General features: G+C 38.6%; 1 protein-coding gene across 1 annotated transcript; it reads left to right on the forward strand.

Moving 5' to 3' along the window:
* Positions 1 to 4,301: 4,301 nt before the first annotated feature.
* LOC129528441 (histone-lysine N-methyltransferase 2C-like) lies at positions 4,302 to 46,761 on the forward strand. The gene is given in 13 exon segments (XM_063699360.1): positions 4,302 to 4,316; positions 6,486 to 6,605; positions 9,369 to 9,485; positions 14,938 to 15,039; positions 15,232 to 15,336; positions 20,600 to 20,781; positions 21,037 to 21,201; positions 22,520 to 22,629; positions 23,136 to 23,201; positions 24,467 to 24,679; positions 37,865 to 38,000; positions 40,065 to 40,183; positions 46,256 to 46,761. Coding segments are annotated over 13 exon segments (1,956 nt in total).
* Positions 46,762 to 63,451: the final 16,690 nt, after the last annotated feature.

The raw sequence follows: 63,451 nt of genomic DNA on the forward strand, positions 1-63,451 counted from the left end.
AAGAAATATTTGCCTCAAAATGAACTTCATTAGAATATGTTTTCTCCCACAGAGCCAAGGAAAGTAAGTTAGACACAGGATCTGGAAGTCTACCTGTGTGATGTAATTACATTGAAAACATTCCACAAATAACGCACAAATGTATCATTGTGATCCAAAATATTCTCTAAATTTGCTCAAAGCAATGTGGCCACATCTATTATCTTTTACTATGACTAGTCATCATTCCATGCATTTGAACATTACCTCACCCATTTGCAGCCTCCTATCTCTGCAATTAATTATGGCTAACATTCTCAGCAGTCCAAACATCTTGCAAGTGACAGCTTGAAAAAGCCTACCAGAATGATGTTCACTCTGTCACCTGACTAGCTTGTCTTCCATCTAGACATTGCAGTATGTAGAAGAGTGTTTTTAGTATTATAAATTTGATCCAACACGTGTTCAATTAGATGAAATCTTAAATATTGCACTACATGTGAATTGGGAAAATGTTAATTTGCTTCTGTAGTTTTAAGTGTATTCTCAGAGGCAGATGAAGACATATTACATCACTGAGTTCAAGAAATAAAGTAAATAGAAGAAAAAAGGTGTTATTTTAATTTGGTTATATTTATATTTGAAGTTTTCTTTTCCAGATTTAGGAGAACCTACTAAATACACTGAAAAAAATGTGGTAGCCCTGGCTTAAATATCATACCTTATTTTTTGTTTATTAATTCCAGGGTAGAGTAGAAAAATATGCTCTCTTATATAATATAAAAATGATATGGGGAAAAGAAGTAAAAAATTAACTTAGAGACACCATTAATTAATTTCTTTTATAAATGAAACACTAGATAGTTTCTATTTGTTTTGACAAATAGAGAATATATTTAGAATCAATGCTTTATTTCTTGGAAAGTGGAGTAAAAAATTAAATGTAGTATTCAGATTGTATTATAACTATGCACTACAGATCACATACATTTGTCTTTTCTTTGTATTAGACATTATTTAATGGTAAGCATCCTTTCAAGGGCTATTTTATATAAGTAGTAAGGTATCTGGAATTTCTGAAATAATAAAAGTGACCTAAATCACTGTGTTTGGTAAATTCACAATATCCAAATAGCAGGAGGGGAGTGCTAGAGGTAGGGAGGGGAATGCTCATGTTCTCATTATTCCCAAACAGATTCTTAAAGTCTTCTCACTGGACACATGGATGCACCTCTGTAATACCCAATGTCTTAGCCACAACTGTCTGCACTTTTTAATGAGATACATTTCAACATTATTCCTTGTCACCTCAATATCAGATACTTTCTCATGTAATCTTTTACTTCTGAGGAGTTGAATTATTGATCCATAAACTGAATCCATAGCTATGTATCTGTGAATGTTTTTAAATTATGTGAAAATTTTGTATATGCATTTTTCAGGGGAAAGTATCAGATCACCCACCTGGTGATTGTAACAAAAACAATCACTCCTGTTGATATTTAAGTCTTAATTAATTCAGAAAAATTTGCACACACCTTAAGGTCAGATAGCATTTTGTACCCTACATAAAAAAACTCCTTTTTTTTTTTTTTGAGATGGAGTCTCACTCTGTTGCCCAGGTTGGAGTGCACTGGCATGATCTCTGCTCACTGCAAACTCCGCCTCCCATAACATTAATGATCACTGATCACAGATCACTGTAATGAATATAATAATAAGGAAATATTTTAAAAATTGTGATTACCAAAGTGTGAAACCAAGACACAAAGTGAGCACAGGCTGTTCGTTAAATGGCACCAATAGACTTGCTTCACCAGGGTTGTCACAAACATCTCATTTGTAAATAAAAGAAAAAATGTTCCTATCTGTGAAGCACAATAAAGAGAAGTGCAATAAAATATGTTTGTATTAATTTGGTTAACTTTATTCCAACTTAATGTAAATTAGTTTTAAAACAGTTTATAAAATTCTAAAATGAACCTGGCAAATTTAGAGCAATAATAAAATGATTTAAATTAGAAAAGTCTTTTTTAAAAAGGATAAATAACAGATGTCACATTGGAATTATTAAAGTTGTTTCAAGTTCAGCTCTGAGGTTCTTAGAAACTAAAGTAAAAAAGTATGACCAGTTTCTGAAGTCAAGATAAAATCATACAATCTTTAACTTAGAAAATTATCTTCTGTGTTGTGTCCTAAGCATAAACAAATGTAAGGACTTGCCCTGACACTCTGTAAGTAGTTCCACTCCAATACGCCCTGCAGAAATGTTTCCTGGCAAGAACAGCAAGTCAGAAGCCTTTTCAGCATGGCAACGAGGGAGAGAGACTATGCTATTAAAAAAAAAAAAAAAGATGAGCAGGAACAATAGCATCTTAGACAAGTGAGAAGTTTCAAAAGAGACATGTATAAGGAGAGCAGTTGCAATTATAAGGAGCAAAATATGGAATGATGAAAAAAGATACTTTAAAGAAAGTTTTCCTCAGTACTTTGCAATGCACTTGCCACCTTCTGAAGAAAGCTGGCTCCTCCTGGAACCTTAGGGTATTTGGACCCATGCTTTGGAATGGGGTGACCATCTGCATCAAGCTAACTTAAATTCAAATTTGTGTGCATAGGATAAGAATAATTGGGTTAAATAAAATTCACTTTTAATCTAAAATGTCATTCATTAGTTTGACCAACTTTCCTTACCACTGGCCACTTGGTCCTTGTCTTGTTTGACAGGGTTGTCAAACAAGGTTTGTTGTTTCCTTCTTTGAAGGAAAGAGTCAGTGTTTCTTCCATTCCAATGCATCCACTTGAGGAATTTTTAATAAAGTGGGCAATGAATGGGCAGCAGAAGAATTTACAGGCCTGCTAATCAAATGCTAAGTAATAAACCCTGGAAATTCTAAACTCGTTTGCATGAAGACCTTGCTTATTTTGTAACTATTATGTATTATCAAACGTATACTTAATTCTTTGAATGTGTTAGTATGTGTTCAAAGTACACCTTAATTTTATATATACATATATTTAAATTACATAAAATAAATAAGCCACTAAGAATTTTTAAACATTTTCTTATATTTCCTTTCAGTATTTTTATGTGCATGCATCTGTACTTGGTAATATTGCTGAATGCATGTTTTATTGACAAAGCCTCTCCCCTTGCCCAAACTCTAGTCAGGATCCTCTAAGCCTCCTCTCAGCCTCAGCCTTCAGTGTTCATCCTAGTCTGGCCCACATCTCTCAGGTTTAGGAAGAAACTTGCAAAGAATCCCCCACTCTCAGTACTGATCACCTTTTATATCTGATCAAATTTGTTATCTCCCACCACCCTCCAGATGATTTCTGATCAGTCTGGCCTGCCTTCAGTAAGAATCCTGTTCGATCTGTTTAACCCAAATCCCCTTTGCCCCTGATGTTTCCTCTTAGTATCCCCAGTTGAGCCAATTTTTAACCATTAAAAAAATCTTGGAAAAATTAAGTTCAGATAGGTTCCAGAGTGCTTATGTTCATTTCTTGGCTTTCTGAAGACCTGGCATATCCTCTTTAAATTGCCTCAATACAAGAAAATACAAAATGGAAAGAAGTAGACATTAGAAATTGGAAAAATGGAGAAATACAGGAATGAACATAAGTTTCTTTTTTAAGTAATTAGGTAAATTGTAAGGTGTTTATATTTAACTTTTTCTCATTAGCTTTAGCCCCTTGAACCTTTGAGAACATGTTATTACTATATTTATCGAATGTCATATTTTTTATTTTAACATAGAATGGTATTTTCACTCAAATCTCTTGAAACATATATTTATAGTCAATAGTTAAATTTTATTTAATATCAATTGTTTCTTTTTATTATTATTTTCTTAAAAAATAATATTGGCCCGGCGCAGTGGTTCACACCTGTAATCCCAGCACTTTGGGAGGCTAAGGTGGGCAGATCACTTGAGGTCGGGAGTTGGAGACCAGCCTGAGCAACTTGGAGACAACCTTTCTCTACTAAAAATACAAAAAGTAGCCGGGCGTGGTGGTGCATGCCTGTAATCCCAGCTACTCAGGAGGCTTGAGGCAGGAGAATTGCTTGAACCTGGGAGGTAGAGGTTGCAGTGAGCCGAGATCGCACCACCGCACTCTAGCCTGGGTGACAGTGTGAGACTCCATCTCGAAAAAAAAGAAAGAAAGAAAATGCCAGACATTTATTGAAGGGCTGGAATGGTATAGTGAAGTGTTCTGAGTCAGTTGGGCTCTGACTGATAAAGAGCTTGGCATGTTTGAAGGACAGCAAGGAAGCCAGAATAGCTGGAGCATAGCAGCAGGGAGACAAGTGCCACAAGATGAGTTGGGGAAAGGTTTGTCTTTTAAGTGCTCTGAGAAGCAATTGAAGATTTGAAATAGAATAGTGACTTGCTTCATCACATTTGTACTTTTGAAAAGTTCCTCTGGCTGCTGTGGGGAAAGGCTTGAGTAGATGCAGGGTGGGAGAAGCATAACCAGCAGTAGACTCTTGTGGCAGGTTAGGTGAGAGATCGTGGTGGCCACGACTGGGCTGCTAGTGGTGGAAGTGACAAGAAGTAGAAGGATCGGAGACAAAACTTGAAGATAGAAAGTCTTGAATTTGCTGATGATTTGCATTGACGAAGTGTTGGGGGAGAGGACTGAAGGAGCAGAGGAGAGTGACAAGGGACTGGATGTCATTTATAAGGATGGGGAAGACTGGGATGAAACCGGTTAAGGGAGAAATTTTAAACATGGCAAAATTAAGAGGGGTTTTATGTGAGAAAATGGAAATGCTAAGAAGGAAGTTGAAAATCCTGCTAATTTGGAGATCTTTGATTAAAACTAGAAATAAGAATGTGGGAAGCTTCAACTTCCAAGATGCCCTCATTGTAGATAACACCATTTAGGATCTAGGCTCAAGCCCTGGGAAACTCCAGGGCTTTGGAAGTCAAATAGAGGAAGAACACGTACAGGAGATGAAGAAAGATTAGCGAGGAAGTCAGTGAAATATTCACAGGTGGGCTGCTGCCAAATCCAGCAGAACAGTATGCCAGATGTTAGGAGCATGAGTAAAATGAGAAAAGAGAAATGGCTTTTGACAACACTTCCCTACTAATAGTAGGGAAGAAGACATAGGTACAGATTCAAGTTGATTTCAAATTATGAAAGTGAGGTAATTGACCTGCAGTGGTTGCTGCTCAGTGAAATCAGCATAGTGATTACCTGAGCTAGGTTAGAGATTTGATGGGTAAGAAAGAACACCTGAGGGTAATCCTGGAGGGGGAAAAAAATAAAGTGTTTGCTGGAGAGAATGAGTTGGATTGCTGGACTTCAATGTGTGTGGGTTGAGTTTGTGACTTAAAAATGAAACCAGTCTATTGCTTGTGTGGCTTTTCCAAAATACTGTTATTCCGCTACCTATCTCTTACCCCAAGAGTAGTCACATTCTTATTTCTGGTTATTTTAATTCCTGGTATTTGTATGTGATTAATGAGATAGTACTTGTTAATTTGATGATATTCTAGAAACCTGGTAAGTACTATGTACCTTGTCTTAAGTTTTGGTTACTTGATTGGTAAAATTATGCATGCACCATTGAATTACCTAATTCAAAATATATTCATTTATTGTTTGACATTTGTCTTGTTTTTCTTTAAAATGTTATCTTTGTGGAGTAAACATTTTTCTTTATGCTGTTTAGCATCTTCAGATTAGTTCAGGGTATTGCTGAATGTGGTTGTTTGGAAGTAAAATGCTTTAGTTTTAGTTATATAGATTTTAATAAGATAATACTTTCTATATAATTTATCAGGTACTTTAGGCATTTTAATTTGCAAATTTAGGACAATTTGCTTTAACGTTTCTTCACTTTTGTCCATTGGATGTAATTTCCATAAAGTATTCATTTCTCTAAGTAAAAACCGAAACCAAACCGACAACTAATGGTCACTGAAGAAAGAGTGATTAAATGCTAAGGTTATAATGGTATTTGCATTTGAATGTTACCAGCTCTCTACAGTGTAAAGTTTATGCATTTATCGATTGCTTATGTTTCTCACTGCATTCTTTGGCCTACTGGTTTTGGTTGTTTATAGCTATAGAATATAGAATTCCTTATGGTTATCCATTTCTCCTTTTAAGTAGAGTGATAGTTGTTAGAAGAAAAATAACCCCCGATACTTTCTTCTAGTGTTAATTCTTAAAGTGTGATTGACTTTTATTTACTTTTTGGTGCAGTAATTGCAGTTCATGAGTCAATATTGATATCATATAAACCTTAATTTTTAAAGTTTCATTGTAGTGATGTCTCTGTAGCAGCAAACTTTTAAGTTATTTAAGTTATACTTAAATGTTTAAATCACTGTTAGTGATTAGCTTATTTTGCCTTCCTTGAAGCAATTTGTCCTAAATTTCCATACGTTTGCATTTGTTTTTGCTGTTCTAAAATTCCTTAGTTGCTGGCTTTGACCTTTTATGTTGCTGAGTTTTGCACATCTATTTTCTCAACTGCCATATCCTAGGAGGCTTGGAGTACCCATAATACAGTGAGCCCACCTTCCTGGTCCCCAGACATTTCAGAAGGTCGGGAAATTTTTAAACCCAGGCAGCTTCCTGGCAGTGCCATTTGGAGCATCAAAGTGGTAAATAAAATTGCATTTACATTCATAAATCATTTCTGTCTGATTTGTTTTGCCCTACTGGGTGTTAAGAATTAAATCTTTCTTTTCTAGATTGAGCTTCCAGAAACACTATTTAAATCTAAAAATTGTAATGTAAAGAAATAATATGCTTGCATTTAAAAATCAAGTATACATTTTTAATACCTCTTTTTATTGTTAATTCCTTTTGTTGTGATTACTACTGGTTTTATGAGGGAGAAGTCCTTGACATGTAGACCAAAAGGTAATTAAGGACCTTTTCATTCATGATATCATAAAACTTTGTTGCTTAGAAAAAAGCAGAAGAAAAAACTCCATTAATTTATTATGTTCTCATGGAGAAGAAATACCAAAATTGTGGCAGATTTCATTGTCTGTTTAATACCTTAAAATGACAAGGCTTTTTCCCCCACGACATTGGTTGATGGCTCTGCCAGTCCTTGAAGTGAGTTAAGTAGTGTGATGCATTTTGAAGAGAAAAAAATTAATTTGAAAAAGTATTAACTCAAAAGTTAAAATACTTCATTGACTGGAGATGACAGTTTTTCTTCATATTCTATATTTAATATTCTGGAATATGGCTGTTTAATTCAGACTAATCAAGGATTTTAAGGAATTCTAGATTATACTTTATTTTCTTTCATGACTGGAAGAACAATTTTTTTTTAACCTCCCTACCTCACCCTGATATCATCCAAGATATTGAGGTATAAATATACCTCATTTGATAGTTTGATAATATAGACCACCAATTTTTACTTACTTTTTTTCTGGGTCAGCATTTCATGTTTGAGAAAATAAATTGAGAGACTACTGTAGTCTTGATTTTTAATCGCTGACTTAATTTTTCAAAAATCTTTTATACCAATTTAATAACAAAACAAACTCGGCCTGGCACAGTGGCTCACGCCTGTAATCCCAGCACTTTGAGAGGCTGAGGGGGCAGATCACTGGAGGTCAGGAGTTCGAGGCCAACCTGGCCAACGTGGTGAAACCCCGTCTCTACTAAAAATACAAAGAGATTTAGCTGTGCGTGGTGGCATGTGCCTGTAATCTCAGCTGCTAGGGAGGATGAGGCAGGAGAATAGCTTGAACCCAGGAGACGGAGGTTGCAGTGAGCCAAGATCACACCATTGCACTCCAGCCTGGGCAAAGAAGCGAGACTCCATCTCAAAAACAAACAAACAAAAAACCCAAAAAACTAACCTGACCCCATCCATCTGTTGTGTAAAGAAGCTGATGCACTTCTCAAAAGGGATCTCAAGGAGAGCAGGGTAAGAGAAGACAGGAGTGGCAGTTTGAAGCTGGGAGCTGGCTGTATTTATTACATCCAAAGGGAAAAAAGCCATTCCTCCCATTCCTTTTGTCCATGTGTTTCTATTTTATGCTTACAGTATCACCATCAATTTTTGACTTGGAAACCATTCTGCTAAATAGGGAATAAGTTCATTTCAAACTATGATAGGGACATCAGTTGAAGATATGACATATTATTTAACTTATGGTGAGGGAAACACCTAAGTATTTTCCTGAGCATCTGGATAATTTTAAATATACATAATTCATCTACTTAGGTAGGTGCCAGGTTTTTTCAAGGAGTAATTAATTAGTACAAACAAGGGTGAGGGGGCAGGGAACACCATACTCTGGTACTTAATGTCTGAAATTATCAGGGAATTTAACACATTTTCCAATAGGTTTATTTCTTGTGTAAGAAGTCAGATAAATTATTTCCATTTCAAGTATTCATTATTCAGATTATTTAAAGCAAAGCTTTCACAAAGCCTTTTGTCAGCTTTCCTGTAATCCTCAAATAATTTTTCCTGGCTGGACGCTTTGGCTTACTCCTGTAATCCTGGCACTTTGGGAGGCAGAAGCAGGAGGATCACTTAAGCCCAAGGGTTCTAGGCTGCAGTGAGCTGTGATCACACCACTGCACTCCAACCTGAGTGACGAAGAAAGTTCTTGTCTCAAAAATAAAAGTAATAACAATAATAATAAATTTTCCTCTAAATACAATGGTGAATGAGGTAGAAATGTTGAGTTCATAAGAGAGCTGTTGAATAGTGAAGGAAACTGACTTAATTTTAATGACAGGAAGAATACTGTTACACACTAGCAAAAATGAACTTTCATGCTGATGTAGCAGTACAGAATATGCTTCCAGCCCAGGGACGCTGGAGCCAGACTTGCTAGCTACGCGACCTTGGACAAGTTACTTAACCCTTTTATTCCTCAGCACACTCATCTCAAATGAGGATAATAAAACCTACTATATGGGATTGTTGAGAGTAAAAAATACTTAGATTAGTACATAGTAAGTACTCAACAGATGTTAGCTATTACTGTAATCACCGCGAGACCAGTTAATGAGAGAGTTCTTCCTTATCCTTACTCTATATTGAATACAACTTGTTGCACTTCGAAATATCTGGATAAGGCTATAGTTGTTGTCGTCACCGAGAATGTAGGAGTGGGAAAGAGAAAAATCATGCAAAGGCTTGCTGATAGCGTTCACAGTGACAGCCCGAAAGTATGATTCTAAGGTTGTAAGCATTTTATATTTAGATTTTTAAGTTGTGGAGTATACTTTTAAGGATAAAAATAATAAGCCAGGTCTCTTAATACTTATCTAAAGAAGTGTTTGTATAACATTTAATAAAATGTTTTATCTCAGTGGCATTTGGATTTAAAAATTATTTTGGGCTGTCACAGAATGTTGACTTTTCCTAATCTATTACATAGGGCCGTGGGTCTGGATTTCCAGGAAAGCGGAGACCTCGAGGTGCAGGACTGTCGGGGCGAGGTGGCCGAGGCAGGTCAAAGCTGAAAAGTGGAATCGGAGCTGTTGTATTGCCTGGGGTGAGGCTTGCTTCATGTATATTTTCTCTAATCTAAATGTCAGTTAATGATGAAAATCTCATAGCAAGTTATTTTGAACTTAAGAGTCATATAAATAGGTCAAAATGTTTATTTTACTGTCCTACTTTGCTTTTTTTTTTTGAGCCTCTGGTTACGTTTTCTTGTATATTTACTTTCTCATCCTTTCTCTTTTCTTACCTTCCTCTTTGACTCCTTATCTTTCTATGCCAACCCTCTCTAAAAAGTCAGTATGTAATATAGTTGCTCTTTAATTTAAAAATTTTAAGATTGATATTTGCTTACTATCATGTTATGAGGCTTTATTTATATGTGTATTACAAATATATTTGCTAACTACTAGCAAATATTTTATGTAATAACTTTGCTATTTATTAAAATCCTGTTTTTAAAATTCTGAAATGTCATTTTAAGTATAGGAGACAGGTGAAATTGTTCAAGTTTACTACTAAACCAGGAATAAGGAAGCTTAGATTCTCGTCCTTTTTTCAAAAAGAAAAATTTTCAAACCAGGCTTATTGAGGTATAGTTGATATAAGCTATATTTGACATGTACAATTCCATAAGCTTTGATATATACATATACACCCTTGAAAACGACACCACAATCATGATAGTGAATATATTCATCTCCCAACGTTTCTTCATGTCCCTCTGTAATTTTCTGCATTCCCCCTGCCATCGGTCCTTGTCCCCAAGATTAGTTTGCATTTTCTAGAGTTGTATATAGGTGGAATCATACAGAACTGTATGCTTTTTGGACTGATTTATTTCAGCACAATTATTTGGAGATTCATCTATGCTGTTGTACTTGTTACCAGTGTACTCCCCTTTCTTGCTGAGTATTAATAAAACTGTGGATGCACCACAGTTGTAGACCTGTGCACTTTTTTTCTTCTTCTTTTTTTTTTTTTTTTCGGAGACAGGTTCTCTTTCTAATTCCTGGCTGGAGTGCAGTGGTGCGATCATAGCTAACTCCAGCTTTGACCTCCCACCTCTGTCTCCCAAGTAGCTGGGACCATAGCTGTGTGCCAACACACCCAACTACTTTTTAAAAATTTTTAATAGAGACAGCATCTCACTATGTTGTCCAGGCTGGTCTCGAACTTCTGAGCTCAAGCAATTTTCCCACCTTGGCTTCCCAAAATGCTGGGATTACAGGCGTGAGTCACCATGCACCAGCCTGTAGTCTTACATTCTTGTAATGTCTTCATCTGGTTTTGGTATCAGCATAACTCCAGCTTCATAGAATGAATCAGAAAGTATATTCTCATCTTCAGTTTTCTGGAAAAGTTGTGTAGTAGTGGAAATGTATCTTCTTATATTATACATGAATTTATTAGTGAAAGCATCTTGGCCTGAAATTTTCTTTGTGGGGGGTTTTTGTTGTGTTTTCTTTTTTTTTTCTTTCTTTCTTTTGAGATGGAGTTTCGCTCTTGTTGCCTAGGCTGGAGTGCAATGGCACAATCTCAGCTCATGCAACCACTGCCTCCCAGGTTCAAGTGATTCCCCTGCCTCAGCCCCCTGGTTCACCATGTTGGCCAGGCTGGTCTCGAACTCCTGACCTCAGGTGATCCACCTGCCTTGACCTCCCAAAGTGTTGGGATTACAGGCGTGAGCCACCATGCCCAGGCTGGAGTGCAGTGGCGTGATCTCTGCTCACTACAGACTCCACCTCCCAGGTTCAAGCAATTCTCCTGCCTCAGCCTTCTGAGTAGCTGGGATTACTGGCATGCACCAACATGCCTAGCTAATTTTTGTGTTTTGGGTAGAGATGGGGTTTCACCATGTTGGCCAGGCTGGTCTCGAACTCCTGACCTCAGGTGATCCATCTCCCAAAGTGCTGGGATTACTGGATGAGCCACCGGTGCCCAGCCTGTGGGACAGTTTTTAACAACAAATTGTATTTCTTTAATAGGTACCTATTTAGGTTATCTGTCTCTCCTTGCATAAATTTGCACCTTTCAAGAAATTTGTTGATTTTGTCCATCTTGACAAATTAAAGGAATGGAGTTGATCATAATGTTTCTTATTATTTTAATACCTGTAGAATCTGTAGTGATTTCACCTCCCTCATTCTTGATACTAATAATTTGTATCTTGTCTTATTTTTTTCCTGATCAGTCTGGCTAGAGATTTATCAATCTTATTGATCTTCTTGAGTCAGCCTTTGTTTTCATGGACTTTTCTCTGTTTTCTTTCCTCTTTCTGTTTTGTTGATTTATATTCTCATCTTTATTTTTTCCTATCTTCTCACTTTGAGTTTAATTTGATCTTCTTTTTTTGTTTACTCTTACGTGTCCCTGCTTGGAAGGGACATTTGTGGAGTTTAGGTCAGAGCTTTCTATTCTCCTTGGCTTATATCTGTGGTCTAGGAAAATGAAATTTCTCTCACCTTCTGGATAAATCACACTATTATCTATGCAGGCAACAATAGCACATATTTTCTCAAAGATTACCTTTGCCCTCAAGTTAGGTTTTATTTTTCTAGCAGTCTAAAGGTCATGAAATAAATTATAAAATAAAAACAGTGGGTCTTCAAGCTAGATGATACTGTTTTCTTTCTTGCGTGGACAATTATTTTAAAATATTTTGGTTTTTCTGCACTTACTATTTAAATATGACTCCCCACCCCCACTTGAATCTAGGGACATTGCAGTTTTCTACTGCAGACTTTGTTTCTGGTTTATACTGGGAATATATTGTTTATCATTTTCAGTGAAAGCATCCACTGGTTAAATTTCCTTTTAAAAATAATAATGGATCTTTACAATTTCTTTGAGCTGCTCAGTGTGTATAATGTGTTGAATTTTCTGTTAGTAGTTGGGAGGTAGAAATAGATACTTTATCTCTATTTTAGCCATTTCCCTAATTATATATCTCAATAGTCTTGTCAATGCATCATTAGTCCTATGACTGAATTAATGATTACTTTTAGTAGTCACTTAATTTCTTACTGATGATGATGATTCTACTTCTGTGAATCATCTTGGATGATTCTCTAAAATCTTAGAAAGCTAATTTTGTTAATACTATGCATATAACACATCAATACATTTTCTCTATTAAAAAAATTAAAGCGCTATAGGTAGATCAGAATTTACCATTACTAACTCCTCAGTCCTCCTTATTTCCCTGTTACCAGTTTGGTATATTTATATATTAGGTTGATCCATATGAAATTGCCAATATTATTTCTGAACTGATGAAAAGCAGCAATTTCTTATGATTCAACCTGTTATATGTGCCCATAGACTACATGTAATGACTTTGCAGGTTTTTATATTATAGTGCTATACCTCAAATACTGTTCTGCAATTTATTTTTTCACTCAACAACGTCTTTTGTAATTTCTTTCATGGCAGTCTATACAAGTTTCTACCTCCCTACTTTTAAAATGTTGCATAATTTTCTAATGTTTGGATTTGTCATGGCTTTACTTACTCCCTAATGATGAATATTGGCATTATTAACACTTGTAGTCATTAGGGTTCATATGACTATAAATTGCTCTTATAAAGCATTAGTACTATCCATTAAAACTGCTTTTAGGCTGGACACGGTGGCTCATGCCTGTAATCCCAGCACTTTGGGAGGCTGAGGTGGGTGGATCATGAGGTCTTGAGATCAAGACCATCCTGGCTAACATGGTGAAACCCCATCTCTACTAAAAATACAAAAAATTAGCCGGGCATGGTGGTAGGCACCTGTAGTCCCAGCTACTAGGGAGGCTGAGGCAGGAGAATGCCGTGAACCTGGGAGACAGAGCTTGCAGTGAGCTGAGATTGTGCCACTGCACTCCAGCCTGGGTGACATAGCAAGACTCCATCTCAAAAACAAACAAACAAAAAAACAAAAAAAAAACTGCTTTTAAATGTATTTGTATTGAAAAATACTGAGATGTAGTCCTTCTATTTAGTTAACCAACCAACCTTCCTTCCTTCCTCTTTTTTTTTTTTTTTTTTTTTGGAGACACGGTCTCACTCTGTCACCCAGGCTGGAGTGCAGTGGCATAATCTTGGCTCACTGTAACTTCTGCCTCCTGGGTTCAAGTGATTCTCCTGCCTCAGCCTCCTGAGTAGCTGAGACTACAGGCATGTGCCACCACGCTCGGCTGTTTTTTGTATTTTTGGTAGAGACAGTATTTCACCATGTTGCCCAGGCTGGTCTCCAACTCCTGAGCTCAAGCAATCCACCCACTTCAGCCTCCCACAGTGCTAAGATTATAGGCATGAGCCACCACACCCAGCTGGTTAATCTTCTTTCAGTTGTTCCTCAAGAAAAGTAATTCAGTTGTTTTATGTTTTGACCTTGAACATAACCTGTTGTGTTTCAACTCTGTCTTTCCAGGCTTAGGTTATAAGCTTTTTAAAGAAACAGGATTGTATTTTATGATTTTGGCAGTGCCCTCCTTGTCTTCTTTCTACAACTTCTAGTTCAGAGCTTTATTTTGTTTCATAATCACTCTAGAAATTATTAACAAACCAGTGGGTACTTAGTTGATTTAGTCAAATAGAACTAAGTCCAGACTGAACAATATTGGTTGATAATCATTTGGCTGATACTGAAATTTGGATGTTATTAAAAATAATATTCTAAAGCGGTGCTAATAGAAATATAATGAGAACCACATATGCAATTTAAAACTTCCTAGTAGCCACATTGAAAAGTTACAGTGAGCTGGGTGCAGTGGATCATTTGAGGTCAGGAGTTAAGAGACCAGCCTGACCAATATGGTGAAACCCCGTCTCTACTAAAAATACAGAAATTAGCTGGGCATGGTGGTGGACAACTGTAATCCCAGCTACTTGGGAGGCTGAGGCAGGGAGAACAGCTTGAACCAGGAGGCAGAGGTTGCAATGAGCCGAGATCGCGCCATTACACTCCAGCCTGGGCAACAAGAGTGAAACTCATCTCGAAACAAAATAAAGGTTATAGTGAACAGGCGAAATTAATTTTAATGCCTTCCATTTTGACCGATATATCTAAAATATTACCATTTCAACATGTAATATGTAATTATGTGCTGTATTTTATGTTTGCAGGACATCTCAGTTCAGACTAACTACATTGCAGATCCCAAGTGTGTGTCATTAAAATAGTGATAGATTTGTGTGTGTACATACTTATAATATTATCATTTATAGTTTCTTGATTAGAATTCTGCATAATCAAGTCTTACTAAGACAGGTTTATTATATTTTCTCATTACTTCTTGGTCTAAAGGAATACTACCTCTAAAGAGAGAATGAGTTGAATAATAAAATGTCATGACTCCATTTTACTGTAGTATCTTAGCATTAATATTTGGAATTGTTATTCTAGGCCTTAGCAAAAATATATGTTTTGATTATGAATTTTCTGAAGCTTTCCAGTTAAGTGTAAAACAAGTGAAAAATATAACTTTGTATTTTGTGTATTTTGCTTTTTATAGGTGTCTACTGCAGATATTTCATCAAATAAGGATGATGAAGAAAACTCTATGCACACTACGGTTGTGTTGTTTTCCAGCAGTGACAAATTCACTTTGAATCAGGTTTGAACTTGACAATTTACTGTCTTCCTCATTGAATTCCTCCTTGTATATTTCTGCTTTATCTCATATACACAGAAGTGATCCAATATTTAGCTATAGAGCTGTATTAGTTAAGAAGGTATTTTTAAAGTAAAATTTGTAGGTTTTTAGCTTAGTCTCCATTTAAAATATGTTCTGTTTTCTTAACTTCAGGATATGTGTGTAGTTTGTGGCAGTTTTGGCCAAGGAGCAGAAGGAAGATTACTTGCCTGTTCTCAGTGTGGTCAGTGTTATCATCCATACTGTGTCAGTATTAAGGTAAACATCCTTAAATTGAGTTAACAAATATGTATTAATTTTTATTTGGTTTTAGTAGTAACATGAGCTCCCAGTTCTCACAATTAAGTATTATGATTATTAAACATATGTGACAGTATTTAAGTACTTTAAATACTGCTTTTAAGGGTTTGCTATCTGAAGAAATTTGCTTCTCTATAAATCTTATATTGTACTAATATCCTGCTTTTGTCTTGAAAAAGTAAAACATAAAAATATATGCATTTAATTTAAAAGACAATCTATACTATTCACAAAGGTTTTAGGTTTAGCTGATTCATTTTGTCTGTTGATTTATAAAGCTGAGAACTGGAGTATTTAGTAAAAAATTATTAGCCCATTCTGTTCTTTCCCACATTCTCTCTCCTCTGTGCTCACTCATACACAAAATGACATTTTCTCCTTATAGCCAAAAGAAACAAAACAAGTGTCATATTTAATGCAATTGGTAATAATTGAGAGTCAGCACTGCTCACTTTCAAGCATTTCAGGATAGAGGCTTTCTGGGGAATCTTTTAAGTGGTATCGTCTGCTTGGTTTCAAATATGGACAGGTCTCAATACTTCACTAGTTTTATCTAAGGTTCTTGGTTTTTTCTTTTTAAGAACTCAGTCTTAATAAAACTTACATATTTGAATAAAGTGTCATGGCCACTGGAAGCAAGCATGGAGGTATAGCTGTACAGCAGAGGTCTTAAACTGTATACTCCACAAGGAAATCTTTTCTAGTATTGCCATACCTTGTAATATAAATACTAACCTCAGTTTCAATAATAGGTTGTGAATCATGAGTGATTTTTATACCATTCTCCCTGCCCTTCAGACATCACTGTGTTATATCATTGACGGTAAAATGTCAGTATAGTAAGCCAATCAACATTATCTCCTTCAGAATTCTTTGTTGATAACTACAGTAGTATTTATTTTATAGGGTAATACAGGTTTTTGTGAATTTAGGAATCAAAATGAAAGATTGTAATTAATACTATCCAAAATAGAAGACTAGTACGGTTAATTTAGGTAGTTTTTTAAAATTAGTTGCTCATGGTATGTGACTGAAAAACACAGAGTATATAAAGCCAATTAAAAATGAAGTTATATATGCATAAAACATGTTTATTTTCTTCTTTGTGCTTTATATTCTGTATAAAAGTAGCTGCTATCATTAGATTTTGTTTTTTAGAATACTTAATGTTTTGGACCTAAGGAAATTGAATAAGATCCCTTTCAAGATAGTAATATATTTCTTTTAACCCATCCAACAATTACCGAATTCCCATTTTACAGATGAGTACGACTTACATAAGTTAAGTTTGGACAATTAGTGCACTATCAGACACCTAGTTATTCCTGTTTTTAAAAATTATGTGTGGTTCCTTTTACACAACACTGTTTTGGACAGTATAGAATACTGCAGTCTCATTGAGAAATACAGCAGTATCTAGAAATATACTAGGGATATGTGAATTGGCTCAGCTTGCATTTTTATTGCAGGAGGCAATTGTTTGTGGATAAGCTTGATACCTTTGAAGCTTCTTTTTAAGCTTGCTGGGGCAAGTCTAGAAAGCCTTCACTCTAAGGTGGATATTTTCAAACTTTATGGTTTTAGAACCTTAACACTCTTTAAAATTACTGGGGATGCCATAGTTTTTGTTCATGAGGATTTTAACTATGGACTATTCAGCATTTTAGAAATTAAAACTAGGAACATTTTGTAACACAAGACTACAGAAGCACAACCTGTACAATGTCAGTGTAATATTATGATACAACATGTAGCTTCTATAAACACCACTGTATAATTGTGAATAAAGTGAAAAAAGGCAAATTAAATCTTAGTATTATTTAAACTTGTTTTAAGTTTACAGACCCACTGGGGTTCCCTAGTCCACATTTTGGTAGCTGCAGTCCTAGCATTAGTTTAACCCTATACTTAAGACTTGGCCTTTCTGGGATCACTACTGAATTCTATCCCCTGTTCACCAGTGTCTTTGTACTCTGACTGGTTGTGCTTCACTTGTCTTTGAGCCTTTTGCAAGCTCTGGTAATTGTGCAGCTTACAAATTCCCAGTAGGTGTACTTTCCCCTGGTTGTGGGTCTTTGGGCTTCTAGAAGTACGGCTTGGTGTTCCACCAAAGACTTCAGGGGATCCTTTGTAGATTTCTGGAGCTCTTAGTCCTTATTGCTTCTTCATTTTGAGTACTGTGTCCTGCAAATTCCACTGCCTCACCTTCCCTAACCTCAGCGAGGCCATTGATTGTACTCTGCTGAGGTTCTCCCTCCCTGGGCAACGTTCTGGAAAATGTTTCTAGGCAGAATATCATAGGACTCCCTGAGTGTTTCCTTCCTCTCAGAGACCACTGTCTCCTTTACTATGTGTTGTCCAATATCTGAAAACAGTTGTTTCATACACTTTGTCCAATTTTCTACTATCTTATGGGAGAACAGGCTGGTCCCATCTACTCCATTATCGTTGAAGCATGTATCCGTATTAGATTATAAAACATATCTGTAACAACTTTGGGCATGGTACCATGGATGGAATCCTGGATGACATCTTATTTGAAAAAACTTTTAAAACTAAGGCTAAACTGGTTCAACAGAAGAAAAAAATGATAGTACAACCCCAGTACCTAAGTTAAAAGGAAATTTCAAAGAGGGAGAAATTGTTGAAGTGTTGAAGTACTAGAAGTCAAGAAACACAAACACTAATGTTTCCATTAGATTTGAGAATAAGAAGGTCTTGACAAGCCTGGCTTAAGCAGTTATGAGTGGATGTGGGTGTAGAGACCAGACTGTAGTGTTTTGAAGAGTGAATATAAGCGGAGAAACTTGAGAGTTTGGTTGTAAAAGGGACCACAGGTATCTGTGAAGAAAACTTAATAGGAATGAAGATAAATATTTTAAAAATTCTGCCACTAAACACCTCAGATCTGTCTGCCACTTTGTCTTCAGGTCATTGTTTAAGCCAGGGTCGGGCAGACTGGCCCATAGACTAAATCTGGCCCATTTCCTGTGTTTGCAAATAAACTTTTATTGAAATATGGCCATGTTCTTTTGTTTACATATATTTGTAGCGGTTTTTGCATTACACTGGCAGAGTTTTTATAAAGTTGCAACAGATCATATGGCCCTCAAAACTTTGTGTTTACTCTCTGGCCCTTTATTGGAAATGTTTGCTGGCTACTGCTCTAAGCCACCCTGATCTTACCCCAGGCCATTTCCTTCATTTGGGCAAATAACATACTAACTTGGTAATCTAAGACAAATTCTTAAAAATCAATAAGCTAATCAAAATAATAAATATACATGTTTAAAAATCAAATGACATTAAAAGCCTTGTAACGGGTCGGGTGTGGTGCCTCACACCTGTCATCCCAGCACTTTGGGAGGCCGAGGTGGGTGGATCACTTGAGGGCAGGAGTTCAAGCCAGCCTGGCCAACACAGTAAAACCCCATCTCTACTAAAAATACAAAAATTAGCCGAGTGTGGTGGCTCATTCCTCTAGTCCTAGCTACTCAGGAGGCTGAGCCAGGAGAATTATTTGAACATGGGAGCCGGAGGTTGCAGTGAGCTGAGATCACACCACTGCACTCCAGCCCAGGCAACAGAGCAAGACTCCATCTCAAAAAAAAAAAAAAAAAGGCCTTGTAATGAACAACCAACTCTTGTCTTACTCTACCTCCACATCTGAGGCAATCACTTTTAATCTTTTCAGGTCTTTTTTCTTGTGGTTAATGTTACAGCTCTAAATAATCAACTGGTTTACTGCTTTATCAATGCTAGATTTTGTTGACTTTCTGCTATGAATAAATAAATTCTGATTTAGCTCTTAAAATACACCCCCTTCCTTCTCCCAATATAGTTGTATTACTATGTTTAGTTCAATTAATAAGGTGTTGGTTATGACTCAGTAAATGTTCACTGCAGATCTAAACAGTATACTATGAGTTTCTTTTGTCTTTCATGGAGTTTTTAATAACAAGAAAGTAATAGTGACTCTCCATTCGTTCTTTGTTTTTGCCTACTATAGAACTATCATATAAGATTATTTTTTAAAGCACTGTTTTTTTCTGGGAGAAGTCCTACCCTCCTTCTAGACATTCCCTTCTCCTGCTCTGATATGTGCCAGTGGCTTCTGGGTGTGTTGTTCTCATCCTTAAACTTCCCTGGCCTGATGTTCTTTGTTGGATCTGTTGATTTATAGATCCCAAGTCTTCCTTTTCTTTGTAATACATCCTCATTCTGTTCCGCATATCTCTAAGTAACTTTATTAGAAGGAGAATGAAGGAGCTGAATTTTGAGTCTTCCTGTGTCTACAACGTATTCTCTCTTCACACATAGTTGCTTGTGTAGCTAGGTTGAGAATTGTACTTTGAAAAGTATTTTCCTGTAGAATTGGAAACTTATACTCTTCTAGCATCTGGAGTTGGGAAGTTTTGTGCCATTCTGATGGGTGTTCCTTTGAATTTAACTCTTTTATTTTCTTCTCTGGTAGCTTTTAGGCTTTCATGTACCTCATGATCTGAATTTTTATTCCGTACCCTCATTACTTGCTGTTTCATTATAATGTGGGCACTTGATTGGTTCTGTCTGACGATCCTAGTCTTTTGAGATGTTAAAGAAGTTCCGCAATCTTAATATTACATGGTGTGGTTTCCTTCAGGAGTTTGTTAGGGATTTGGAGATTCCCAAATATTCTGCTAACTTATACCCTTGAGAGAGGGGAGAATAAACAGAGGAATGAATGTGAACTTCAGAATTCCTAGCTTCATAGTCTAAATAGAAATCCTCTAAGATCATAAAATGTCCCTAAGAACTCACGCTTTACATTAATTTTTTTGGTATTTTTTCTATTGATTCTAAGCATGGAAATGTAGATGGAGATTTTGTTGATGTATTTTCAAATTATGTATCAATAACAGTGAAGCTTACTTGATTTCTTTAAAATCTGGTCACTATATCTATAAATATAGTGGACATTAAATGTACAGCATAAGGTAATTATGTGGACTTTAAAAAGGCATTAAAATATGTGCCATTTTCTATTATTCTGCTCAGTAGGCTCCTAAAAGCGTGTATGAACATGCCCAACCCAGTATTGGGCCTCCGTAGGTGCTCAATAAATGTTAGTTGATTGCCCCTTTCTGCTTCTAGGTACATAAGCACCATATTAATTTATATAGTATATTTGATTATGTTAGGTTAATGCATAAATCACATGGATTGGTTGTTTCTTTCACAGATCACTAAAGTGGTTCTTAGCAAAGGTTGGAGGTGTCTTGAGTGCACTGTGTGTGAGGCCTGTGGGAAGGCAACTGACCCAGGAAGACTCCTGCTGTGTGAAGATTGTGACATAAGTTATCATACCTAGTGCCTAGACCCTCCATTGCAGACAGTTCCCAAACGAGGCTGGAAGTGCAAATGGTTCTCTAGGGTTTGTTTGCCTTGTCAGTCTTTCAAGTTCAGAGCTTTCTCATACCACTTTAGTTTTTAAAAATTAGCCATACCTATTTAATTGAATAATACACATATTCTATGATAGATACCACTAATCAGAAAAATTTTCACATACACATTAAATCATTTGCCCCATTATGTTCGTATGTAGCTTCCTGAATTACAGTAACTGAATAACTAAGAAAATAAAATTGAGACTTTTCGGGGGGATTTGGATTTCAGGTGTGTTTGGTGCAGACACTGTGGAGCAACATCTGCAGCTCTAAGATGTGAATGGAAGAACAATTACACACAGTGCGCTCCTTGTGCAAGCTTATCTTCCTGTCCAGTCTGCTATTGAAACTATAGAGAAGAAGATCTTATTCTGCAATGTAGACAACGTGATAGGTATTGTGCTATTTTTTCATCTTTTTAAAGCTTTTCTCTTTGAAATGTAGCAAAAAAAACTGGAAAATAGCTTTTCCTTAATCACAAGTTTTAGGTATGGAACTTTTTGCCTTGTAGATTTTTAGTCACCTAGAAACTTACAGAATTGATTTCCTGTTTTGAATTCTCAACTCCAGACTAAAGTTTTGTTTTGTTTTGTTTTTAAATTTAGAGACAGAGTCTTGCTCTGTCGCCAGGCTGGAGTGCAGGGGCGCTATCTTGGCTCACTGCAAACTCCACCTCCGCCTCCTGGGTTCAAGCGATTCTCCTGCCTCAGCTTCCGGAGTAGCTGGGACTACAGGTGCATGCCACCACGCCCAGCTAATTTTTGTATTTTTAGTAGAGACGGTTTCACCATGTTGGCCAGGATGGTCTCCATCTTTTGGCCTTGTGATCCGCCCACCTCAGCCTCCCAAAGTTTTATGATTATAGGCATGAGCCACTGTGTCCACCCAAGACTAAAGATTTTTAATTTAGGCCTTTTTGAGGGTTTAGGCATCCCTTGAAATTAGATGGAGAATTATTGCCTTCATCTATGCCGTTTCTTATGAAGGGTTTCTGAATCTTTTAATAGATTATAAAAAATATCTAACACTTTCTGTTCTCCTTAAACCACTTTCTCTTAAAGCTCTAGATACTAGATATCTAGGTATTAGATAGCACCTTCTGCCCTCCCTACATAATTATGTGGAATTTCAAAATCAAGAATGTTTCTTTGCTTTCATTGGTATATTGTTGTACCCTTCAGAAGTTAAGCAGTGAACATATATTGATAGTATTATTTTATCAGTAGTACAGTATTCTTGGGACTCTGGCTACTAATTATCTGTTCCATTGCAAGACAACTTTTTACTTTATTTCCCAATTACCATTCAACATCGCTTTCCATGAGATATGTCTACTTCAAGTTAGATGCATTGCCTGGAGCCCATATATGCTAGCACTGCCATTTGCAGTTTTCTGAATACCTTTGTGTTTGCCCTAACTAGCTTCCTTGCTGTCTTTGAAATATTTAATATATGATTATAAAATAATTAGCTTCCTTATGTAATGTGCTTTGCTTCCTCTCTAATAGTTGTTCTCATTCCTTTTTATTTCCTCCTTAGCTCTATGAAAGTTTTTCTGTTAATAGGGATAGTTAGGAGAAAAGGGCAAGGTAGGAGGAGCATGTGAGGCTTAGGGCTTTTAAGTTTGAAGACTCAGTGTTACAGGTTTAAAAGGTAGCAGTTCTCAGTATATTCCATTTTTAAAAAAAAATGTACAAATATGGTCTTTTTAGATGGATGCATGCAGTTCGTCAGAACTTAAATACTGAGGAAGAAGTGGAAAATGTAGCAGACATTGGTTTTGATTGTAACATGTGCAGACCCTATATGCCTGCGTCTAATGGTAAGAGAATAATTTAAACTGTGAGTCTGCACTCTTGTACCACTCATTTGCACCTTACTGTCCATAACCAATGAATTAGCTTAGCTCTACTCTATTTTATCTTTGTGAAACTTACTTTGACAAGTATTTTATGAAAAATATTATTGTTGGTTATACATGACTTATCACAACTTGTTATAAAACAATTTACATGAAACAATAAAAAGCACATACTTTAGATGTAAACTATAATTTTGCTTCCAAGGAACATGATCTTGTAGTTATTGACAATATGTCAAAATCCAATGTGTTGATTCTTTCTTAGCCAGGTTTTCCTCCATGACTTGAGTATTTCCTTCATCACTTCTTGTTTTGTTGTTGCTTTAAAAAGTGCTTTTAACTTTAGTGTTCAAACATTTATTTTAATAAAATGAGTATAGAAACAGAAAATTTAATCATATATAAGTATGTAAATACACTTTACCTTTTCTGAAAAGAATTACCTGGATTTTTTTTTTTCATTTCAGTGCCTTCCTCAGACTGCTGTGGATCTTCACTTGTAGCACAAATTGTCACAAAAGTAAAAGAGCTAGGTAAAATTTGAACTGCTTTACTTAATTTAATTAATTTACTTTGCTTAATTTTTACATAATTGGCTTACCACTTGTAAAATCTGCTTCAATCATATGGGTGTTCTATCCAAATTCCATAATGTTGGTAATCATTTCCACAATGATATATAAAATGTCATCCAGCTTTACTGGGGCAGTATTCCTATAAATTTCAGCAAGTTGGCAACAAAAATAACAGCTCTTAGAATAACCATTAATGCCATACTTACTTTGGTTTCATTGATATATTACTGTGCTTAATTATCAGTTAGCAGAAAATACGGCCTAGTTAGCAAGCAGATTTCTTTTAGAATTAATTCAATCTGTTAATTTTTAAAATAATTAATAAGCCTAGTATGGTGATTAATATGACATTCTTATTAAACAGTCATTCTTTTGAATACTTGTATTTAATAGTACCTGATACAAAAACATTTGGATAGTACAGGAATTGTTCTAAGGAACAACAGTTTTGTACATTTAAAATTAAATCTGCAGGATTTGTACTTATTTATTACTTCTCCCTATTAGTAATTATGTTGATACTCTGATTTTTCCAGATGAGCTTCTGGAGTATTCTCTCTTTTCTTGTGTAAATAGATCCCTGCCTTTTGATCTTTTCCAGGAAAAAGCTCATAGTGGATTAGCTGAGCATTGCATTTCTTTGCAGTGCTTCTAACTCTTTTTGTTGGGACATGAAAATAGAAATGCCAGGAAGACTTTTTTGAGACGGAGTCTCGCCCTGTCACCCAGGCTGGAGTGCAGTGGCACGATCTCGGCTCACTGCAACCTCCGCCTCCCGGGTTCAAGCGATTCTCCTGCCTCAGCCTCCCGCATAGCTGGGATTACAGGTGCCCGCCACCACGCCCGGCTAATTTTTTGTATTTTTAGAAGAGACAGGGTTTCACTGTGTTAGCCAGGATGGTCTCGATCTCCTGACCTCGTGATCTGCCTGCCGCCTCGGCCTCCCAGAGTGCTGGGATTACAGGCATGAGCTCCCGCACCCGGCCCAGGAAGACCATTTTTTAAAAACATGTAACATTTCTGCCTATAATCCAAGGAAGTTTGACCTATTTTTCCTAGTTTTTATTGGGTTTCATGAAGTTAATTATTCATGCATTTCATAGATACGTAATTGCTTTCTGGAACTACAGTCACATTCCCTTGACATGGGTATCAGTAATCAGTAATCAGTCAAATTTAAAATGAAAGTTTAGATTTGTATTCTTGGGATTTTGTAATTTTAGACCCACCCAAGACTTATACCCAGGATGGTGTGTGTTTGACTGAATCAGGGATGACTCAGTTACAGAGCCTCACAGTTGCAGTTCCAAGAAGAAAACTGTCAAAACCAAAACTGAAATTGAAGATTATAAATCAGAAGAGCGTGGCCATCCTTCAGACCCCTCCAGACATCCAATCAGAACATTCAAGGGATGGTGATATGGATGATAGTCGAGGTAATACTAATTTATTTTCCATGAAATATGTGTGCAAGAATTACAGCATATAAAGTAACTTTTGAAATATGTGTATGATTTACCAAAGGGTAAATCACACTGACTTAGATAACCCCGATGTGACCCTTGCCATCTCCAAATGAGTGATCTTCTTAGACCTTGCCTTTTCAGGTTCTCTTCCTTTCACACGTTTTAGAACAGACCTACCTTACAGAAATCTCAAGGAGCACCATATCTTTGAAGATCACAGGTGGGGAAATACAGAGGGCTTGACTTTAGTTTGCTAGATAATGACACAAACCTTCTCAGATACTGTGAGCTTGGATAATACCATGTTTAAGTGAAGGTAGTTGATGCATACATTCTAGAAATGGAAAAGCTGTCATTTAATATTACTTCAGGTATAACTTCATATTCACCAGTGTGCATCATAAAGTATTGGTTTATAAACATTTTCTTAATCAAAGTAAATATAAGGTTTTTCTAGCTGAATTCTTTTTTTTTTTTTTTTTTTTTTTGGTTGGGAGACAGGGTCTTGCTCTGTTGCCCAGGTTAGAGTGCAGTGGCATGATCTTGGCTTACTACAACCTCTGCCTACTGGGTTCATGCGACCCTCCTACCTCAGCCTCCTGAGTAGCTGGGACCTTGGATGCGGGCCACCACGCCTGGCTAATTTTTGTATTTTTTTGTAGAGATGGGGTTTTGCCATTTTGCCAAGACTGATCTTGAACTCCTGGGCTCAAGCTATCTGCTCTGCTCAGCCTGCTGAATCCTTGAGATAGCAAAATGTTTTAATAGTAACCTAAAATCCAATATGAATTAAAGAGGATTACTGTAGGTTTCCTCATTTTTGGGGTGGTTATTTATTTTCAACTGATTCAGAATTGAAGCGATAATTATTTCTGTTCCATTACATTTTATTTCATAGTTTTTTTTTTTTTTTTAAGGGGCAGTGTCTTGTTACATTGCCCAGGCTGGTTTCCAACTCCTGGGCTCAAGTGATCCTCCTGCCTCAGCCTCTCAAGTAGCAGGTACTATAGACATGTGCCTCTGCAGCCGGCTTTGAGACAATAGAATTTATTGAATACCTACTGTATGTCAGATGTTGGAAATCATATCAGTGTACAAAACAGGTAGAATTCTCTGCATAGAGTTTATATTTTAATGTTAGGTAACTCAACTCTTAAAAAAAATCAGTTAATTATAATGTGTTTGGCAAGTCCCATGGTAAAAATTAAGTTTGATAAAGAGGAATTGCCTGGCCAGGCACAGTGGCTTATGCCTGTAATCTCAGCACTTTGGGAGGCCAAGGTAGGTAGATCACTTGAGGTCAGGAGTTCGAGACCAGACTGGCCAACATGGTGAAACCCGTTCTCTGCTAAAAATACAAAAATTAGCCAGGCTCAGTGGCATGCACCTGTAATCACAGCTACTTGGGAGGCCAAGGCAGGAGAATTGCTTGAACCTGGGAGGCGGAGGTTACAGTGAGCCGAGATTGCACCACTGCACTCCAGCGTGGGTAACAGAGCAAGACTCCGTCTCCAAAAAAAAAAAAAAAAAAGGAATTGGAAGTACAGACAGGTGTTTAGGGTCCATATGAACAGAAAGCAGTATTTGAGCACAGATTTTAAAGAGGTGAGTGAGTGAGCCACTTGATTACCTGAGAGAAGAGCATCCCAGACAGTGAGGAAGCCAGTGTAAAGGCTCTGGGTGAGAGTGTGCTGAGCATGTTTGAAGAGTGTTGTGGAGACCAACAGAGTGAGCAGAGGGGACAGTCAGAAGGTGAGAAGATTAGAGATGTGAGGACAAGAAGGACGGCTCAGTATATCTCACACAACCATAAGGTGATGTGTCAGTAGTTTGTGCTTAATAGCAATGGAATAGGAGGCCATTGAATGTTCCTGAAAAGGAGAACACCATGATCTTATTTATATTTTAAGAGGAACACTCTCCTATGATATAAGTAGATGATTAGGTGCAAGAGTTATGACAGGTAGATCAGTGAGAAACAATGGTCCAGGTGAGAGGTAATTGTGGCTTTGAAAAGGTATGTCTTTTGTGGCCAGGCTCGGTGGCTCATGCCTGTAATCCCAGCACTTTGGGAGGCCAAGGCGGGTGGATCACCTGAGGTCAGGAGATCAAGACCATCCTGGCCAACATGGTGAAACCTTGTCTTTACTAAAAATACAAAAATTAGCTGGGCGTGGTGTCAAGCACCTGTAATCCCAGCTATTTGGGAGGCAGAGGCAGACGATTGCTTGAACCCAGGAGGCAGAGGTTGCAGTGAGCCAAGATCGAGCCACTGCACTCCAGCCTGGTGACAGAGTGAGACTCCATCTCAAAAAATAAATAAATATATGAAAAGATATGTCTTTTGTATGTTCTTGATAATTTTTGTTTTTTAGTGTGTTTTGGGTCTATGTTGCTGGGAGAAACACTTTCTGATGCTTGTATGTAACTGATTTTCAGATACAGTTGAACAGGTGATTTGATTTGGGGGCTTGGAGTTTGCAAAGAAGTAGTCCATATACTTGGAGGAATTGATCAGATCAGCATTAACAAGAATTTCAATTTCTGAGGATGTTAAAAAATGTCTGAAAAAGGTTTCCATAGTCTCTTAAATTGGGGAAGTGCTCCATTTCACAAAATATGAAAGGTTTCTTGATAATAGTACACATTGTTTCCCAAATTATGTGATTATAATACCTTTTTAAAACAACACAGAAGACCTTGGAAGGTTTTCCTTGTGACTTACCACTTGTAAACACTGAGAAATGGTGATATGTTTCAATTTCATATTTTCTCATTGACTCGTATCGGTAAAAGAAAATCAGTTGAAAAATTGCCCTTGATTTTTTAAAATTTACGTGAAAAAAATAGCCCATCTGAGTTTACTGAATTTGTCCTTATTTATATTGAATATGAAAAAAGATTCTTTAGTGTGTTGGATGTTAAATGCTAAGACAATTTTAGAATTTAAGGAATTGAATATACAGTATTTTCATGACTAGTCCCTCATGTTCATTTACATGCCAGGATCTCACATCCTTTGCAGAAGGAAAGGTGCATTCCTAGGGATAAAATAAATGCATGTTACTTGGACAACATTTTTGCTTTCTGTTTGCTAAATAAAAATCATTTTTAAAAATTTAGTATTGCCACACTTTGCCATATTAAAAATGTTTTAGATTACTATATTATCCTGAAACTACATGTACACACACACCCCTAAAATAAGTTTTATGGTATTTCATATGCCTGTATGGGAGAAAAAATAGGAAAAGAATACAATCATCATAAGTTCTTATTATTACGTTATGCTGAGATTTCTAATAACGCTGCCCTTTTCTGGGTATTTTTTATTAACCTAAAATTTGTGATGTTTTAGACTGTTTCACTAACATGTTTTGATAACGTCTCAGTACCCTTGGGAAAGCATTATAAAGTAGTGGGCAACGATGAAACCTACTCTGGATGTTTTTAGGCAAATTTTTTAACTTCTCTGATGCTAGTGTTCTCATTTATAAAATAGGTTAACCAGGATGAGCCCATAGGATAGTTGTGCTGATGAGGTGCAAGGATGCATGCCAGGCACCCAGCACTGGCTCTTCCCAGACATGGAGTGCTCAGTAACTGTGAGCTATTAGAATACAAGTGCCCAACCAGTGCTTGAGCAATTGTGTTCTCTGTCCAACAGAATTCAACAGAATCCCACGTTTGTCTTTATATGTGAATTCAGTTCCTTTTGAGTTAGTAAGAAATTATGCCTGTGTTGGGGTAATTGAACTTTCAGGAGGAGGGAATTGTCTGCCACAATTACTCTCTGAGCTTAATGTTTCCATGTCTTTTTCTTCATTTTGGAAGTTGTGGAAAAATTATAATGAAAGAGTATATAAACGTTTTCCTCTGTATTATAGCGTATCTGACAGTTTCCTTTATTAAAAAGTATGATATATTAGGGAGAGACTTGATGAATTTAAAATTAAAGTTTGAAAAGTGTTACTGACTATAAGTGATCTTCAGCTGTGCAGTTTTCAACTTGAGGTTGTCAGAATGTAATATTACACATTATATTACACACATCTACAGAATCCAAATTGTGATGTTCCTGGAGTATTGGAACAATGCCTATGACTTTTTGTTTCTATTGATTTTTAACTCTTCTAATAACCACTTCTTTAAGAAAAGTCATACATCATCACTTTGGTGTATCAGAAACAAATTCCTTATGCAATAAAAGCATACTTCTTTCTCATTCACCTACTGGGATCTAGAAACCCTGTTAATGCAAGAAAAAAATCCCAAACCTCAATAAAATAACACTCTGTTTGTCTCAAGAGTGGAAACACAACACATTTCCTCTCAACTGGTGGTCCCAGATCGACCATCACAGTGTATGGATGTGTTTGGAGGTGTGGGAATAGGACTGCACTGAGGCTCTAGAAGGCCAGCAGGTGGGGCAGACTGAATGGAGGGAGGAGAGTGGCATTCAGTAACTACTGGAGCGTGGGAAGAGTGAGGTAGACTGTCCATCTGGTGAAGGTGGCTGCTTCCTTGAGGTTTGTTACTTTCTGTAATGTTAATTCCCTCAACTTTTAAAATTTGATTTTTAGACAAGTTATACATTCAAATGATTTAAAATTGGAAAATAATAAAAAGGTAAACAGTGAAGTCTCTCCCTTTCCCATGCCTTCATGCCCCCAGTTTACATCTCCAGAAACCTCAGAGGTTTCTCGTGTAACCTTCCAGATGTGTTTTATGCATGTACAAGGAAATGTGTGTGTATATATATATATATATTGTGTGTGTGTGTGTGTATATATATTTTATTCTTTTTGTCTTACTACTTTTTACTTTCCTTCATTTTTTTATGGCTGCAAATATTCCTTTGTATGGATATATAAGCAGTTTAATTTACCTGTTCTTTCCCCTGTTGATAGACCTTTGGGTGTCTTTCAATCTTTTTTTTTTTTTTTTTTTTGAGACAGAGTCTTGCTCTGTCACCCAGGCTGGAGTGCAGTGGCACGATCTTCGCTCACTGCAAGCTCCGCCTCCTGGGTTCACGCCATTCTCCTGCCTCAGCCTCCTGAGTAGCTGGGACTACAGGCGCCCGCCACCATGCCCGCCTAATTTTTTTGTACTTTTAGTAGAGACGGGGTTTCACCATGTTAGTCAGGATGGTCTCGATCTCCTGACCTCGTGATCTGCCTGCTTCGGCCTCCCAAAGTGCTGGGATTACAGGCGTGAGCCACCGTGCCCGGTTTTCTTTCAATCTTTTACTGTGAATAGTACAATGAATCAACTGGTATATTTATACTGTTGTATGTAAGTGGGCCTGCAAAGGTGAATTCCTTGCTAAATCCAAAGACATAATGCATTTGAAACTGTTTTTGGAAGGTAGGATACAGTTTTTTGGTTTTTTTTTCATTTTTTTATTATACATATCTGAGGTATACAACATGCTTTGTATACATAGTGAAATGATTACTATGGTCAAACAAATGTCTGTATCCTTCACAAAATGTCTGTTTCTGTGTGTGTACACCTAAAATCTCTTTCAGCAAATTTTCTGTACACAATATTATTAACTATGGTTCTCATGCTGTGTATTAATTTGATCTCTAGAATTATTCATCTTACCTAACTGCAGATTTGTACCCTCCGACCTACTTCTGCCCATCCCACCCATTCTCTACCTCCAGACCCTTGAAAACCACCATTCTACTCTCTATACGTTCAGCTTCTCACCCCGCTGCCTCCCATTCTGCTTATTAAGTGAGATCATACAGTATTTTTCTGTGTCTGGCTTACTTTATTTAGTATACTTTCCTCCCGGTTCATCCATGTTGTCACAAATGGCAGTATCTCCTTTCTTAAAGCTAACTATTCCATCGTATAAAGTCCTCATTGTCATCAGTAAGTTCTTAGAAACTGTGGTTAAGAGGGGAAAAAAAGTATGACAAAACTGATTTTTTTTTCATTTTGCATTATGCCAAAATTAGATTGAAGGAAACAGTGTTACTTGAGGACCTGCTGTATGTTCATTTAGCTTAACGTCTCAGTTCCCAAGAACCTATTGATGACATTAAGGGAGGACTTAATATATGTATATACAAACGTCACAATTTCTTTATCCATTCATCTGTCCTTGAATGGGTAAGTAAATTGTCCATCAGGACACTTAGTTTGTTTCCATATCTTGGCTATTGGAAGTAATGCCGCCATGAACGTGGGAGTGCAGATGTCTCTCTCAGATGCTGATTTTATTACCTTTGAATATATGCCCAACAGAGGCATTGTTGGATCTTATGGTAGTTGTATTTTTTTTAAGGAAACTCTATACTGTTTTCAATAATGGCTATACTAATTTACATTCCTATCAACCATGTACAAAGGTTTCGTTTTCTACACATCCTCACCAACACTTATGTCTTTGCCTTTTTGATAATAGTCATTATAAGAGACACGAGATGATATCTATTGTGGTTTTAATTTTCATTTTCCTCATGATTATGATGTTGAGCATCTTTTCATATACCATTTGACCATTAGTGTGACTTTGGAAAAATGGCTATTCAGGTCCTTGCCTATTTTAAAATCCAGTTATTTGGGTTTTTTCTTTTTTTTTTGCTACTGAGTTGTGTGAGTTCCTTATATGTTTTGGATTTTAACCCCTTATCAGATGTGTGGTTTGCCAGTATTCTCCCCTAATCCCTGTCCTACCTTTTTACCCCTGTTTTGTTTTGTTTTTTTACTGCTATGCAGAAGCTTATTTGCTTGATGTAGTCCCACTTGCTTATTTTTGCTTTTGCTACCTGAGCTTTTGATGGGATATCCAAAAAATCATTGTCAAGGAGGATATTAAGAAATTTTTCTCCTAAATTTCCTTCAAGGAGGTTTATGGTTTCAGGTGTTAGGTATTTAATCTATTTTGAGTTGCTTTTTATGTATGATGTGTAAGATAGGCATCAGGTCCAGTTTCATTCTTTTGCATATAGATATCTAGTTTTCTTACCACTACTTATTGAAGACACCATCTTTTCCCTATTGTATCTTGTTGGACTTGTCAAAAATTAGCTCATAATATATGCTTGGGTTTATTTTTGGGCTCTGTATTCAGTTCCATTAATCCATGTGTCTGTTTTTATGCCAGTACCATACTGTTTTGATAACTATCACTTTGTAATATAAGTTGAAATCAGGTAGTGTGATACCTCCTACTTTGTTTTTCTTTCTCAAGATTCTTTTGGCTATTCAGCGTCTTTTATGATTTAATACAAATTTTAGAATTGTGTTTTCTATTTTTGTGAAAAATGCCTTTGGAAATTTGATAGGGATTGCATTGAATCTGTAGATCACTTTGGATAGTATGGACATTTTAACAATATTCTTCCAATCCACAAACTTGGGGATATCGTTATATTTATTTGTGTCTTTAGTTTTTTTCTGTTTTTTGAGACAGAGTCACACTCTGTTGCCCAGGCAGAAGTGCAGTGGTGTGATCTCAGCTCACTGCAACCTCCGCCTCCTCCTGGGTTCAAGCAATTCTGCTGCCTCAGCCCCCCAAGTAGCTGGGATTACAGGTGCCTGCCACCACGCCCGCCTGGCCAATTTTTGTATTTTTAGTAGAGACAGGGTTTCGCCATGTTGGCCAGGCTGGTCTTGAACTCCTGACTTCAGGTGATCTACCCGCCTTGGCCTCCCAAAGTGCTGGGATTACAGGCGTGAGCCACCATGCCCGGCTGTGTGTCTTCAGTTTACTTTGTCTGTATTTTATAGTGTTTAGTATATAAAGCTTTCACTTCCTTCATTAAGTTTGTTCCTCAGTGTTTTATTTTTTTGATGTTATTTTAAGTGGAAATGTTTTCTTGATTTTTTTCAGATCATTATTTGCATAAAGAAATACATCTGATTTTTGTATATTGATTTTGTATCCTGCTACTTGACTGAATTCATTTATTCTAGTAACTGTGGAATTTTTAGGGGTTTCTACATACAAGATCATGTCATCTGCACACAGGGATAATTTTACCCCCTTTTTTCTGCTGATGGCTTTTATTTCCTTTTCTTATGTGATTGCTCTGGCTAGGACTATGTTGAATATAAGTGTTAAGAGTAGGCATCCTTGTCTTGTAGCAGATATTGAAGAAAAGCTTTCAGTCTTTCCCTGTGGTAGGTTTGTTTTTGAATAGGCAATACCTGTGCATGATACAAGAAATAAAAAGGTCTTAAAAAGAGTGAACAATGTTAAGTTAGCCTACCTTTTGGCCATCCCTTCCTTGGAAAGAACCAGTGTTTTCTTATAACTTTCCAGAGATTAGTCATCTAGATACAAGTATGTATATATGGGAGAATTTCTCATATTTGGGTGATAACGGTCTTTTTCTCTTTTCTTTTCTTTTCTTTCTGTCTTTCTTTCTGTCCTCGTCTCATCTCTTCTCTTTTCTTCGTTTCTTTTGATGGAGTCTTGCTTGGTCGCCCAGGCTGGAGTGTAGTGGCACAATCTCGGCTCACTGCAAGCTCTGCCTCCCAAGTTCATGCCATTCTCTTGCCTCAGCCTCTGGAGTAGCTGAGACTACAGGCACCCGCCACCACGCCTGGCTAATTTTTTGTATTTTTAGTAGAGATGGGTTTTCACCGTGTTAGCCAGGATGGTGTCTGTCTCCTGACCTCGTGATCCACCCACCTCAGCCTCCCAAAGTGCTGGGATTACAGGCATGAGCCTCCGTGCCTGGCCAATAACGGTCTTTTTCTTTATTTCAGCATGTGGGAATCAGAAGGCCCTTGTGAAGATGTTGGTTAGAAGAGACTTTAGCTACAGTGATACCACTTGTGTTAGGGCACTGTATGTGCTACTTTATGCCATTTGTCTCAACATGTATGCTTACTGGTGTCACTATGAACCTCATCAATAAAAGTGCTCTCTTGGTTTTTACTGTCCTTGTGTGCATTGTTTCAGGTGAAAGGTGGTCTTTGTACTAGATCCAGTGCTATCCTTGGCCACAAACCATTACATATGATTAATTTGGGGATTTCCTCTTTATCATTCTGGAGATCATCTTCTGTTTTCTCCTGTGTTACATGTGTTTTCTGCAATTTCATGAATTTCCCTTTATTTCTTCCCTCAATTTGGGTGGAACGTATCTTCCGTAGCTCCCTGACAGAGAATGTGTGGAAGGTAAGTTTTGAGCATTATATACTTCTGAAAATGTCTTTATTTTACCTTCCTACCTGACTCATCTTTTCCAGGTTGGAAATACATTTTCATTTATCATTTTTAGTCAATTGATCCACCGTCTTTAGTTTCTAGTATATGAAGAACTCGGTTTTTTCTATGTGACCTGCGTTTTCTTGGAAGCTCTTAAGATTTTAAGAAATTCTTTGTCCTCAGTGTTCTAAAATTTCATGAGGATAACGTCTGTTTTTGTCTATTTTTGACATTTAAAATCTGTTTTGTTAGGCACTGAGTGGTCTCTTTCAGTCTGCTGTCTTATATCCTTCAGTGGTAGGAAATGTTCTTGAACTATATTATTGATAACAATTCCCTCTCTTTTTCCAGAATTCTGCTTTTCAGATGTGAAACATACTCAGTTTTTCTCTGCTTCTTTCCAATTCATGTCCTTATTTTATCTTCCTCTACTGAGTTTTGTTTTTATTTCAGTTATTTCAAGAGCTTTCTTTCCTCCCTTTGAATGTTTCTTTTGTAGCATCCTATTCTTGCCTCAAGGGTATCTTATATTATCCCTCAGAGGATTTTAATCTTTTTGAAGATTTTCTTTACTTCCTACTTAGTCTGTTAATTCCAAATTGTCTTTTATGTTCTCAGGTCTCTGTCTTTTATGTTACAGATCAAGGGTGTTGCAGATCTTCTGGCTTCCATGGCCCACATTGGAAGAAGCATTGTCTTGGGCCACACGTAAAATACACTAATGATAGCTGATGAGCTTTTAAAAAAAAAACAAAAAAACCTCATAAAAAGTCTCATAATGTTTTATGAAAGTTTATGAATTTGTGTTGGGCTGCATTTAAAGCATCTTGGCTGCAGGTTGGACAAGCTTGTTATAGACCATTGTCAGATAATCTTTATGGTACATGCATGATTAAAAGTGAAGAACTAAAGATGGAGACTGGATAGATAGTATTTTTATTTTTAAAAAAGGAATTAAGTAGTTGATTAGAAAGCTTTGAGTATGTGGTGGTGCTTGTCGATTTGTAAGTTTAGTGGGGTGATTTGTGCTGACCATTTGGTGAACCCTCTGGTTTCAGTATCTTTAGATGTTCTTCTTGAACTGATCAGGTTCCCCACAACAGTCTTTTCAAACCTCATACTTGGAGGCTAGAGATCTGGCTGATAGCTTTCTGAGAATTCAGTGGGGAAATGTGGGGTCCGGCAACGGGAGCAGAATGGGGTTGTCCACACTTAGTATGCCCATATTTTCTTGGTCCTATTTTCGATCTTCATCCCATTGTTCCATTTAAGGTCACCCAGGAATCCTGCATCCCACAAATGAGAGTAGCAGCTTCTCAGTGTGTAAACCTAGGAAGCAGGTGTAGGGAGTATAACTTCTGCAGATAATTAAATCTCTTGTTGCTTCAGTTTTCTCCCACTTATTTCCAAAGGTGGCCAGTTTTCCTAGTTTCTCAGCCTTCTGAGGATTGTTATAAACTGGATTCTTTTTTTCAGTTCTTTCTGCTCTCAACTGAGAATTTGCCTTTGTTAAGTTGTTTTTCTCCTTTCCTATTGTCTTTTTTTTTTTTTTTTTTTAAGGAGATTGGGTCTTTCTCTGTTGTCCAGGCTGGAATGCAGTAGTGTGGTCATAACTCACTGTAGCCTCAACCTTCTGGGCTCAAGCAATTCTCTTCTCCCACCTCAGCCTCCCAAATAGCTGGGATTACAGGCATGCCACCATGCCACAGCTTGATTTTATCTTTTAAAAATAGATTATTTCAGTGTGTTTTTAGTAGGGTTTCAGGAGAATAATTTTAATGTATGAATTTAGTCTGCCACCTTAACCCAAAATTCCCTGTCATTAACTTTTAGGTGGGTTTATTTGAAGGTAAACAATTGGTATTGTCATCTTTGGTGTTTGTTTTTTTCAGTAATTTTCTTTTTTCTTTTCTTTTCTTTCTTTCTTTTTTTTTTTTTTTTTTTTTTTGAGACAGAGTCTCGCTGTCACCCAGGCTGGAGTGCAATGGTGCCAACTCCGCTCACTGTAAGCTCTGCCTCCCGGGTTCACGCCATGCTCCTGCCTCAGCCTCCCACGTGGCTGGGACTACAGGCACCAGCCACCTCACCTGGCTAATTTTTTGTATTTTTAGTAGAGACGGGGTTTCACCGCGTTAGCCAGGATGGTCTCCATCTGACCTCATGATCCGCTCACCTTGGCCTCCCAAAGTGCTGGGATTACAGGCATGAGCCACCGCGCCCGGCTTTTTTTTTTTTTTTTTTTTTGAGAGATGAAATTTCACTCTTGTTGCTCAGGCTGGAGTGCAATGGCACGATCTCGGTTCACTGAAACCTCCCCCTCCCGGGTTCAAGCAATTCTCCTGCCTCAGCCTCCTGAATAGCTGGGATTTTAGGCGTGTACCACCACGCCCAGATAATTTTGTATTTTTAGTAGAGACTCACTATGTTGGTCAAGCTGGTACGGAACTTCTGACCTCAAGTGATCCACCTGCTTTGACCTCCCAAAGTGCTGGGATTATGGGCATGAGCCACCGTGCCTGGTCTATAAACTTTTCTTTTCATGGTTTAGTCATAAGTCCATAGCCATTATCAGATTGTTATGGAATTGGCCTCAAATATAGACCAAATATAATAAAAAAGAAAAGACAAATACCCTGTTCATGCCATTACAGAAATACGTTATCTCTAATACTGAGAATATTGAAGGAGTTAACAACTTGATTTTAAAATGTATTTGATAAACATGTCTTTTTCCTGCAATACAATGTAAAGCATATATAACTTGGAAAAGTTTGATTACCACAGTGTTAAAATAGCATTCTCTAAAATAGCATTCTCTAAGCATTCCATTTACCTCATTCAGTGAAGTATTTATTGAACATGTGTTAGGTATCCTACTAACAATACATCTGTTACTAAGAAAATCTGTGTACCTGTTCTCATGGAGAATATAATCTAGCAGGGACACAGATTTTAAAGGACCAATAAAAATGAAGCATGACGTTCACACATACGAGCATAAAACTGTTTGACATAATCTTATCTAAATATCAGGAATTCTTTAATACAGTGAAGTTTAGAATAAATCCTGAAAGATAAGTTAGGTAGAAGGCAGAAACTGGGGAAGATAGTGGAAGAAAGAGCTTGATACATTCAAAGAACTGAGTGTAGTTCACTGGTGGGAGTGAGATGAAGCTGGAAAGTTTACAAGAGACTGTTGTAATGGGCCTTGCAATTTGAAGTTTATTTTGAGGGCATTGGGAAGACATGAAAGGATTTTAAGCAGAAAATTGATACATATTTATAGAAAGATCATTTATGCAGTAATTTAAAGAATTGATTGGAGAGAGGTAAGCTTTGAGGTGGGGAACTAGATAGGAGCATATTGTATTAATAGTGAGTCATCTGAGGTTGGACTAAGATGGTAGTAGAGAGTGATAAAATGCATTTCAGAGGTATTGAGGAGTCTTGGTTGTAGGAGGAAAGAGATTAGGAATGATTAAGGTGGTCTTCCAGGCCTCTGTCTTCTCCAGGTTACATTTCCATGCCTTTTAACGATGATAGGTAACATGGGAAAAAGGAGAAAGTTTATTTTAAATTAATAGTTCATTTTGGATATACAGTTTTCAGTAACTAGGTAATATTCAATTATAGCTGTGGTTGAAGCTCAGAAGAGAGTTCTAGTCTAGAGACCTGGACCTGAAGACATAATTAAAAGCAAATGAATTTGTTAAGTGCAAATGGATTGCACTTAACAGAACTCTGAGTTCTGTGTTCCCCTTCTCTGATTATGTTTTATTTCATGGGAACACTGCACTAAGCAGCACAATTTCTACAACCATTTGGGGCTGCTTCTATCTCCTTTCATACTTTCCCTACCAACAGGGATGTACAATTAAAATGGTTCAGCAACAACCCTACTTTTTATTCCCCATTATGTAGGGATTATATATTTGATAGGGTTTTCCAGTTTTGTGTATATATTTACTTTTTTCCAGAAGGAGAACTTATGGATTGTGATGGAAAATCAGAATCTAGTCCTGAGCGGGAAGCTGTGGATGATGAAACTAAGGGAGTGGAAGGAACAGATGGTGTCAAAAAGAGAAAAAGGAAACCATACAGACCAGGTATAGTGCCTGAGGTAGACATTTCAATATCATCAACACTTGGTTAATTAAAGAAAAATACAATACTGAAGACTTCAATTAAAATTAAATATTCAGGATTAAGAACTGTCTAAACAAAAATATGTGCGCATAAATTAAAGAACTAAACTATTTGAATACGACTTTTTAGCTCCAGAGTTCTTTATTTTGAATATGTGAATACTTCACAATGAACCATTATTGAATGCCTTATCCCAAATGTTAACCATTTTATTAAATGCTTTACTAGATTGGCTTTTGTTCATACTTGGAGTTTGAAGGCCATTTATATAGTTCCTCTGGATGTGTACTTCTGTAACGCTTTTAATTTTCAGTATTCACTTTCTAATATCTTTTTTTGAAAAAACTTATTTCAGTGTTTATGCAGGAATGCCAGTAAGTATACAGTGTGAAGGGGAACAAGACAGAGTTATTATGGCTCCTAGAATTTATAGTCTAGTTAAAAACCATGACTGATTAAACACTCATTTCTTATCTACCTCAGGAGTGGAGAGAAAAGCGGTCTTGCTTGTCAGTTTTATTTGCCTTATTGGAAAAAATTATTAAAATTGTCACAATACAGAAGTTGTAGGCTTTTATGTATTTATTTAAAAAATTTTTTCCGCTTTTCACACGTGTTGAGTAGGCTTTCCTTAGCCAGTTTATTAATGTCTGTTTACCAATGAGGTTTTAAATTGGATTCGTACAATCTTTATGCTTCTTATTGCTTATATTTTATTGGTAAGAGTGATCTAAATCCCTTTTGATATGTAAGGAAGAACTTTCTTACTTCATTCGTATTCCATGAGACCTTAAAAGATAACCTGTCTTTTAAATAGGTCATATCTATAATAAGGACCTAAGATGAGTTGCTTCTAAATCGTTTTATGAAAATGATTTCATTTCTTCCTAATCATGAGGCTTATAAGTGTACTTTTTTAGACATTGCAGATTTCTTCCAGGAACTTGTATTTACTGTTTTCTTTTCCTCTGCCTCACATGGAAGTCAACCCTCTAATTGAGGGACCCATTAGGTCACAGAGTATATTGCTAGACAGCGATATCATTTCACAAAAGCTTATAGTGTTGACTGTGTACCAGACCTCTATTCTAAGCACTTCACTTATGTTATTTGTCCTTTTAACATATGTATGAGAAGCTGCTTTGCCTTACCCCCATTTTTAACCAGTGAAAGAATTGAGGCATTGAGAAGTATTTAGTGAGTAAGCAGAATTACATAGTCTGACTCCAGATTCCATGCTCTTAACCACAGGGCTCTATGTGTCCCATGTATAAATGCCCTCATACGTTGGAGTACCAGACACCGTTCCCCATGAAATCATATCAGTCAAAGAATATTTGTGTCATCTAGGTAGTTTGTGTCTTCTGTCCTCCAGCTAATGTACCAGTTAGCCGGTTAATATACAGACACAGTCATCCATCACTTAAGTTCAGAGAAATACATCATTAGGCATTTTCATCCTTGTGTGAACATCATAGAGTGCACTTCCACAAACCTAGATGGTATAGCTTACTACACACTTAGGCTGTATGGTACGCTAAATTCATTTTAAAAAATAAAGTAATTGTGCTACGGTGTTATAACTATGGTGGTGTCTGTATGTGGTGGGAATTTTTCAGCTCCATTATAATCTTATGGGACCACTGCCTTAACATGCAGCCCTTTGTTTACCAACATCATTATGCAGTGCATGACTGTTATGTGATGTATGAGACACTAATATTTGTCAAATAGATAAGCCAGCGTAATTTAGTGTTTGATATTTACACTGACACTGTTTAGAAGAGGAAGTGCACACAGGTCTTTTTGTATTCTGTTTGATAAGTGATAACAGTGGCTTTGCCTTTTTTTTGTTGTTGTTGTTGTTTTTAACTTCTATTTTACCTAAAATTCAGGTTATTTATTTAGACTAGCACAGATTTAATTTTGGAAAATGACTTACTATTCAAGATAAAGCATTTTTAGCCTGTGTACTGTGGAAACGTAGGGAGAAATTATTTATCAGTTTACCCAATTTCTTTTTTGGATAAGTATTGGTGGATTTATGGTGTGGCAAAGAAGTCGAACTGGGCAAGGGAAAACCAAAAGATCTGTGATCAGAAAAGATTCCTCAGGCTCTGTTTCTGAGCAGTTACCTTGCAGAGATGATGGTATAGTACTGACTTAAAATTTTTTTTTTTTTTATGTAACCCCTTGATCCTGATATTTCTATTGGAAAGAACTATCCTAAATAATGTTACAGTCAATAAGAACCTTATTGCCTCTTATTGTTACTCAATAAGAGTCTTATTGCCTTTTATTGATGAAAGGATTTGAGTGCATATAGAGTTCATATCTGTAATACAGCAATCAGGTTTTATAAGGAAATGGTTTAAATCCAATAGACTTTATTCTTTTGAGATTTTTTGACAAGCTCTTTTTTCCTGTATCAAGTTATTAAATATATTTTCTATATTTAAATATAAATGGTTTAGGGACTTAATAACTTAGTTACATAAGGTACTTTCTGGTCATCTCCAAAGCCTTTCTTTGACTGCTTTAGATACTTATCACATAATTTGAAATTCTCAAGTGACAGTGCACCTCAATTTTTATCTATGTATGTATGTATGTATGTATGTATGTATGTATGTATCTATCTATCTATCTATCTATCTATCTATCTATCTATCTGTCTATCTTAGGGTCTCACTATGTCACCCAGGTTGGCGTGCAGTGGCACAATCTTGGGTCACTGCAGCCTTGCACTCCTGAGCTCAGGCAATTCTCCTGTCCTCAGCCTCTGATGTAGCTGGAGACCACAGGCACACAACCACCATGCCTAGCTAATTTTTAGGCTTTTTGCAAAGACAGGGTCTCACTTTGTTGCCCAGGCTGGCCTAGAACTCCTGTGCTCAAGCGATCCTCCTGCCTCAGCCTCCCAAAGTGCTGGGATTACAAACGGGAGCCACTGCGCCCAGCCGTTAGGGAGTTCTGTTATCCCCATCTGTAAAATGGGGAAAATGGAGTCAAAGAGAGTTCAAAGGAAGCCCCAAGGTGGCACAGCTGGGGAATCGAGTTTTGATTTGAACCCAGAGAGCCATTTTCAAGAGCTCAGCCCTGACCTGCTGTGGGGGTCACTGCTCCTAGGTGCCACTTTGTATTCTGGGAGACTTGGATTCCAACTCTGCTGGGGGATCTCAAAATGGAGGATGGCGTGCTTGCCCCAGAGTCAATGCCCAATCAGTGATTGTTATTATTCTGTTTTCCTAAGGCCAAGGTCAACCACTTAAGACAGAAAAGAATGGTATGAGTCAGCATGGCTTTTGGCATTGGATCTGGGCTAGAATCCCACTTTCTTCTAGTTGTAGATCTTCAAGTAAGAGAATTAAGTCAGAAAGTTAACATCAGGCCCCAGTTTCCTCATCTGCAAATGGATTTAAGCATGAAGGTTATCAGGAGAACTAAGTAACACCATAATATAAATCAGCTTTGGATCTGAGAGTGGTACATAGTGGGGGTGCAGTAAATCATTTTGTTTTTCCCCTTTTATTATTATTATTATTTTGAGGCAGAGTCTCTGTTGCCCAGGCTGGAGTGCAGTGGCTCCATCTCTGCTTACTGCAACTTCTGCCTCCGGGGTTCAAGCGATTCTCCTGCCTCAGTCTCCCAAGTAGCTGGGATTACAGACACGTACCACCATGCCCGGCTAATTTTTGTACTTTTAGTAGAGACAGGGTTTCACCATGTTGGCCAGGCTAGTCTGGAATTCCTGACCTAATGTGATCCTCCTGCCTCTGCCTCCCAAAGTGCTGGCTTCCCACCGAGCCTGGCCTGTTTTTCCCCTTCTTATCCCTCCTTTTCTCCTCCCTGTTCTTCTTATTTTATTTATTTTATTTTTTGAGACTGTCGGCCAGGCTGGAGTGCAGTGGCACTAACACTGCTCACTGCAGCCTCAACCCCTTGGGCTCAAATTATCTTCCCATCTCAGCCTCCTGAGTAGCTGGGATTAAAGGCGCATGCCACCAAGCCCGCCAAATTTTTATTTTATTTTATTTCATTTCATTTCATTTCATTTCATTTCATTTTATTTAAGACAGTTTCACTCTTTTTGCCCAGGCTGGAGTGCAATGGCATGATCTTGGCTCACTGTAACCTCCGCCTCCTGGGTTCAAGTGATCTCCTGCCTCAGACTCTTGAGTAGCTGGGATTACAGGTGCCTGCCACCATTCCTGGCTAATTTTGTAATAATTTTTGTATTTTGTAGAGACAGGGTTTCGCCATGTTGTCCAGGCTGGTCTCGAACTCTTGGACTCAAGCAATCTGCCGGCCTTGGCCTCCCAAGGTGCTTGGATTACAAGCATGAGCCAGCCACTGCGCTCAGCCCTCTTCTTACTATTATTATTATTACTGTTATGGTTGTAGAAGTAACCTGAAATAGAGATACATTTAAATATCTGAGTGATTTCAGCAAAGGAGAGAGCCCCTGTGTTACTATTTTAGGAGTGCTCTTGATTGTGTGAACCCACTTACTAACCGAGCCCGGCCATTTTGCTCGGATTATTCAGAGCTCTCAGGACCATTCAGAATGAAATTCAAAATCTTTACCATGGCCAGAAAGATCCGTGCAATCAAGATGCACCATCCCTATCCTAATTTCCTGGCTTGTCTCCACGCCAGCCACAATGCCATGCTGGCCTCCTTGCTGTTCTTTGAAACACTGGGTGCACTTTGCTTCAAGGACTTCGCTTGCCTGTCCCTGAACCTGGAATGCTCTTCCCCTAGAACTCCTTGTGGCTGCCACTGTCACCCCCTTCAGATCTTTATTTAGATGTGTCTATGATGAAGCCTTTCAGGGCCAATCTGTTTAACATTTCCCTCACCACCCCTCCACTCTGTAGCCCCTTTGCCCCTTGTATTTCTCTCCATAGTACTTATTATAATATCTAACACACTATAATATCAAATGTTAACTCCATGAGGATAGGCATTTTGATCTATTTGGTTCCCTGCGGCATCTCCAGCACATAGAACAATGCCTGGTGTACATAGTGGGTGCTTATTAGGTACATGTCACATGAAAGAGGAAAAAAAACGAGTGTATTAAAGAATCCAGGAGCCGGGTGAGGTGTGTCATGCCAGTAATCCTAGCACTTTGGGAGGCTGAGGCGGGTGCATCACCTGAGTTCAAGCCCAGCCTGGCCAACATAGTGAAACCCCGTCTCTACTAAAAATACAAAAATTCAGCTGGGTGTGGTGGCAGGTGCCTGTAATCCTAGCTACTAGGGAGGCTGAGGCAGGAGAATTGCTTGAACTGGGGAGGCAGATGTCGCAGTGAGCCAAGATTGCGCCATTGCACTCCAGCCTGGGCAACAAGAGTGAAAAACTGTCTCAAAAAAAAAAAAAAAAAAAGAATCTAGGGAGGCCAGGAGCAGTGGCTCACACCTGTAATCAATCTCAGCACTTTGGGAGGCGGGCAGATCACTTGAGGTCAGGAGTTGGAGACCAAAATGGTGAAACCCCATCTCTACTAAAAATTCAAATATCAGCCAGGTGTGCTGGTGCACGCCTGTAATCTCAGCTACTCAGGAGGCTCAGGCAGGAGAATCACTTGAACCCCAGAGGTTGCAGTGAGCTGAGATCACGCCACTGCACTCCAGCCTGGGCGACAGAGTGAGACATTGTCTCAAACAAACAAACAAACAAACAAAAACCCAAGGAGCACAGAACAGCTACATATTGGAACAGCTAAATATTGGAGCACCTACTGTGTGTTGACCGTTCCACAGCATGGAGGAAACTGGTCTTCCCTTGGAAGAGCCTCCCCACTATTCAGGTGGTAAGAGAAATAACATACCCAGGGCTGGGCATAATGCAGACAGTGTTATAAAGGAGGCATTGAACAAAGGAGAGAGTAACTGAAGGAGGTGGCATTTTGAGTGACCTTGGGGCCGATTAGGGTGGTTACAGGTTGATGCTTATATATATGGCATATACGTTGGGGGATTGGGTGGCGGGGAGGGGTGCAGGCATTCAGAATAGAGCAAAGAGAGGAGTAAGTATAGAATGGTGTATCAAATGTTTATCCAAAAGCAGGATATGGAACTAGTAAACATTTTATTCACAGTGTGTATTTTTTTTTGAGAGGAAGTCTTGCTCTGTTGCCCAGTGGCACGATCTCGGCTCACTGAAACCTCTGCCTGCTGGGTTCAAGTGATTCTCCTGCCTCAGCCTCCCAAGTAGCTGGGATTACAGGCGCACGCCACTACGCGCGGCTAATTTTTGTATTTTTAGTAGAGACGGGGTTTCGCCATGTTGGCCAGGCTGGTCTCAAACGCCTGACCTCAGGTGATCAGACCACCTCTGCCTCCCAAAGTACTGAGATTACAGGTATGAGCCACTGCATCTGGCCTGTTGTCTATATTCTATTTTTTTTTTTTTTTTTCTGAGATGGAGTCTTGCTCTGTCACCCAGGCTAGAGTGCAGTGGCACGATCTTGGCTCACTGCAACCTCTGCCTCTAGGGTTCAAGCGATTCTCCTGCCTCAGTCCCCTCAGTAGCTGGGATTACAGGCGCCTGCCACAGCGCCCAGCTGATTTTTTTGTATTTTTAGAGGAGACGGGGTTTCACCATGTTGGCCAGGCTGGTCTTGAACTCCTGACCTCGTGATCCACCGCGCCCAACCTGTTGTCTATACTCTAAAATTTGGATAATTTGGATATGGTATAGTTTATGTGGCAATTTTCTTTTGGAGAACATGTAGGTTGTTTCTAGCTTTTCGCTATTGGAAACAGTGCTGCATCCTTGTGTATGCTTTCTGCATGAGTGATATTTCTCTAGGATACATACTGTAATTATATGCTTGTCTATTTTTTTGTGTTTTAATTTATTTAATGTCTGTGCTTCCTGTTAAAATACAAGCTCCATGAGGGGAGGAATCCAATTTGTTTTGTGCCGCACTCTTTAATTACTATCTAGCCAAGTGCTTGGGAGAAAGGAGAGGTCAATAAATATATACTGAGTGAATCAGGCTGAAAGATTGGCTGGGGCCATGGTGTGGTTTTGTATCCTAAGAGAGGGAGCCTGACTTATTTTGGAAAAGTAAAATTTTTTTTGGAGAATTTCACACAAAGCAGTAGCAGGATGGTTATTGGTGGAATTTAGGAAAACATATTCTGGACTAGAAAGAAGGCAGGTACAGGAGGTGCGATTATGAGATTATTACACAGGCCAGAAGGAAACAAAGAAACATGGGTGGTGAGAATAGAAAGGAACGGGTACATACATTTCAGAGAGATTAGAAGGATAGGATTTGTGAGATTTACTAAGTAGCTATAAGGGGTGAAGTAAAGAAAGCATAGAAGGAAAGTTGATTTCTAGCGTAGAACATTTTAATTTTACAAACATTTATTCTCTCTCCCAGCTCCATGGAAGAAGTACTCACTAATTGCTGTTGGTATATTAATTTGTATTACATTTTCTTCCCCACTTTCTCTTTTTTTTTTGAGACAGGGTCTGTGGCCCAGGCTGGAGTGCGGTGATGCCATCTTGGCTCACTGCAGCCTTGACCTCCTCGGGATCAAGAGATCCTTCCACCTCAGCCTCCTGAGTAGCTGGGACCATGGGTGCCAGCCACCATGCCCAGCTAATTTTTTTTTTTTTTTGAGACGGAGTCTCACTCTGTCCCCCAGGCTGGAGTGCAGTGGTGTAATCTCGGCTCACTGCAGCCTCCGCTCCCTGATTCATGCCATTCTCCTGCCTCAACCTCCCAAGTAGCTAGGACTACAGGCACCTGCCACCACGCCCGGCTAATTTTTTTTTGTATTTTTAGTAGAGACAAGGTTTCACTGTGTTAGCCAGGATGGTCTGGAACTCCTGACATCGTGATCCGCCCGCCTCGGCCTCCAAAGTGCTGGGATTACAGGCGTGAGCCACCGTGCCCAGCCCTATGCCTAGCTAATTTTTATATTTTTCTTAGAGACAGGGTTTCGCCGTATTGCCCAGGCTGGTCTTGAACTCTCGGGTTTAGGTGAGCGCCTTGGCCCCCGAAAGTGCTGGGATTATAAGCATGAGCCACTGTGCCTGGTTTCCCTTTCAAAAGAGATTTTGGGTGTTTCGTGTCACTGTATCCACGCCGCGTGCGGTCCCTTGTGCGTGGCTTCTTTTCCTGAGCACGCACAGCTGCCTTCTAACCCGCGAGCAATGGCTTTAAGGTTTTTGTTTGTAATTCGGGGGTGACCCAGGGGTTCGGGCCGCGGGCCCCTCCCCTCGCCCAGGCACACCTTGCAGAGGAGGGGGCGGCGGGGACAGGACCCGGGTCTGTGCCTGCGCACACCCTCGCGGGCCAACCCCACCCCCCCGCCGGGTACCTGTCACGGCTACTGCCGCGGCGCGCGCCCGCCAGGTTAAGCCGGATGGCGGGAGGAGGGGTGCGGGACACGGGGTGCGGGGAGGGTGGCACGGCGCGCGCGTGCGCAGGAGTCGCCGAGCAAGAACTGGTAGTGCGCGCGCTCGCCGCTCGCTCGCGTCCCGGAGGCGGAGTCTGCGGCGGCGGGCGGAGCGGGGGAGCGCCTATGCTAGTCACGTGGGCGCTGGGGCGGGGCCGGGGCGGGGCCGGGCGGCCGTTCAAGGCAGGGGGCGGGGCGCCTCCGAGCGGTGGGGCCAAGGGAGGGCGCAACAGCTGCTACCTCAACACTTTCTGACCCAACGGTCACCCAGCGCCGGACTCGCTGCGCCCCGGCGGCTCTAGGGACCCCTGGCGCCTACACTTAGCTCAGCGCCCGAGGTGAGCCCAGGCCCTAAATCCTCCGGGCGGGGGTAGGGGTGAGGGACGCTCCTTTTTTGTTAGGGCGGGGGTCTTGGAGGCGCGAAGGCACTAGGCGCCTCGGCGGATGGCTGCACCCCTCGCCCGCTGCTCCCCATGTCTTTTTGGGGGCCGGGTGCGGGCGCGGAATCCGAGAGGTGTCCGCACAAAAGGCCGAGAAAAACTCCGCGACGCCTACCTCCCTCCCTCCGCCCTCCCCGCCACCTCCTCTCCGCGCCCGCTCCTCCTCATTCAAACCCGGCCCGCCTGTGTGGTGTCAGCTCAGTCCTGGCCGCCGCCGCATGAGGAAATGGCCTAGGAGCCGGAGCCGCAGGTAAAGGGGGCGCGCCCCCCGCCTGCGCCAGCCGGGGCGCCCGCCCGGTCCTGCGGAGGCTCCCGCGCCGCCCCCGAGGCGCCCGGCTCTCGTTGTCTTGTCCCCTCCCCAGGCTGACCTCAGTTCCCCGTGTCAGCTTCCTAGCCGCTCCTCTAGGGCGCGGCCTCCCCAGCCGGCTCCTGCACTTCCGCCCACGGGAAGGTGCGGGCGATCCCGGGCTGCATCCGCTCTTGGCCGTCACACTCACACTGCACGATTTAGAAGGGCTTGGGGTGCGGGGTTCCCTGAATCTCCGCTGGGAGCGGGGGTCCGGGGGTCTGCGGTGGTGGGCGGTGGGGGTCTGTTCCGAAAAGTTGGGTCGCCCCGCGGGGCGGGTCTCCCAATTTGCCCAGTTGGCCCTTGGGGCGCGGGCGGAGGGGGGCCGTCGGCGTAGGGTCCCCAGCGATACCCCGGGAAGGGCCGGGGCAAGTTGGAAATGGTCAAAACAATGCGTCTGGACTGGCAGCATTGCTTCTTATTGTAGTTTTAATCTGCATTTCTCTAATAGCTAGTGATGATGACCAGTTTTTCATTTGCTTATTTGCCAGTTGCAAATCTCTATTAGTGAAGTATCTGTTCACATATTTTGCCCATTTTTTAAAAGTTGGGTTGTTTTCTTATAATTGAAGTTTATTTTTTCTTATACTCAAAATTTTAATTCACACATAATAAATTGTACATATTTATGAGGTACAATGTGATGTTTCAGTACATTTTACATTGCATAATGATCAAATCATGGTAATTAGCATATCCATTGCCTTAAACATTTACCATGTCTTTGATGTAAGAATATTCAAAATCCTCTCTTCTAGCAAGAATATGAGTGTATTTTAAATGTACATCTATTTGTTTTCTCACAATCCTATAAAATGATAGCTTGAGTCAATGAGTTATCCCCCCAAGTCCTATCAACCTTGTCTATTTTAGTGAAATTTAATATTGTCTAGAAAACACTAAGCAAACATAGTTATTCAGAGAGCATAACTGAGCCCTCTGGTTATTCTCTGTAACCCACAAAGGAAGCTGAACACTTGATGTAAACTTCTTTATCAGAGTAAATAATAAGAATCCTCTCCATTACATACAAAAGAAAAAATAACTGGAGAGATAGTCTCTGCTCTGAGGTTATTATCCTGTGGTCTTTGGTTTCGGTACATTCTCCCCCACCCCATGCCCTTCTCCCTCATCTTTAATGAGTATCTGTATGTATGGCAGAACAGTATTTTTTTTTATTATACTTTAAGTTTTAGGGTACATGTGCACAATGTGCAGGTTAGTTACATATGTACACATGTGACATGCTGGTGCGCTGCACCCACTAACTCCTCATCTAGCATTAGGTATATCTCCCAATGCTATCCCTCCCCCCTCCCCCCACCCCACAACAGTCCCCAGAGTGTGATGTTCCCCTTCCTGGGTCCATGTGTTCTCATTGTTCAGTTCCCACCTATGAGTGAGAATATGCAGTGTTTGGTTTTTTGTTCTTGCGATAGTTTACTGAGAATGATTTCCAATTTCATCCATGTCCCTACAAAGGACATGAACTCATCATTTTTTATGGCTGCATAGTATTCCATGGTGTATATGTGCCACATTTTCTTAATCCAGTCTATCATTGTTGGACATTTGGGTTGGTTCCAAGTCTTTGCTATTGTGAATAGTGCCGCAGTAAACATACGTGTGCATGTGTCTGTATAGCAGCATGATTTATAGTCCTTTGGGTATATACCCAGTAATGGGATGGCTGGGTCAAATGGTATTTCTAGTTCTAGATCTCTGAGGAATCGCCACACTGACTTCCACCGTGGTTGAACTAGTTTACAGTCCCACCAACAGTGTAAAAGTGTTCCTATTTCTCCACATCCTCTCCAGCACCTGTTGTTTCCTGACTTTTTAATGATTGCCATTCTCAAAGAACAGTATGTTTTTAAGTGTCTGCAGTCTTGGGCCAAGCTCGTTCTATTCCCCACTCTACAAGAATCACAAGAGCGCTAGGATTCTGTTTGGGGTTGCTGTGGACACAGAGTTCTTATTACAGAACTGACTTATTCTCAATAGGAGGTAAAGACCTAGAGGTGAGGTCTCTAAGCAAGGGAGTCCCATCCCATCCTCTGCCCTCTCTGTTGGCTGTTGTCCTCTCATCTTCATCAGGAGAATTAAAATCATGTAAAGTTTTGGCGGGGGGACTAGATGGTGGTCTCTGCGGCCCATAGACAGGAAAGTTTGCTTATACCCAGCGGGGGGGGGACCACTAATTGACATTCCTTTCCCCTCCCAGGGACCTTACAGAGTCCCCTTACCCTCACGGTACTGGGGGACAACCCGTGGGTGTAAGGCCAAATAGCAATAACCTTGTTACTTGCCAGGAATTGGGTCAAGATTTGATTTAACAAGCTTGGTTTTGGGAACTAAAAAATGAAAAAAGGAAAAGCCATAATCTTGAAAGGCAACAAGAGAGAAAACTGCTAACAGGATCTTGATTAAATTTCTCCCTCTTAGAGAATGTTGGACCGACGACACAAGACCTCAAACTTGTGTTATTCTAGCAGCTGAACACACCCCAGGCTCTTCTGACCGGCAGTGGCTCTGGAAGCAGTCTGGTCTATAGGTAAGCATGTCCAGGGCTTACAGGGAGAAGCTCCCAGAAATCCAGCTCTGCCTTGGGTTGCCCCGGTTCACGTCCAAAGATGTGCTTGGGCCACATCTCTGGAGCACAAGGTGGTAGACTGAGAGCTTTGATATTTCTACTCCTACGGCAGTTGAGCTGGTATAACTCCAAAGGTATGGAATTTGCTGTTGTCTGTGACCCAGCAAATAAAAATAGGAAAATAATTCGATAGAAAAATAATAGAAATAGAAAAAATTTAAAAAACAAACCAAGCCTCATTCTATGACATTTTAGGCAGTGTGATAATATGCATATACTGGTCACTTTAATCTTTCCTACAGGGGCAGCTGGTTGCCGTAATGTTGGATGCTCTGTTCAAGGATGGTGAGCTAGTGTTCAGCTCAGGAAGCCACTCCACAGAGATGGCCACCAAAAGGGCTTCAGTGGTCCCATCTCAATTAACACCTGAAACACTGTTAATAATTACAGTAAAGGTCACAAATGGGTTTTTATTAGTGAAATTGATGGCTTACAAAGCAGCATGATGGATGTTACAATTATATGACATTTTAAGATCTGTTAATCAACTAACGTGTTTTGGAGACAGCCCATCCTTGCACAAACAGGATAAAGGTGTATGAGGGTGGCCTGTAGTGTATATTTAGAGACGACACCCAAGGCTTGATCCTCATATGGTCCTATCTCCAGGAAGGTTTAGGAAGATTTTGGCCTCTGAAACATTAGAAATCTGTTGAGAATGAAGCTTTCATGCTTGGAGCACCTAAAGTGCAGAAAGCTTACAGAAGCTTGTGTACTGTGTCTGCTTGCTACTGAATGTTTTGTTAAATGAATATCTGTATGTGTGGCAGATTTGGTCGGAGACCTACTTTTCATTATAACCTGGTAGCATGATTATAAAGATGTAGCTAACCTTCAGCTAACTCAAACTTCTGTGGTTGCTCCTATCTACCAAAAAGCATTTAAGAATTCTGCATGACCACTTCAGTTTAGGACAGTTTGCAATTCTCACCTTCCTTAGAGGGCAATTTAGCTAGTTACTTATTCATGTCCCATGAGGGAAGTCATTCTGTGCCCCAAAGCAGCTTATCAAAGTATTATTTCAGACTTCATGCAGTACTCTCCCTGAAAGGAATTCAGGTAACATCTATGGATGTCTCGTGCCCTTTTTGGAGATTAGTTTCCCAAGGAACTTGCTTAGCAATCCTGGCTTGTCACCTGAATCTGGAGTAATTTGAGTGTCTTCCAGTTCTCTTGCTCAGTAGAGGATGTCTGAAAAATCCAGTAATCATTTAATAAGGCTGCTTATGTCAGAAACTCAAATTCTTACCTTTTTGGTGTTTTGAACATTTTCCCCTGTTATGATTTATTAGTGTATTCTGCATAGACAATCCAATTATTCATCCTGCTGAAAAGTAGCGGATGCCTATAGATGCCTTTCTTTTTGTAAAAGGTATTGTTTTTCCTGAGACCTGGATGAATTTCCAGGAGCCATTCAAGGACATGAGAACACCCACTTAGAACTTGAAAGGTTCACCTCATGGCCCTCAGACCAGGCTAATGAGATGCGATAATTTGAACTCTGGCACTCCTTTCCTCACAGGCTGAAAGACTAGCACAATATTAGTGTCTATCTGTGCTTAAAGGCTGGAGCTATTGATCAGAGTCCAAAATTAGTTTGTGTAGGGGAACTTTTCTTAAAGACATAAAAAGATACCATTTAATATATTGTTTCCAAAATGTGTTTCTCACACATTTCCACTGTGAGAAAGAGGTTCTGTGGTCAAATAGGTTAAGAAACCTCAGCACACTCTTAGAGAATCCCAGTTGTTATCAGCAGCAAAAAAATGTATGTGATCAGTTTCTTAAACTTATTTAAATGTTTGAAAAGTTAGAAAATTGTGGCAAAGAGCATTAATTCTTGAGTCTTGGGAGTGTATTACCTTGATGAGAATGTTTGTGTATTTGAAACTAAAAATGTGTATCAGTTTATATTGCCACATACTGATTTTTATGGCATAATATATGGTGTAGAGAGCAGGTTGTCTAAAAACCAATATTGGCAAAATGCTGAATATTCAGCATGGTTTTATGAAGTTGACAGATGTGGAGTGTATTTTGCATGTGTCTTAACTTACAGATGAGGAAATGAAGTAGCAGAGAGATTAAATTAGCCAAGCCAGGGGTTTCGGTGCTAGGAAGTCTTGATATTGTAAAACATAGCCATATAACTTTAAGAAAATGAATCCAGACAAAAAGAAAACAAAATCATTGTAAACACATAGTCCACTTTAAGTTCACAAAATGTTTTAAACATAATTAAGGCTATGCTTGACTTATCTACTTGTTTATTTCCTACCAAGGATGACCGGGAACTAGCCATTGATATAGAAACATTCATTATTCTTACATTTTCTTTCTTTTTTCTGTGTCCTCTCTCTCTCTCTCTCTCACACACACACAGTCTCAGAAGTACTAGTGCTGTATCCTGAAATTGTTTCTTTAGTTCTTGTCAAAATTCCTCCGATTTTATTTTTTGTGTCCTGAAATACTGTTGACATTAACATCCTCATTGCCTTCCAAAATATCTGACTTTATTTTTTGTATGTGCTTTTTACTCTTTGGTAGAGTTATGGATTCACTACCAGATTCTACTGTATGCTCTGACAACTATGACCACAATGGGTGAGTTGACTGATCTAAGTGGTGAAAAACACTGGGAGCACCAATGGCAATAACAGCTTTCTATCAGAGACTTTAAGCATCTTTGGTAACATTGTTTTTGAACCAGAGTGGAAAAAATAAGATCAGGTCAGAAGAGGGATGCTTGGTACTCAAAGATTGTTTGTGACTCTAAGTAATTAGCAAACAAAACCTTAGGAAACTATCAGAATGCCTGTGTATGAGACTCTCTCAAGAGTGATGCAAGAGAGTAGAGAATCCTACTTGGAGAAAGAAGGTGGTAGCATTGGACAGGCAGCAGAGGAGCCCTCAGCAAAAAGAAAGGAGCTAAGAGACCCTGTATCTGTCCCTCACCCTTCAGAGCTGGTGCCCCAAACTCAAAGCCATCATCACATTGGATGGAGCCCCTGCCTCAGGTTTAGTCACTTGATCCTATTTGAGGAGAAGCAAAGATATCTGTGACTCATGAAGAGCATGAAGGTGGTGGAGGGACTTGATAATTAGGAAATCAAAATGGGCAAGAATAATGTGTGACTACAAATGGGACATGAATTTGAAGGAAATTTAAGTTAAATTTGCTGCCACACATGATGATCAGGTTCAGTAATAAAGAATTGTATTTAAATCTTGATTCATTAAACTTTTTTGAGAGTCCTAAACAATTTTTATTACCAACACATAGAGACTTGTTTCTAGAGAAAAATCAAGTACCAGGTGCCAAATAACAGATTTACATGAGAATTTTTAAGGACAACACATTGTAATTTGTAGCGCAATCATAGCCAATTTGAACCAAAAAAAAAAAAGTCGTGTATGCATTTATGTTGTTTCTTACTATTTACCTTTCAATCCTTTGAACTGACTCCAATGAATTGACATCAGAAATCTGTGCTGGAGTCAACAATGAAAGGTGATGTCATAATATATATTGGAGATGGGAGGAATTCAGGTTTGTGAAATTCAGTCTCAGAATTATTCATGGGAAAATAGTTTCCTGGACACTGATTCTAAAATTCTTTCTAAAAAGTTGGGTCTTAAGTAAGCTAAGTCATATTTATCATATCTTTTAGATTCAAGGAATTTTGTTGTTCAAATAAATTGGTCATATCACCACTCCATGTGGCAAATCTCTAATAGATTTTTGCATTTGATGTTTGAAGTAAAATGCAGCAACCTTACATAGAGCTTTATAATAAGCTTCATGTGTTCAAATATAATTGGTACTTTTATAACCGATGCTGTTTGTTATACTCAGAAAGTTATTTCTTATCGTAAGATTACCAATATAGTCACCAAAATATTTTTTTATATTTTGAATTAATTTTCCACATTTAAATAAAACAAGCGCTGCTGCTGTTGTTACTATTCCCTTTTAACGTCTCCCCAAATTAGTGTTTTATTCTGTACACTTTATGAGATGGCAGCTTAACAATACCCTTAATATGGCCCAAGGATTCTACAAAAGGAAATGCTGGTGTGTTTGTCAAAAGTGTTTTCTGGCTGGGCATGGTGGCTCAAGCCTGTAATCCCAGCACTTTGGGAGGCTGAGGCAGGTGGACCACGAGGTCAGGAGTTCAAGACCAGCCTGGCCAATATGGTAGAACCGCGTCTCTACTAAAAATACAAAAATTAGCTGGGCATGGTGGTGCATGCCTGTAGTCCCAGCTACTCAGGAGGCTGAGGCAGAAGGATCACTTGAATCCGGGAAGCAGAGGTTGCAGTGAGCTGAGACAGCACCGCTGAACTGCAGCCTCGATGACAGAGCAAAACTCTGTCTCAAAAAAAAAAGTGTTTCCTGTGCAGATTATCTATTCACCACTTGCAGATTTGAAGTTTACTAAGCATGTGTGATATCTGAAAGTTCATTTGAAGAATAAGTTTCAATGCCAAAAATGTTTAAAAGTGGGATATAGGAAGATGATGCAAAGATCGAATATCCAAACATTTCCATTTTCACCAGGAGGACTTAATAGAATGTCTAACAGCTACTTTTAGATATTTTTGAAATGTGAGAGGGGTGAGTTAACATAAAGTAGACTGTGAGATTAAAATGTCTGTTCACTCTAAAATCTCAGCATTCACTTTCTTATTGTCAAGTTATTCATCAGACTCTTTTCAGAGACAACCTAAATGCAAGCTCTTAGAATATTACAACATCTTTTATATGAGATGACAGGAAATAATTTCATGGCCTTTTAAAGGATAGATGAGGGATTTGAATACCACTTTCAGATTAAGTAACTCCTCTATTGAATATTACACTGTTTTATGGTTCATATCTCTATTGTGGTTGAGAGGTATTGCCAGATTTATTCGCTGACAAGTAAATATTATTCAGTTTATAATTAATATCCACGTTGGGGGGACATACTTTAGTCTATGTTAAAACTATCTTCAATGTTCAGTATCCTGTTCCACATAAAACTTTCATGCCCTAGTTTTAGCATTCATTGATTTTTATGTGAATCAGTTGTAACTGTGATCATTACAAAATGGTGATTTCTTTTTAAAAAAAGTAGTTTTTCTGTGTTTAATAAGTATCATTCTATTATAAGGAGAGCTATTCCTACCCCTATTTGTTCACTATTACTATGAACTTATAAATTCTTACATTATTTCAATGAATTACAATCCTTTCTGTCATTATTTATTTTGATCTTTAAATGGTCCCATATTTGGCCAGTGGGACTCCCTAAAAGCTAGCCCCTGTGTCCTTTTGACTTGACATGTTCCCATCACTTTTTGAGCATTTCCCCAGCCCTGGAATCAGCCATTTACCCAAAGAACCTCATGCCCTTTAGAAACCAATCAATATTTTGCATTTGGTATGCTGATTGCCATTGGCTCATTGCTACTTGTAGGCCTTTTTAATATATAGATGAGAGTACAGTTATACATATTGACATATACAGATATATGCACATATGCAACAATTTTAATGTTTAATACATAGTATATACATTTATATGTGTTCTGTAAACTACATATTATTGTTTTGCCTATATGTTTTTAAATTTACTTAAATGGTATTAAGTTGTATCTCATTTTGTTAGTTTTCTGCTTAGTAACATAAGATTATTCTTCTTGTGCATACCTTTTGTTGTTGCTTTTAACTGGTATGAAAAATTGCACAGCATGCATGCATCCCCTAGTGAGGAACACATATATTGCTTCCTACCATTTGCCTTCACAAAGAGTGCCGCTAAATGATTATCCTTATGCCAGACCCCTATAGACCTGTTTGAGTATTTCTGTAGGAATATGAAACAGGACTTGATGGGCCATGGGATAGCATATTTTGAATTTTACTGAATACTGCCTATTGCTCTCACAATGGTTATACCAGTCTGCATCTCATGAACAGTGCATGATGGTTCCTACACATACACATTCACAACAACACTTGACATTATCAAACTTTCTAATTTATATAATCAATCTAATAGGTCATAACATATTGCATTATGTTTTACTTTGAATTTATGTGATAACTTATGAATTTGAGCATCATTTTATGTTCTTATAGCATTTGGGATTTCTTCTGTAATGGTCCATTCATGAACTTAGCCCGTTTTTCCACTAGTGTTCGTATCTTTGTCTTGTTAATTTACGTGTGCTGTTTTTGAATATTTTATATTTTAGAATAAGTTAATCAAATTTCTTTTAAAATTATGTTTAATTTTCAAAGTGATTATGTTACATTTGTAAACAATATAGCAATGATTCACTCTTTTTAGTAACATTAAAAACATGGTGCTATTGTTTGGAGGTTTGTACCCCCAAACTGCATGTTGAAATTTGATCCCCAATGTCGGTGGTGGAGCCTAATGGAAGGTGTTTGGAAGATGAATAGATTAATTCCCTCCCTTGGAGTGAGGGTGAGTGAGTACTCACTCTATTAGTTCTTGCAAGAGTTGGTGGTTTAAAAAGAGACCAGCGGCTTCCCGCACCTTGATTCCCATCTTGCCATTTGATCTCTGCACGTGTCAGTTCCCCTTCATCTTCCACCATAAATGGGAGCAGCCTCAGAAGCAGATGTTGGCATCAGGCTTCTTGTGCAGCACACAACTGTGAGCCAAATAAACCTCTTTTCTTTATAAATTACCCAGCCTCAGGTATCCCTTATTAAACAGACTCAGATGCATGGAATCCCATTCAAAAGTTTGGACTATCGCTTTATGTATTCAAATCATCCTTCATGTCAGTTTGAGACATTGAAGTTATGTTCTCTAATCCGTCATCTGCCTGTTAGCTTTGGCATTGTTGTTTTTCATTCTCTTCATGACAGAACTTTTTGCCTTATTATTTTACTTGTGAAGTTTGAAATTTTCCCACTTTCAGTCTACAAAGGTAATTTCTAATCCTCATAGTTTTAATTTACACATTTAATGCTTTAATCTACTTAGAGTCTACCCTTCAATATGGTGTTAGGTAGGGATTTGGTTTCATTTTTCTCCCAATGGTAGGCTGATTTTCCAAATACCATCTATGAAACAATTCATCCTTTTTGCTTGTTTATGTAATCATCGTCAGTGACATATATCTACATAGGTTTATCTCTGAGCTCAATATTTTGCTCCATTGATACTTATGGCATCCCTACACCTTTTTTTTATTAGCATGATTAGTTAAGTTATTAATGGAGCCTTTATATGTTGACATAGATTTTGTAGTAAGTATGTCAATATTCTAAAAAGTTTTGAAAAATACCTATGTGGGCCCTGTGGTGTTTGGGAGAGGGAAGGGCTTTAAATACTAGGTTGATTTCTTTGTTACTTGAGTATTCTATTTCTATATAAATATATTTTCTTGCACTAATGTTAGTGTTTTATATTCGTCTAGGAATTTTTCCATTCCATCTAAGTTTTCACATTTATTAGCATATAATTGAATAATCTTATTTTAAAAAATTTTAGTTGTGTTCTAGTTATGCTCCCTTCTTGTACATTTTATTTGGATATTCACTCTGTTTGTTCTTGATTATTATTGCCACAGGTCTATTGTAGTAATCTTTTCAAAGAGACACACTTTTGTTTTGTTAATCTTCTCCACGGTTTTTTCTTCTCCAGTTCAGTGACTTATGCTTACCTCCTTATGTTTTGCTTCCTTATTACTCCATAGACTTTGCCTTGTGCTCCTTTTCCAACCTCTCTACTTAAATGTGTACTCTTTGCTTTTAACCATCTTGACTTCTTATTAATGCTTATATATTGGTAAATTTTCTTCTAAATATTGCTTCATTGTATCCTACAAACTTTGTCATGTTATTATCAATCAGTTCTTAGTATTTAAAATATTTCATGATTTCCCTTTTAACATAAGAGGCATTCAGTAATGTGTAATTTAGTTTCAAATGTGGGTTTTTTTAAAAAAGCGAATCATATTACAATATATTCAGAGAACAGCAATATGATATTGATCCTGTGGACTTTATCCTGTGGAAGCTTTCTTTATGGTACAGAGAGCTATGATGTTGGTCTGTCCTTGTGCCCTCATAGGTCTTTTGCTGTTTCTAGAAGGTGTTAGAATTTTCTCTTTGTCTCCATTAGATACTTAAAGCTGATATGTTTCTTCTTTCTTGAATTTTGGGAAATTTATCATCATAAATTTTCACATTTTATTTTGCATTTTTAGTTTTCATTTCTTCTTAGATTTTCATATTCTAGATGTTAGATAGCTGTTTTTATCCTCCATAACGTTCTTCTTTAGTATGTTCTCTTTATTCTTTTCTACTATTTTCTGGGTAAGTTTCTCAATCTAATCTTCTAACTCTAAATTAATTAGCTTTTCACATGTATCCAAACTACTATTTATCCCTCAACAAGTTATATTTTTTTGACAGTCATACTTTTACAGTTAAGGCTTTCTCTTTTATTTTTTCTTACGACTCCGATTCTCATTTCATGTTTCAACATCTTCCTTTGTGTCCTCTTATCCTTAAGAATATTTGTCATGCTTACTTTAAAATCTTGGTCAGTGTGTTCCAGTAGTTTTGCTACAGTCGGTATGCTGTTGTTCAGCTTGTTGTATTTCTTTTTCAGTAGTTGTATTCCTCAGATATCTAATCATGTTGGTTTGTGAACTCAGATTTTTTGTGGCTGTTGGCTACTCTGGTCATTTGTATTGGGGAAGGACTGAAGGACAATCTCAGTCTGCTGCTGTTCTTGCAACATAATTATTAATAGCACCCACTTTTTCCTTTCAAAAGTGTCCTGGTTTGGGCAGGAATTATATAGTCAGTCTCACTGAAATCTAGGACGTAAGCTGTGTCATTGTCAGTAAGTTTAAAATGAAGAGAAGTGATGTGCCCCAGGGTAGAGAGTCTCAGGAAGCATGAAACACTGACCAGGCAACTCCTCTGGGTTGTGAAAAGGAAAAACTTTAGACAAGGTAAATTTAAGAGTTTAATAGTGCAAAAATGATTCTTGAGTTGGGAAGCTTTTAGAACGAGAACAAGTTCTGAGAACTGCAAGCTGGCAACGTGGCCAGACAGCATTATGGACAGAAAATGGAAGTGAGGTCCAGAAACAGCTTTGTTGTTTACAACTGGTTACAGCTGGATGTTTTGTCTTATTTGAATCAGTCAGCCACCCGCAATTGACTGAAGCTCAGCTGCTGCAATTGACTGAGACACAGCTATCTGTTACAAGTGTATATTCTATTCATAATTATGCTGTTAGTTTACACACTAGGTTAGCTTGCAGTTTGTTGCATAAGGACTCAAGTACAGAGGCAACCACAGGGAAAATTTTGTTTAATTAAACAACTATATCACCTTGAAGCTCCTGAACAAAGCAGCATTGGAGGAGACAATCTCTCTGGTTTGTAACCTGGGCTTTGGAGATGGAGGCAGGTGGAGGAGTGAAGGCCCAAGGATGGCTCTTCAGCCCTTCCCTGTTTTCATCAGCCAGCCTAATGCTCTCCTAATTTTACTGTAACTAGTCCTGGGTAGTTGCTGTTGTTGTCTATGGAGACAGGCAGGGATGGTCACTATTGTTTCCAAATGGCTAAATTGCATGTGTTTTGTTTTGTTTTGTGTTTTTAGAACACCTAGTTTATTAGTTGTAGGGTTATTGTAGCTAATTTGAATAAAAATTAAGCCTACAAATTCACATGGTATTTGATTATGTACAATTTAGTTTAATTCTTTAGCTCTGACCCAAATGAAGTGATATCACTAACCCATGATGGAGTCCTCAGTGAAAGTGAAACGATATCACTAGCCTATAATGGAGCCATCAGTGAAAGGTGTTATGCGTGTGTACGTTCATAAAGATACACACAAATGTTAACTATAGAGTTTCTTGGACACTGTTTCTAAAGTACTGGTAGTTTCAGCTTCTGTATGTAACATCCTTTTCTTTTTTGGGTCTAGTTGGATACAAGATAAGTAGATCACAAGAAGTCTACTTCTTCTTCCTAGCTGAATTGACTAGTAGCTAAAACTTTTAGAAAACTGTTGGATTGCCTGTGTATGAGATTCTACCAGGTTAGGCTATATTAGTTTCTAGGGCTGCTTTAACAAAGTATCACAAACCAAGTGGCTTAAACAAAAATTAATGATCTCATAGTCCTAGGGACTAGAAATCTGAAATTGAGGTTGTCAGTAGGGTTGGCTTTTTATGAAGGCTATAAGGAAGAATCTGTTTGATACCTCTTTGCTAGCTTTTTCTGGTTGCTGGCAATCTTTGGCATTCCTTGGCAAGTAGACTCTTGTCTAGAGTAACTGCAGCTATTTGACCAAAAGTGTAAGTCCAAATTGTGTTTGTATCTGAGTAATATGCTTTTATAATTCCCCAGCCCACAGCCAATTGAGTCGATGGTAGTAACCTATGATAGAGCCACCCATGAAATGTGAATGAGAAACAAAGATTTATATACAAGTAAGTGTATATATACATATATACACATAACATACACGCATGCATACACATACACACACAGAAACATAAAACAATGAAAGAGAAAGAGAAGTTGATATTTGTAAAATTCACTGTCAGGCATATCCTTGGAAATACAGAGTATCTTTGACACTATGTCTAAATCTTCTCACTGTAGGATCTATAGATAACCTTCTATTTTTTTTTTTCAGACCAAATTGGATAAAAGAGGATGAAGTTATGAAAGGGATGCTTCTTCCTCGTAGTATATTTGTCACTCTAAGTTAGTAATATCCAATCCCTTAGGAACCTCTGAGGTTTTCCATTTATGAGACTCTCCTACTACTAGAGTGGGCCAAAGGGAGAGAGAATCCTATATGGAGCAATGGGGAGGTAACAGGTGACAGGGAGGAGTGAAGCACTCAGCAAAAAGAACAGAGTTCATGAAACCGTAATGGGTTCCTCACCTTCTAGAGTTCTACCACCATGTGAGGCTGGTGCTCCAAACCCAAACCCACAATCATTTTGTAGGGAGTTCCTGACTCAGGCCTACAGCTACATGGTCATATCTTCTGGTCAGGAAAGACAGCAATGATGGGTGAAAGTAAAGAAGTGACAGAAGGACTTAGGAATCAAGAATTTAGATGGGGTAAGAGGCATGTTTCCTTACAGACTGCAGTTACATTAGAAATAAATGCCACTGGCCAGGCATGGTGGCTCATATCTGTAATCCCAGCACTTTGGGAGGCCAAGACAGCTAGATCACTGGAGGCCAGGAATTTGAGACAAGCCTGACCAACATGGCAAAACCCTGTCTCTACTAAAAATACAAAAATTAGCCAGGTGTGGTGGTGCATGCCTGTAATCCCATCTACTCAGGAAGCTGAGGAAGGAGAATTGCTTGAACCTGGGAGGCGGAGGTTGCAGTGAGCCAAGATGGTACAACTGCACTCCAGCCTCAGTGAGAGTGAGACTCCACCTAAAAAAAAGGATACACCTAGTTTGAATTAGTGATATACACATGAATATTTAAATGTCAACCAGATAGTACATCGTAGAGTAACTGTAGCTGTTTGATTCAAAAAGTAAGTTTAGAATTACATGTGTGTCCAACTATCTACTTTTATATTCCTTTAGCCTGCATGCAGAATTGACATCAATGACCTATGATAGAACCACCAATGAAATGTGAATTATAAAATATATATACACAAATATTTAAAGAAATATATATGCAGATATACATACTTCTGTCTATCTAGACACACAGGGAGAGAGAGAAAGGGAGAGAAAGAGAAAAGAGAGAGAGAATCGACAGAGAGAAAGATGAAAATTATGTGCTTACACTCAGGATCATCTATGGCCATACAGAATGTCTTTTACACTGTTTATAAACCTCCTCACTATAGGCCCTGCAGGCCCCTTATCCAACTTTTTGATTAAATTGGATAAAAAAGGAACAGGGCAAAAAAGGGAAACTTCTTGTTATTGTCTTGTCACCCTTAGTAGCAGGCACATACTTAAGAAAGTCAGATTTTCTGTGTATGAGACATACTAGAGTGGACCAAGGGAAGAAAATCCTATGCAGAGCAACAAGCGAGTAACAGTGGACAGGGAGCAGTGGAGCCCTTAGGGAAAAAAAACAGAGCTAATGGCCCTGGCAGGGTTCCTCACACCCAGAGCTCTACCACCATGTGAGGCTAACACTGCAAGCCCACACCCATCATCACTTTGTATGGGGCAGTTTCTTGACCCTGTGTGAGAGCAGAGAAGACACCTATAATGGCAAAAACAAGGCACTCATGAAGGGATTTTAGTGTCAGGAAATGAGATGGGGTCAAGGGGATTTGTATATAGAAACTGCAGCTGAATTTGAAATAAAGTAAACCACCAAATTCTTAGTTTGTGCTGTATTCAATTGTAAAGAACTAAACATCGCTTGTGAGTAATTCAAACCAGAAAGTGAAGTCCAGGATGTCATATTGGTGTTGGATGATACATATATATATATTTAAATTCTGTAGCACTGCCAAGTCTAAATTCAAATCAGTACCCTGGAGTGGAGCTGTCAGTGAACTGTGAGACAGAAATAATATAGAGGCTGGGCGTGGTGGCTCACGCCTGTAATCCCAGCACTTTGGGAGGCCGAGGTGGGTGGATCACGAGGTCAGGAGATCGAGACCATCCTGGCTAACACAGTGAAACCCCATCTCTACTAAAAATACAAAAAATTAGCTGGGTGTGGTGGCGGGTGCCTGTAGTCCCAGCTACTCAGGAGGCTGAGGCAGGAGAATCGCATGAACCCGGGAGGCGGAGCTTGCAGTGAGCCAAGATCCTGCCACTGCACTCCAGCCTGGGCAACAGAGGGAGACTCCCCCTCAAAAAAAGAAAAAAAAGAAAAAGAAAAAGAAATAAATCAATATAGATATAACGATGTATGAACAAGGGAGGAAAGGATTATATACCATTTATATATACCTATATGCATTCATATTAAATCAAGGCATGCACCCACAGGTACTGCAGAGAAATATAAAGGTTGAGATTAGGGAAGTTCCCATTCAAGGGCATTAATGGAAAAACAAAAAACTTTTGACACATGTGTCTGCGTGATCTCACTGTGGGATATGAAGGTGACTTTATGTCTTGAATGAATTTAGATAAAAGATGGCCACATAAAAAGAAGAATGATTTTTCTTACTAGTCTGTTTGATACTCTTGAGTAAAAATAAAAAATAATTTTCAGACTGCCTGTATGTGAGACCTTACTATAATGGCTGAGGACAGCAGAGAATCCTCTTTGGAAACAGGAAAGCACAGCAGGGATGGAGAGTAGTGAAGACCTTAGGAGAAGAGAAAAAAGCTAACAACCCTAGAAATGTTTTCGACCCTGCAGAACTCTGCCACAATACAGGGTGGTACTCAAAACCCCAAATACCATCATATTGGATTGTGTCCTTGACTCAGACCTGCAGTTACTTTACCGTACTTGTGGACCAAGAGAGACAATCAAGTGAAGAAGTAATGGAGGGCTTTCAAGGCAGCACATTTAGTGGAATAAGAGGGCTGACT

The sequence above is a fragment of the Gorilla gorilla genome, chromosome 17 (genome assembly GCF_029281585.2).
Source record: "Gorilla gorilla gorilla isolate KB3781 chromosome 17, NHGRI_mGorGor1-v2.1_pri, whole genome shotgun sequence".
Taxonomy (NCBI): domain Eukaryota; kingdom Metazoa; phylum Chordata; class Mammalia; order Primates; family Hominidae; genus Gorilla; species Gorilla gorilla.